Below are 60,948 nucleotides of genomic sequence, written 5' to 3'. Positions count from 1 at the left end.
AAAGATGATTAAAAACTCTGGTTGCTCCAACATGGTGCTAATCAGTGCTAATTACAAGTTTACAGTTAACAGGTTCTAAAGTGTGATGCGGGCCTAATTTGCATACAGATATCTGCAACGTCATTTGGCCTAGTCAAAACTCTAATTCAAGATATCTGTAATTACATTTTGACTAGGCAGAATGAAAGTTACAGATAACTATGGCAAGCCGTTTTAGCTTAAATTGTACCAAGCGTTACTCGTCGTCGTAATTGCATTTTTACTAGTAAGAATTCAATTAGAGAGCTCTACAATTCAATTCTTACTAGTAGCAATTACAATTGGAGAGCTCTCTAATTCAGTTGTTACTAGTAAGAATTACAATTACAGAGCTCTCTAATTCAATTATTACTAGTAAGAATAACAATTACAGAGCTCTCTAATTCAGTTCTTACTAGTAACAATTCCAATTAGAGAGCTCTACAAATGAATTTTTACTAGTCATATGTCTCCATTGACTTCCATTCATTTTTAATTACAGAGCTCTACAATTGAATTGTTACTAGTAAGAATTACAATTAGAGAGCTCTACAATTGAATTGTTACTAGTAAGAATTACAATTAGAGAGCTCTACAATTGAATTGTTACTAGTAAGAATTACAATTAGAGAGCTCTCTAATTCAATTATTACTTGTAACAATTACAATTAGAGAGCTCTCTAATTCAATTCTTACTAGTAAGAATGCAATTAGAGAGCTCTCTAATTGAATTTTTACTAGTAGAAATACAAATTAAAGATATGTATAATTGCAGAGCTCTGTAATTGAATTAAAGAGCTCTGCAATTGCATTCTTACTAGTAACAACTGAATTAGAGAGCTCTCTAATTGCAATTGTTACTAGTAATAATAGGATTAGAGAGCTCTCTATTTAAATTGTTACTAGTAAGAATTGAATTAAAGAGCTCTGCAATTGCATTCTTACTAGTAACAATTCAATTGTAGAGCTCTCTAATTGTAATTCTTACTAGTCACAATTCAATTGTACAGCTCCGTAATTAAAAATGAATGGAAGTCAATGGAGACATATGACTAGTAAAAATTCATTTGTAGAGCTCTCTAATTGGAATTGTTACTAGTAATAATTGAATTAGAAAGCTCTGTAATTGTAATTCTTACTAGTAATAATTGAATTAGAGAGCTCTGTAATTGTAATTCTTACTAGTAATAATTGAATTAGAGAGCTCTCTAATTGTAATTGCTACTAGTAAGAATTGAATTGTAGAGCTCTCTAATTGAATTCTTACTAGTAAAAATGCAATTACGATGAGTAACGCTGGGTACAATTTAAGCTAAAACGGCTTGCCATAAACATGTAGATATCTTGAATTGAGGTGAATTAAAGATATCTTGAACTGGAGTTATGACTAGTCAGAATCAAATTGAAGATATCTCAAATTAGAATTACAGATATCTACAATTCAATTGCAGATATCCGTAATTCACATAGTAGATATCTGCAACTCAATTATAGATATCTGTAATGATAAACCCCATAGGCCTACAAATGAATGGCAAAAGTGACGTCATTTGTCCTAGGAAGAATGTCTTTGTGGATATCTGAAATGACAATTATGGATAGGAAGAATGTAGTTGCGGATATCTGAAATGTTCTTTTTGACTAGGCAAAACTGAATTACAGATATCTGCAACACATATCCAGTCTAGCTGTTAAATGTTAAAATGGCTTGCCATAGTTGTGTGACATGAGACTAAATTTACTCAGCTCCTCCCCCTCACCTGAGCCCCTATTTGAGCATATTTGATGTATTTGATAGTATAAGTGGCATAGACATGTATTTATTATGTCTATGGTGGCAAAGCCATGTTAAATAGTCTACGCAGTGACGTCATTAAAACGTGCGTGCCTGTGTTCACTGTGTTATGAGCATGCGCAAAAATAAAATCTGTGGTCGTGAGTTCCCAGACCAAAGAGACGATGGCAGTCTATCTGATTTTTCTCCCGTGAATAAGTTATCATTTTGGTGACTGTGACACGCGAAAGACTGCTGCAGAAATGTCTAACGCTACAGGTTATGGGCCCAGTCATCAGGGCCGGCGCTAGCCATTTGGGTGCCCTAAGCACAAATGCTTGGTGGTACCCCCCCCCCCCCCCCCCCCCCCCCCCCCCCCCCATGTTACCACCACTTTTTAAAACATCTCGCGACACGAATGTACCAATTCTACAAATAAATAAATCTCCAGTTAACTGACAGAGCATTCATTTCGTTCGTTTTTTAAAATAAGATACTAGCTGAAATTTGTTTTTTTTAAATCAAGTGATCAAAGTGCTCGTTGCCGCTTCGATCAGTGGCACGGATACAGTGTTTTCTTGTGTGGCTTGCGCACACACTGCACTGTCTTCACTCGACGCGCGCTTCAATCCATTGTGTTGCGCATACTCTCTATTCGTTCTGTTGAAATCACAAAACATAATGCAAACGTTTGCGTGCCCCTGCTTGATATACAACCACTGATGAACATAATCGTTTTGATGAGAGAAAAAAACTATACGAGAAAAAAAAACCTATACAAGGGTGAATTCGAACTCACACCCTCTGACACGGCTGGCGAAATCTCTACCACTAGACCATCAAGGCTACAGCTCATTAAATTACAAATTAAACCCCACGTAAGCTACTATTTAAATCAATTGCTGGACATCGTAATGTTATTGGCGTCCATCTTCATTGAATTTTGAAATCAGATAGAGCCGGCCAGAGCGCTGCATAATAACCCAGCAAGCAATAGCCGTCTTTTCAACGTCTGGGTTAAATATAGACCCGATATAGTCCGGCTATGTGTAACCCACTTTTAGCCCAAATAACATTTAATCTGGATAAATGTATTTTTTTCCAAAATAACTTGTGAGATGTATGATATTCCATCATGTAAGCAAAGTCTACCGTGATTACAAGTAGTTTGGCTTACTTTATTTTAGGCTACATGTTATAGGCTGTGCGTAGCCACGATTTAGCTCGTAGGCCTATTCAGACCCGGCTATTGTAGCCCACTTTTAGTCAAAACTGATTGTAGTTTTTTGCCAGGCAGTGCATGAAATGGTTGATATTCCATCATGTTCGCATTGGTATGATATCTACAAGGTTCAATATGTCATTTCACGACATGGTCGATCTGTAGTCACGATTTAGCTCCGAATTGGACGGCTATATGCGGTCTGCTTTAGCCCACCTGGCGAAATCAAAGCAATCTGGTCTACGTACGGCTTGGCTATAGCCCAGATTCAGACCAGCGATCTAGTATAAGAATATTAGTCTTTTAAATGTTTTCGCTCACACAGCTTAATATGTATTAATATGTCAAACATTCATACACAATCTACGATAAAAAATCAAATCAAATGCAATTGCATTTCCCAACCGCTAGATGGCACAATCGAAACACTACTGAGACATGTCTACTGGGACTACTGGCATTGCGCGACTAGATCACTTTAGCCAAATTTCGCAATAGGGTCTGGCTGCAGACTTACGGGGCGAGTGGAGCTCCACTCAATAGCGGAAATACGTCACCTCCACTGCGCCGGAGCGCATATACGTCACCTCCACTGCGCCGAGCGGATATATAAACGATTATTATAAATGTATAAATGACCTAATCTTCACGCAAAATATCGAAGCGGTATACTAAGCTTTTACGTTTTATGTCTTTTTAAAATATAATATTATATATTTAATATTATTTAATAATACTAGTAAAAATAATTTCAGACATGTAACATGTACAAATCAACCAATGTAAAAGAATGAAGAATAATTTCCACACATTAAGTTAATTGTTTTTATGTAAAAAAAACAACAAAAATCTTAAATTATTTTGACAACACAACTGCAAGGGACCATACTGTAAAATTGTTAAAAATTTTAAATATGAAATAATTAATCAGAATTTTGTATGTACAGCAAAATAACATACAAATCAACCACAGTAAAATAATGAAGAATAATTTCCAGTTAATTTAATTGTTTTTTTTTAAAGAAAAGGTAAAATATATATATATATATATATATTGACAACACACTTGAACTACAAAAAAGTGACAAATTGTTACATCAGACACACACACACACACACACACACACACACACACACTTCACTCTTCAAGACCTCCATCGGCCAAAAAACAATCCCAGCTACAGTAGCCAGGTTTGTCATCTGAGGAGTAAAACCCCACAAGCACTCCCCGTTGTCCATTTCCCTGGTAGCCAGACCCACAGTCTTTGTAAAGCTGGCTGCATTGTAGACGGCTGCATCTAGAGATGGTGTACGGCTTTCTGTAGCTTTGCCGGTGTCTCTTTGAAAGTCTTTCCCAATTCACTACACCTGTTCAATATCAAAATGACAATGACAGTCACACAATTCAGACAATAAATGAACAAATCTTTAACTGTAAAAAGTTTCAAGTTAGGGAAATGGAAGAGAGTGAGATTAACCTAGCCTAATTGTTTAGACAAAAAACAAGATGGGGCAACCACACTTTTATTAAACTCACTATCAAGCCATCTGAAGTGTGCCTCCTGCTGAAAATGCTCCTGGCTGACAATGTTGTTAAATGTCTGGCATGCCAGAGCCAGCCTCAGGATTGCAGAGCAGCCGTCTTCTAGAACTACGAAGACAAGGATCCTCTGAAGAATGTCATCGGGCAACTGTAGATTTGAAACATGATTTAATATGGAGTCATTGCAAGCCATTTCATCAACATTAAAGTGAATATGAACACATGCCTGCAAAATGTCAGTGGCCACTGCACCATCCTGTGAAACCCTTTTGATCTTTGCTGGGAGTGTAGGTACCTTCAAAAAGTAAAACATAGAAAAACAGATCATTTAAGAAACAGCTGCACATTTATACATGCTACTTTCACTACTTTTTACTGAAATATTACCAAAGTGCTGTGTCTCCTTTTCCTAGGGACACGAAAGACAGGCAGCAGACTCCCATCCCCCATCTTCTTGCCTTCCTCTGTAAAATGTGCAAATCTTCGACCATGTCTGTAATTGACATTGACCAAATATGTTCATCATGCTTTCCCACTTTGACAGTAGTATCTATTAATGTACTACTTTTCATTTCACAAACCATACCCCTCAATTTCAAGGTTCTCCAGCAAAACCTTGCACCACCAACTCCTCAGATATGGCATGTCAGACTGAAGATAAGAACAGTTGTAATGTAATTCACCACAATTAACATTAAACATCTTTGTCAACACCAAGACTGCACTTACGTTGGTGAAATCAAATGCTGCCTCCATAGTTATGTACCAGGTATACTGTAAAGGCAGAAAGGCTGTTATGCTGGCATGTCATTTGTATGAGCATAAATTAACCAAGATGAATAAAAATGGACAATGGATGTTGTGTGGACATCACTAAACATCCTGAAAATAAGCTTGGCAACTCACCATAACCATAAATAATCCACAGTCAATCCCAAAATGTTGTAGGGGTAGCCCCTGTTTGAAGAAAGAACACCCATTATGAATAATTTACAATGACTATCAACCTTATACAATGTTCTTGTGCATTTTCATTGCAAATGATTGCAAATGATTATTACCTCAACATCCAGGCCTGACTGTTCTTCCCATGGCCCGGGCATGAGCTTTTGTGCAACAGCCCTGATAAAAATCAAGACAGTGTTACGAAGAATACTTACAATTTAAATACACACAGTACAATTCAGCTGGGGAACACAAACCGTTTCAGAAATGCAGAATAAAATTAAGAAATTGGTTGAACATGAAATGCCAACAATGCTTACATCCTCTGAACGTGAGGTACTATAACTATGAAGTTTGTGCAAGCAGCCTTGACAAGTCAAAGGAACGCGACTGCCGAGAGTACATGTATATAAACGTGGGCAAGTCAGAAGAACACGACTGCCAAAATTGTAGTTGCATTAATGTGGGCAAGTCAGGGGAACGTGACTGCCGAAATATATCATTGTGTTGTAACCTCAATATGTCTCGGTAGGGCTTGTAGCCAAAGCCTTGTTCCCACTGTGCAAACAGCGAATCGAGGAACAGTATTCCTCTTTTGAGTGGCATCATCACCTATGAGAATTTTCTTGGCAATGAGTAAACCTTTCATGTGTAATATCCCAATAAGCGTTGTAAAAAGAAATCTTCATATGCTTCTTTTCCACATCAACAGTATAGCTTGACAAACTTTCTTTGAAAGCATGCATTACTTACACATAGCAAAAAATGGCCTTGTGTCCACAGCGGGAATATAAGTGCATCTTTCTCGGTGGAGTCGACCTTAAAAGAAAGCAAGTTATGCTGTTAATTCAAATCAGTTTAATTATTGCTGTTAACCCTCTACAATGCGAGCAAATCACTCGCATATGCAAATTAATTTCACTCTGGGCGACTCTTAGAAAATTCAAATTTTTAATTACTAGCCAATGACGATTCTATTGCCAAGGTGTGCGTAGAGGGTTGACTGTACAAATGGGTAGGTACTTACAGGAAGACTGCCTAGAGGGTCTCAACTCAAGGGTGGGAGCCATGTTGGGGGGATGTGGAGGTCCATAATAAAGACATTTTTCCCCTACAGAAAGACAACTGACTTTGTTGTACTGCACAGAGCTCACATAGGTCCCTCTAAAATATACGTTTATACATGTGTATACGTACCTGTAACTCGACTATCTCCTTAACAAGCCTCAGACAAGCATTTCCCACCTGTTCATATGATTTAATGTTTTTTACTGTATTTACAATACAATAATTAAAACATATTGAGTACTTTAACATTCCAACAAAGTCTTTCACTCACCACTGAGTCCATTTCCCTGTTTAGACCTAAAGATAACAGGTTCTCCCTGGTCAAACATGTAGGGCCATCCTTAACCAGAATTTCATTGGCAGGCCTACCCTCATCCAGAACATAGCTGACCTACAAGTAAGACAAATTAAAAGTAGCATTACATAATAATAATAATAATAATAATAATAATAATAATATCAACAAAATCCTTTAATTACTTCAATGGAAGAAGAAGAAATTAAATTCTGTCAAATAAGCTATGCATTTATGTACCAGCTTTTCCTGGAGGGGATGATCTCCTCCAGCTGCCCACATTGTTCTGCAGGGCCTGAGGTTGCTGATGGCAGTAAGTGTTGCACAATGCTGCCCACAATGTTGCGAAGGGCCAACATCTTCAAGAAAAATGAAACAGTTAGTCTTATTAGTGCTAATATACATTAATCTCACTGCATTTGATCTGAAAGTAGCATTCACCTATCCCCAAAATTACACTCTTCCCAGTTAGTAGGCATTAGTTATTTCAGCTCATATTCATAGTGCTCACTTTGTGTTGGTGCTTCATCAGTGGGTGGTTGTGCAGCTATGCTTTCAGTTGACCTCGGCTCGGCTGGAGTGAGTTGAGATCCTTAAGGTTTTGAGTACAGCAACATTTGATGTTATGAACCAATTAAATGACTAGAATATGCATTTCAGTGAAGTTTTTAACTTTTAGACAAAACAAACAATTACGTCACATGGGTCAAGATTAATTACATGACTGACTTTGTATGATGATTAATGTTAAAGCAATTTACTTGTTGCTGAAGATGCCTGAGCCACCACAGTTGTGCTTCGTCGTTTTGATGCATCACCTATGACAGCTTGTCCCAAAGTAGACAAGGTGATGGTGTTTAGAAGTTCAAGCCGACATCCAGAATTTAACTGCCTCTCCAGAAGTGCTCTATTTGTGGAGGTGTTATGACGATGGATAACACTTCTCATAAGAAATGCATGGGTTGATGGAGTCATGTTATTGAAGAAGTAGTTGCTTTTACGCATTTTGGCAAAGAACTGCTCAGCAACTTGGCTATTCAACCACCCTTTCAGCTCAGGGACAAGTTGGATCCTGCGTAGTATGTCCTTTGGATCTGTGGCATTCTGCTCATGGAAGCGGTCATATAAGACATAGTGCTCAGATGATCCAGTGACCGGATGAGCATTATCCTCCCCACAGTGCACACTTTCATGTAGCCATGGCAGTGATACCAGCAATTTTCCATCCCTGGCAGCCTTCACATTCTCTTCTGTGGGCTCAGACAGTCTGCCCTCAAAAGGCTGGAAAGGCAGTGAATGAGGAACCCGCAAATTGGTGTGTGTCGCCAAACCTCTTGCGAAATCATAAACACAGACATTTGGAAAGTGCTTCCAGGAGAGTAACAGGTCTGCAAAGTCCCTGGGACTTTCAGCGCGTAGATTAAATTTGATGCTGTATACAATGCCATGTGGGCAAAGTATTACAGACCATCCACCTAAAATTAAAGATTGAAAAGATTGTGAAGTGTGTAACTTACAACAACTTAATACCATAGTTTACAGAGCGACACAAACTTACCAGATGCACCCCATATGCTTTGGAAGACCTTGTCATATGTTTGTCTGCTCTTCATGTTCTCCTTCAGTCTTGTTATGAGATCAAGGCGGGAGCCCTTGGTGTCGATGTTGCAGGCTTTGCACAATTTTCTCACAACTCCAACCTGATAATATTTATGACAAACTGTAAACAGAACATTTACTGGACACTTTCTTACCCTTCAAACCCAGAGAGCTTCATCACATGGCAACATCACCTTTTGTTTTGCCAACTCATCAATCAGATGGTCCTCAGTAACACTGCTCAGCTGTGCTTCAGTTGAAGAGGGGCATGTTCTCACTTTTTTGAACTCTGTGTTAAGAACAGTGCCACTTCGACGCGTTTCACTCCCAATCCAGGGTGCCCAGTGTTCGTAGCTTGGACTGACAGTGAAAGGGTTGTTTGCACTGCCTACAAAATGTGATGCATTATTTTTAATCCACATTGTGTTTACATAATGAATCTGATGAAATTTAGTAATCACCATAACTCACTTTGGAAAAAACCACGACTTATCGTCGCAAGATGAACAGAATTCCAAAAACTCTCAATGTCATGTTCACCGTTGAAGTCATCAGGGGGTGCTTTGAGGTCACTGACTGTAATGAATCACACAATTAGGCAAAAGCAACACTTCTGCACTGTAAACACACAAAATAATCACAATATCACTTACCTGCCAGCTTGAAAACCCCTTTCCTGTGTAAATCCATGACTACCACGGGGGGGTAAAATCCACAGTTGACACAGGAGTAAGTGTAGTCTGTGTCGCACAAAGCCTCATAGTGGCAATAGGCGTGAAATATGACAGTCCTGGGTGGAAACTTCTCTCCTCTTAACCCCTCCAATGAATCCACAACTCTTGACACAGACACATGGTTCTAAAGTGTGAAGCAAACACAAATACGTCTGAGATAGACAGAGACAAATGTTCTTGTTGCTTAAGGATAGAAACTTCAAAATAAAAATAAATAAAAACGGTGTAATGTTCCATGTACATATAGCCCATAGCCAAGTAATCTTAAGGAGAAAAGATTAATACTCACAGTAACATTTTCTCTGAGAAACACACAAAGTTCAAGGGTGAGAAAAATATGGTTATCAAAGTTGTGAAGACCATCTTTCCACTCCTGGTACCTATACACCATGTTGCACTGTGGACATATCCTATGGTATGTTGAAATGTCTGTGAAACACAAATCACATTGATGTCAACCCATCACATCACTGATCACAATTGCTCTTTACATTAGCTATGCTTCTTTGACTTACTTTCTATCAAGCCCATCATGCTGACAATCCTAGCTTTTTTGGTAACGAGTACAGCCTCTGCAAGTGCAGGATGTCCAAGGCATAACTGGCACGCTGTCTCAAGAGGAAAGAACTGCTTTGGGTATTCAATCTTCATTCTCGGTGTTGTAATTTCTTTTGGCAGTGTTTCTGGGATTTTTTTTTCTTTGAAAATGTACTGCACACTTCTCTTGATACCAGTGTTGTCCAGGAGACTGCAACCCTCTGAGCTCTGTGTTGTGGGCATCTCTGACTTGAAGAGGTCTCTTTGTGTTTGAAAAAGATGCCACTTTGAGATGTTTATGTGTGGACAAGATGTCCGTGGCTTCGTGCAGGGACAATGCCAGGTGTTCCTTTGAGTGTTGTAGGTGACCATTGTCCTCCCAAGTCGGCTAAAACTATGAATGTCTGGCTCATGGATCGACAGGCATATTTGTGATGGAGAACCACCAAAGTCCACAGGCACACAAAGAGGAACATGCGCTGCACAAGCAGCCTTTTGCCTCTTCACACATTTAGCAGCTTTTGCCTCTCCAAAAAATTTTGCTGCAATCATATCCCTCAGGACGTCTTCTCCGAGAAATGTCTCTGCAGCGATCTCGCTACAGTAGTCTACAGAGCGAATGTGAGAGCACAAACTGTAGCTTAATCCACTCCGCTGAGCCAAAAACTGATACTGCACACATTCCTCTAGCTCACATCTAACTTGATGTATTGTTCCCCATGTTTTTCTCTGGACATGGACTGGCACAGAAAACCCATGTCCAGTTTTTTGCACAGAAAATATGCCATTTGTCTCATCGACAGTAACACTCCGCAGATGACAGGCCTGAGTGATGTCGTGAGACAAATCAGCATGTCTCCTCAAGAGGTGTGTGTTATAATTCTTCTTGAGGAGACTAAGATTGCAATGAGGACACCTGACAGACTTCCCATAAACCTCTGCTGCACCCTGCACCGGTTGCCGTGCATACAAGTGGTCTTGTGATGGCCCAGGCTCGGCTGATGGAGTGGCACGTTGCAGGTAAGGCTCGGCTGATGGAGTGGCACGAGGCAGGTAAGGCTCGGCTGATGGAGTGGCACGAGGCAGGTCAGGCTCGGCTGATAGAGTGGCACGATGCAGGTAAGGCTCGGCTGATGGAGTGGCACGAGGCAGGTAAGGCTCGGCTGATGGAGTGGCACGTTGCAAGTCAGGCTCGGCTGATGGAGTGGCACGTTGCAGGTAAGGCTCGGCTGATGGAGTGGCACGAGGCAGGTAAGGCTCGGCTGATGGAGTGGCACGATGCAGGTCAGGCTCGGCTGATAGAGTGGCACGATGCAGGTAAGGCTCGGCTGATGGAGTGGCACGAGGCAGGTAAGGCTCGGCTGATGGAGTGGCACGTTGCAAGTCAGGCTCGGCTGATGGAGTGGCACGTTGCAGGTAAGGCTCGGCTGATGGAGTGGCACGAGGCAGGTAAGGCTCGGCTGATGGAGTGGCACGAGGCAGGTAAGGCTCGGCTGATGGAGTGGCACGATGCAAGTCAGGCTCGGCTGATGGAGTGGCACGAGGCAGGTCAGGCTGCATAGACTGTGAGGTCAGCTGATTATAACATAAGACCAAATGTCTTTCCATGTCCACTCTTCGTATAACTGTCCGTGAACAGTGGGGGCAGTGGTAATGCCCCACAGCACGGCATGGTAATCTGCATCTGTTTGAAATTTGCCCTGAAACAAAAAAGTAAAACAACAGAATAATAGAACAAAAAAATAGGACAAAAAAAACGTGTAAAAGCCTTCGACTTTTAGGGTGGCAACATACCTTTAAAATGTAAAGATTGCTGCATCCTTCATGCTAATCCTAGCTCTGAAATTGAGTGAGAAAACGTGAATGAAAACAGTCAAAAAACAGAAAAAAACTCAATCCGTCCCCTCAGTTTATAAACTGTACTCACAAATTCTTAAACCTGTTCCCTCAGTTTAACAAATCGTGCCCACGGATTAATAAACCGTACCGTACCCACGAGTTCCTAATCCGCGCTCTCAGATTTGTAAACCGTGTAACGTTAGCAGCTACCGTACAAAGTTAGTTAACTGTCACCGTACCACAGGTGGGATGTCTGCCCATATATATTTAGAACAATAATATCTTAGTAAAAACCTAAAGTAATATTGACAAACTATCATTTGGAAGTTTACAATCTCTAGTTTTCATATTTGGTGGCTGTTTTTTAAAATAAATTACTAGAGGAGCAGTAATTTATCAATTTGCAACAAGAATATTTCATATCCATTAGGTGTGTTTAGGCCTTTATTTTGAAATAGAAATAAACATGAAAAATCATGAAAGATTGGTAGAAACCTCAGTTTGTTTTCATGCCAAGAGTTCAAAAGATAACACCAATTAAATTTTATGAGAAAAAAAGGTCTGAAAATGTTAAGAATATAAAGAAAAATATTATGGATTCTCGATTTGTGATGTGACACGCAGCGGCAGCGAGCTATAACGCACATATGTGCTCTTTTTATGTTTATTAGAGGTTGAAATCAAATCAAATACTGCCAAAACACCCATACTATTTCTGAATAGGATGTATACTTCATAAATTGTATGAAATTATGGAAATACATGGTTCAGATCACTCAAAACATATATGAAAATGGAGACGCCCTTATATGGTCAGTAAGGAAGCTGGCTGTCCATCTAGTGAAAAAGTTTGGTACTGCGCTCAAATAAAATCTTACTGAAAGCTCATTTTTTGAGATATCAACCTAAAATTTGGAACACAACTTGTTTAGATTGTTGGCTTTAATTTTCTAGCAGTTTTAGAGTAAAATATATTTTGTAATATATATATATATATTATATAAAATATAAATAATTATATTTTTACATTCTATATTTTCATAAACTCAACTCAACTTATATAACTTTTTTTCTGTTTCACTTTCATAGTTTATTTCACTTTACAATAATCTGGCAAATGTCTTCTTAAAAACAAGACCAACCATATGTCTATATTCCAAAGCATTCTTGAATTACAACCATTTAAGTTTGTATAGGGGTTTTTTTTCTATGCGAAAAAATGGGGTTAATTGTTTTAACTGAAAATGCATAACGTTAGATTCCTCAAATTCTCTTCACATTTACACTTCTCAATACCCGTGAATCAACAATCAGCACTAAATAAACAGAATTAAACAATAAATACAAACATTCATACAACACACCAACACTAAAATGTTATCTAACGTAATAACTTGTGGTCTCGCGCCATTACTGCTCAAAATGGAGATTTGCGTTCGTGCATCTCTTAACTAAAGAACTTTAAAACATTTAAATTAACAAGCAATCGATATAATACTCACACCTACACACTCTACAAACATTATACAACATTATATTTTAAAAAATCATTAGAATTAATACCTGAATAGAAAGGGAGAAAATCGCTTATATTTCCCCACAGCGAAGTATGTGGAATGTAAAAACCCCGCGAATTTTCCAAGTGGAGGTGACGTATTTCCTGTCTGTGAGTGGAGCTCCACTCGCCCACAGTCTGCAGCCAGACCCTTCTCAAATTTCGCGAAAACATTTCCGCCATTTTATTTTACACGAGGCAGCTGTCGGAGAGCAACGGTCTGAGTGAAAATCTGAACATTTATACTTCGATCTTGTAAGTATGCGTGTTATTTTTGATATGTTCATTGTTTAAATTAGTTAGTTGTTATAATGTGTAGGAACCGTGACATTTTAACATTAACATTGCAGAGTACTATTTTTCACCAAAAAGTTAACGTTACCTGCACGTGTTATTGCAAATGTATCTAAATTAAATGAATGTGGTAAGCATGAAACTATGAAACTTATCATTACTATTTTTTTATTATTAATAAGATACCAGTATATTTTGGTTTTTAAATTACAGTTGATTTAAAGCAAATTTTGTAAGTACTTTATATAAAATTTAACAGCAGCATAGTGCAACACGAAAAGAAAAAAAACATAAAGTCTTGTTTGTAAATAATTAAAATATGCAGCATACATTCAGTTTTCAGTGAATTTGTTTCAGATATAAATCTGAATGCTGCTTCTCCATGTTTTGTTTTGACTTTGGAGATATAAAAGTAGCTGGCTACTGTCCCAGATGTCCTGAGAGGTCTGCTCTGGATGGTTCAGTGCATCAGAAGATTAGAAATTTACTTTGGTCTTAAAATGTTACTTTAATAACCAACTGTAGTTTTTTTTATATTAATTTTTTGACAGACAGATAGCCAGTGTAAAAACCTCAGAACTGGAGTGATGTAATCCACTTTATTTGATTTAGACACTGTTTATTGCAAATTATCCTGCAATCAGTCAACAAAGTACTTGTCAATGACTACCATTAAATGTCTAGTTACCAACATTCATCAAAATATATTTTTTTGTGTGTGTTCAACAGAAGAAAGACATATACAGGTTTGGAACCAAGTGAAAGTGAGTAAATGATTACATGTTTTTTGTTGTTTTTTTTTTAAGTGAACTACGCCTATAAGTATCTTTTTATGTTTATTAGAGTTATATGAGTAAGTGATAAAGAATGATTTATAGTGATAGTTCACTTTGAAATTAAATTTTGATATGTTTTAGCTCACCTTATGGGCATCCAAGATGTAGGTGTCTTTGTTTCAGTAGTTTCAATTTTTATATTTTTAGGTCAAACTGTTCTTGTCTGTCAGTCATATAATGCAGGTCTATATGGTGACCACCTGAAAGAGCATGCACAGAGAAGTCCAAATTAAACAATTCCCCACCATAAGTACACACTGATGGCCTAAGACACGAAACGAGCGGTTTGTGTCAGAAAACAAACAGTATTTGTATTGTTTTTACCTCTTATACACAGCCACGTCTAAGTGATCTGAGGGCGCGCGTGCTTCGGTGTGTGCGCGTTCTGGCTTAGTCTAAGTGCGGCGCTTGCGCGAATTAAGCCAGAACGCGGACGCATCACACACCTGGAAGCACGCGAGCCCTCATATCACTTGGACGTGGCTGTGTACAAGAGGTAAAAACGATATAAATACTGTTCATTTTCTCACACAGACTGCTCTGAAAAACGCTTCAGTGAGCTCAATTATAGTAACGCCACATTTTTAATGACAGTAACGAGAACGCCGTTTTTAATGGAGGAAGCAATAATTAGTTTGATTACTCATTATTGAAAAAAATAACGCCGTTTATTTATAACGCCGTTATTCCCATCACTGTATATGTATATGAAGAGTTCAGATGCAAAAGCCTCTAAGTGCCATCTGAAATTTTCTTCTCGAATGTTCATTTTTATCAAGCTCATATATGTAAGTTCAGTAATTTCACTTAAATGACAATTAATAGGTAATTTTCATTGCCATTTAAGTGAAATTACTGAACTTGCATATATGAGCTTGATAAAAATGAACATTCGAGAAGAAAATTTCAGATATATATGTATATGTATATATATATATATATATATGCCTTGTACAGAATTGTTCAATACGCGTATCGTTACACCCCGTATTGCATCACCATTACGCGAGCAAAAATGTTCAATTATTGATATTCATTTATTTATAATATTGATATAAATTATTGTCTATATTGATATAAATTATATAGTCTCAATCTATATTCTGTTAACTCTATATTGGCCAGCTCTAGTGTGCATCCTAGCAAAAGTGATTGACTGTAATTAGTTAAATGACTGTCAACAATGCTTTTCTTGAGCAATAATTCTTTCCTTTTTCTCATTTGGCAGACGCAGTGATGACCAGCTGTCCATCAGCTACGGAATGTGAAATAAAAAACGTTATTTCAAATCATTTCAAACAAGCTCCAGGGAGGGCAGGGGGGTGGGGGTTATGGATCTAAATAAACAGTTGTTAATTAAAAATTTTAATATCTTAATTTGTTTTACATATTTTTCAAATGTTTTATTTGTTCATTTTTATGTTTGAATGTTGTCTATATAATTGTTCAAAATAAATCCCTTTATATTCAATTAGTTTGGATGGATTTTCATTTATGAGAACCTGTTATATTTGAGTGAAAAGAATCCTTATGCCTCATTTTGTTGTCTATTACATGTATATGTAGTGTAATTGATGACTAGTCTATTCTTGGGCTATGGTTAGACGTCTATTAGATTTTCACTGACAGCCCAAAATAAGCCTTGTTTTAGCCTAGACCCATATTGCCTGTCTATTAGACGTATATATGTAGTCGTTTAATAGTGGTCTAATTGATGACTAGTCTATTCTTGGGCTATGGTTAGACGTCTATTGGACGTATAAATATAGTCGTTCAATAGCTGTCTATTCTTGGGCTATGGTTAGACGTCTATTGGACGTATAAATATAGTCGTTCAATAGCTGTCTGATTGTCTATTCTTGGGCTATGGTTAGACGCCTATTAGACGTATATATGTAGTCATTCAATAGCTGTCTATTCTTGGGCTATGTTTAGACGTCTGTTAGATTTTCACTGACAGCCCAAAATTAGCCTCGATTTAGCCTAGACGTCTGGGCTGTGTTTAGACGGCTATTAGACGTCTATTAGACGCGAAATTGCTTGCTGGGAAGTAGCCACGCCGGCTTATTCAGTATGGAAATACACACCGACAATAGCCGCGTTTCCATTACAGATTTGCGCAAATGTTTTGCGCTATTATCTAAATATCGATAAAAAACTATTGCGAAATGACGGCGTTTCCATTAACCGATGTTATGCGACTAAACGTCCTTTTTTCTCTCGCGATAAGTCATTCCAAAAATCAAGGCAACGGACGTTGGTTTATATAATATCACAGCCACCGCATTAGACATTATTATTATTATTAATGGAAGGAAATGTGGCGTGTTATCCAAGCATTAATGGCAGGGAAAGACCCTTATACTGCGAACGACACATAAAGCCTAAGGAGTTTCTGGGTGTTTTGCCCTCATTTCTGCTCCGAGGTTTTGATTGTGGCATTTCTTTGAGATTTAGAATCCAGTATTCCTATAGGCTAATTATTGTTTCTTTTATTAATTTAATAAAGAACTCTGTCTCGTATTCTGTCCAAACGATCCATGTAGGCTACTTTTGTATCCATTCGTTTTTTCCTTTTTTAACCCGTAATTGAAAAACGAAAAATAAACGGTTGTTGTCTTTTTAAAATGCAAAGTTGAACACCAAAATTTTAATTTGAACTGGCTACACCAACTGCTGCGCAAAAAAGTAAATATCGACGAATTTTCAGATTTTTGTTTATGACTTTTTGCCCCTTTATTAAACATTTAAAATATTCACAAATTAATATGGAAAACATGTCGATTTTACTGGTTTTCTAAGGCCAAATTAGAACTTGGAATTGATGTTTTTCCCGCAGTGAAAAATGTTTTTCCCGCAGTGAGAAGAGCCATTAATATTATTAATAAACTATTGTTTTGGCTAAAATCACATCTCCATCTCCGCTGCTAAGCAGACGGATTACACAATCAGAAGGTATTACCCTTTGATTCGAATTTGTTCGTTTTAAAGTGGACATTTCAAGCTTTAGCCTACACAGGCTATATTTTGTTTCAGTTCTCGCGCTCCAGTTTACGGAGATCATGAAAGTGCGTCTGATTGTTTTCTTTTATTTTACAAAAGCACAACGTTTTCTTGTTATTGTGAGTTTACACAAATAAAAGTAGTTGAGAATAATGTATTATTATTTTCTGTATGACCAGAAATGATAGAGTATTTTAAGTTGTTTCCACTGTTGATAGGAAAATGCAAGTGTTCGCGCTCGCGCCTCCGTGTCATGCAGTGCGCGCTCCACACTCAGCTTGGTTCCTTTTTTGCATAAAATCATCTTCTAAATATAGCCTATTAAATGTTATAATAAAATAATATAAAATTATTATTATTTGCTAGATACATGGACCTCAAACACACCGCGTCTTCTAAGTCAGGTGACTGTAAATGCGCAAAAACTGTTTCCATTGCAGTTTTGCGAAATATTCCTTTTTCGAATTGCCTGAAAAACCACCTCATGAGAGCGTAAAAACTTTTTTGCGATAAACGGGAGTTTTTGCGAAATTGACGTGTTTCCATTGTGCGTATTTTCAATTCGCAATTTCAATTTGCGCAATTTGAAGGGTAATGGAAACGCGGCTACAGACACGCCCCTACTGCGTGCTAGAATCTCCGAAAAACAAGCCGATTTCAAACTCAAAACGTACGCTTTTAAATATACCAATACTGCTATCTCAAACATGCAGATGCTTCTTCGTGATCTTAACTGACAGATTCTGTAAAAAAACGAAAATCACCAATTTTGAAAAAAAAAACGCTTCTTTCTCATTTTGCTCGAAAGTTGTGCTGCCTACTTGTGTCCCTGGTTTCCGTGACGGATCACATATTTTATTTGTTATTTATACTAGTAGCCTGTTGTGATTGATTTTTCACGACCCAGATTTTTTGGTGCCCCCCCAAGGACTTGGTGCCCTACGCGCAGTGCGTGATGTGCGTGTGCGGAGCGCCGGCCCTGAGGCCAAAGGTGGTTCAGACTTTTATTCGACGGTAAAGAGAAAAATTACGAACTCTGGGAAACGAGATTCCTCGCGCACATCAGTATATTGTATAGCCTACCTATGTATATATTGTGGAAGGAAAATGCCATAACGTGAAACGCCGCGCGTCGCGTTCATATAGGCTCTTCTGTAGGCAATATAGTTTTCCTCCCATAGAGCATAAAGAAAAAGCTTAACGTCAATGCAGTAAGACGGTGATATTAAAACTCAGTAGCCTATACACCTTATTGAACATGCAGCGCGCTATTGCACGTTAAGCGTTTTATAATGGTTTTATATGGGTGTTGTTCATAATCTGATGTAATCTGTTTGGCTCTATAAGGTATGCTTTATTAAGGTAGGCCTATATTGTGTAGGTCTACTAAATTTGGTGCTTCAATATCAATCACATTAAGCGTCTTAAGTGGGGAAGAACGCTTGATTACGCTGCCGTTGTCTGTTTTAGCAGAATACTGCCATCTAGTGGGAGCAGGTTTTCTCAGACAGCTGTGTGTTGATCGTGCAAGGCGAAACCGGCGAAAGTCTCAAAATCCAAATAAATCAAATAGCATCGACTCAGAAACGAGTCAATGAATGCACGCGTGTCACCTCATCCACAAATGCACATCTTACTTGTTGCATGCACAAATTCTGGCCTACATTAATACAAAATCGAGGTTTTGTATTAACTATGTCTCTATTTGTACAAAATGCTGCACATTCATGTGCTTTTGGATTTTGCACACACAAGTTGTATTGTATTAGTTTAAATGTAGTGACGCACATTTGTGAATTTGTCAAATAAATGGGTAGTTGTGCACACATTAACAATTAGCACCAGGCCTATTCATTTGTAGTTGTTTGTGTGTGGGTTGTGAAATGCTTAAAAACTGCGAAAAGAAAGTCTCAAAATCCAAATGAATCAAATGAGATCGACTCAGAAAAGACATCAATAAATGCACGCGTGTCACCTGATCCACACATGCACATCTTCTTTGTTGCATGCGCAAATTATGACAAACTAATACAAAGGAAAACATTTGTATTCACAAAAATGTCTTTGTTTGTACAAACTGCTACACATTCATTCAATTTTGAATTTTGCACCCGCAAGTTGAAAGGCATGGATAAAACATTTCTGCAACATCAAGTTCATTGATAAGTGTGCTTGCACGTGTTAATCATTTTGATACTATATTCATCCCATACATTCACATGGCAAAAGGTCTCCAGCATTTATGTAGTAAGAGCTTTGATTTTAATAGAATCATGTTGCAAAATTGACCATCTGAAGTGGGGTTCAATAAAGATTGAGAACGGCAAACTCCTCGTCTGAATTTATTTATAAAATATTTTGAAAAGACAAGAGTGAAGAACAATGGAATTATACACCAAATACATGAGAAAAAAATAGTACAAATAAACGTGATGGACAAGAATAATGCTTCAGAATCAAGACAGACCCAATTAGAAAAGGAGAAGGCTTATTTTAAAAAGATAAAAATTGATCAAATGTAGGGCAGGCTATAAATTAATAAAAGTTTAAAGGAATTAACATGTACTGATGACATTGATTAGTACATTACGTTGTGCATAGATTGTGCTTTCTGTGTTGATGCAGGTTTACTCTACGGTAATTATAAGAATCCACAAGGTGGGAGTGTTGTGTTGTGTTGTATTATAGAGATTCCCCTATTAAATCCAGTCACGCAGCAGGCTCTTTTGTTCCAACGGGAAAGTGTCAATGCATGCCCTCTATTAACTAATACACAAAAGTTTCTTGACTGTATTAATCTTATACTAAACCATACTGTAGAATGTTATGAATTGTTTCCTTCAGTTAGTTGAGAAATCATACTTTTGTATCGTGAGCTGCTATCCGGGACTGGAAATTGGGAGGAGTGAATTTAAGGGGGGACGGAGTTCCAGTTCGTAATGTAGAAGATTTCCATCTTTTTTTCCACGTTATAGCCTCCAAATGCTATGCAAATTTCATACATTCAACAACTAGGGTCCCCCGTGAATCTCAACCATATGCTGCTACATAGGCCCAGGTTAAAATATATATTTACAAGTAATATGTTGTTATTGTGTTTTTTTTTTTTTTTTTTTTTTTTTTTGTGCTTATGTAAGTATGAATTTTAATTGGCATTACACTATTACTGAACACTGAACTCATTTGTTGCAACTCATCAGTGAGATTCAAAAAAGTAACATTCTAAGTGTTTCAATACAAAGTTAAAAACATTTGCTTAGAAAAGGGAAAGAACAGAGCAACAGTAAAGTTGTAGTATAGTAATATTTATTTTATACTAAGGAGGCGTTTAGTAACAGCAATGCATTAAAATGTAGGCTAATTAATATTAATTCAAGGACAAATTTATCATACACAGCCATGCAGATAAAATGATTCACTAATTACATACAAAGAAAAAAATCTACATATTTTTCTTCTAAATTAGTTTAAAAGCAGATGAAAAAAAAAGCAGATTTATTAAAAGCAAACATTTCCTGTCACTTCCACTTTCCATTAAAGATCATGCATAATGTTTTTAGTAAAAATCATTTGCAAGCTACTTATATCATGATTATTGTATTATGATATGAAATTAAAATTTAAACAGAAGACAACAACTTTTTCTAACTCAGCTTTTAAAATCTTCTCTAGACATTCTAGTCTAATTTGGATTGACATAGTGTTAAACATTTCAGTATCAATTGTCTTCTGTTAATGCAGATAAATTGAGCTGTCATGAATGCATGTTACTGGACAGAAAAGCTTAATCTTAACTATGGTAGTATTATCTTTTATAGCAAGCTTGTAAAATATTTGTTAGATTCTCTCAGTAGTAATTTGACATTTCTTCCTCATTGAATCCGGCTTTAACAGCCTCTTTAATTTTCTTGATTTCCTCTGGAGGAGCAGCAGGCAGAATGGCAAGCAGCTCTCGATCGATCTTTTCTTGTCTTGCAGTGCTCTTCCTTTCAAACTCATCTTTATTCTTCAGGACAAGCTTTAAAATGCCTTTTTGTGCCTCATCACAGGAGTTCTGGAGCTTACGTCGCTCATCCTCAAATTCTGGTTTACTTTTATCCATGACCATCAGTTTGCCCAGTGAACTGACACGATCCATCAGGTACTTGTTGGAAATATCTGTGTATGTTCCAGAGATCATATTAACCAGACTAGCAATGTTGCAGGCTTGGAAGGCTTGAGAGTATAGCAGATCTTTTGAGAAGAGCTTTGCATTGTAGGAGAGGGCTTGTGTTTTCTCAGATGTTGAGACAAAGTTTTTGAGAGTTTTGCTCAGGCTGGTTTTTATAATGTTAGAAACCATCTGAAAGAAGTGAACCATCTTCTCCCACTGCTCCTTTACTCTCCCCAGGGCATCCATTCCCTTGGCCAGCATCTTTAGTGTAGTTTTGAAGTCGATCTCTTTCAGGTCGCAATTTCTCATAGTGACCAGGATATCAGTTAGTTCCTTCTGGTTCTTCTCTAGGTTCTCCACACACTTATCATAGCTCTCTTTTGCCTTGTTCATCTGAGCTCGTTGCTGCTCTATAGCGAATCGTGCATTCTGTGAAGCCCTCTGTGAAGCACTCATGTTCCCTGAGTTTTCTTCTCTTTGCATCATTGGTGGTTTTGGAAAAATGGCTGGAGAATTTGTGATGTCTTTGCTTTTGCAATCAAAAACAGAGGCAGAGTTGACAAATTTCAAGACCTCACGTATTATCTGGCTGCTTGTGCTTTTGTCACATTGGCCATCTGGTGCATATTTTGACAGCTGGTTGCATATGTCCATGCCCTCTTTGCATAACGTTTCAACTTGTGTCTTTGCTTGGCAGTCAGGGTTTTTCTTTAAATCACCACTGATTCTTTTGAACTGTTCTTCCATGAAACTCGTTTTTGTCTTTTTGTTCTTCTGATCATAGATATTTGTCCAGGCAATGTCATCATCCTCACTTTTTACTTTCATTCCCTCCTGGATACTCTTCGCCAAATTTAATATTTCAGCAGATTTACTATATATGTTTATTTCACCAATCGCATCTCTTGCGCTTTCCTGATCTCTGTTGTTCCTAGAATCAGCGCTCTTTGTTGCTGCCAATTCCGCCAATTTCACTGGGATAGTAAAAATAGATGTAACTCCATTAATCAGGCCTGAAAAGCTCTGTGCTAACCCAGAAACGAAATCCATGCCAATCATTTCCCATCCACCTGGGAGAGAATCCATGGCTTTCTTGTAGCTCTCATGAGCCTCATCCAGTTCCTTCCGCATGGTACTCACTGCATTCTCAGTCCTTTTCTTGGTTTCTTCTGCTGACTGCTTCCTCAGTTTGCACTCTTCTAGCAACTTCTGGATTTTTGACAACTCCTCCCCATAGAAGTGCTCTGCATTCACACACGCTTCTAGCAGCTCTTGGATGATATTGATGACATCAGTGAAACGCTTTTCAGTTTCATTAGACAACTGCAGACATTCATCTGCAATGACTCTGATATTGCCCAGCTGATCAGGAAGATGTGCTTTGACAACTTCATCATCGCCTTGGAACAGAATCTTCACAGCTGCCTTCATGTAATCTGGAACTTGGGCAGTATGGAGGCGAATCTGATCCATGCTCGTATGGGCCTCATTAAATGCCTGCCAACCAGAGTTACACACTTGCATGAGGCAAGCGCGAAAGGATTCAGGGTATCTGATGTATTTGTAGCCATCTTTGGGGGGATTTTTATTGATGGAGAAATCTGTTGAGGACGAGATGAAAACCAGCTCTCCCATAATGGCTATGGACAGTGGAGCTGGAGTCAGATACTGTTCCCAGTTGGCATAGGGCTGCATTATAAGTTTGGTTTGGTTCCTCATGTCCTCAGCAGTGGTAAGACTTTGAGTTACCTTTGAAATTTTGGAATCCATGGCTTCTCTATTCCTGCTCAAAACAAAGACAAAAATGAAAATCTCACTTTTTTTATTCCACAAATGGCAGCATTCGTACAAACATTTTATAAAAGAATATATAAGATTTTTTTTCTTAGCTTGATGAAAACCAATGGACAGTGTCATAAGTGTTTTTTAGCAAGACGTTAAACAACTGTTAAGGGGAGAATATAGAATGAAATAGCCTTACACAACACAACTTACTGCAGTTATCCTTTTTTTCAGTGATCCTGAGGAGAAATCAAATAATCACATTACATGAGTTCAAATATCTTTGCAATCATATTAATGAAATTATGGCAAGAACTAATAGCCCATGTGGATGATTAGCAATGATTAAGATCAGCAATACAAAAATGTATGTTACATGTATGTACATTAGTACATTACATTGTATATAGGCAATAGATTGTGCATTCTGTGTCGATGCAGGTTTACTCATGTCATCAAGGTAATAGCCCACAAGGTGGGAGTGTTGCATTAAAGTAAGAGATCCGTTATGGTTATATTCTGCTGTTTTCAGTGATGAGTGCCAGTCAATAGTTCTTTTAAAATTATGGCAAATGTTGCTCCAGACATGAGATGTATACAAGTCCTTACTGATTTTATATGTTCAATTGGAAATGAAGGCTAACACAATTTAATCTACAGCATGCATATCTGAACATGATCGTACTTTATGATTTAGAATAGGAATTTAGAATGGTCTTCTCTGCATTCCTTATGCCAATTTTACACGTACATTACATTTTACCGCTACATTTTTATTTTCATTCCTTCTGTATGTAAAGCAGTTTAAAATGACCCAAAGATGCAGGACCTTTATTATATAATTCTTGGACAAAATGGCGGATGACAAGAGTTTCCAAGGTAGGATTGGTTAATAAAATATTTAATGTGGGGTGTATACAAAAGTGTATTTGCATGCATGTTTTAGACAAAGTAATTTTGACTAAGAATGTTAATTCTAGATATCTATTTTGATTCCTCCCAGTCACAAAGCTAAATGCAAATATCTCCAAAGAAAAATATTCAAAAATTAATATCTTGCAGATATCTTTAAATGAGATTTGACAAATTCAAAAATCCCATTCAAAATATCTACAAATATGACTAGTACCTGATAAATTACTTTCAGATATCTACAAATGTATTGTGGATATCTTTAAAGATGATTAATTAAAGTTATCATAAATTTAAATTATGACTAGTCAAAAAGCCTACCAGTTAGCCAAATACCAAATACAAGATATCTTGAAATATAATTTTTTTACTAGAGGTAATTCAGTTAGTTCGAATTTAATTATCACTAGTAAAATTGTAATTTGAGATATCTTTAATTAAAAGTAGAACCATCTATATAAATTATAGATATTATTAATTTGCCTTCAATTTAAGTTAAAAGTTAAAACTCATTTGTAGATATCAGAAAATATTTTCCAATGGAAGTCAATAGAATATGACATCATAATCACATTGTAGATATCTTAATTCCAATTATAATCAGTCTAAATTGCAGAATAGATTTGTCAATAGAATTTTGAAGAGTCAAAACTAAATTACGACTAGTACAGACAAGGGGATTAAATGCTAAAACAGCTTGTTACACTGTAAAAAAATTCTAACCCTCCCAAATCAAAAATTTCAAGTGACCGATAACATCTACATTTTTCAATTGGCCCAAGTGAAATTCTGTAAATTTCAATTGGCCCAAGTGAAAATCTGTCAATTTAATTTTATAATTTACAGAATTTCACTTGGGCCAATTGAAAAATTTAGATGTTATCGGTCACTTGAAATTTTTGATTTGGGAGGGTTAGAAATTTTTTACAGTTTATAGTCCTGTTGTCTTTGGCCGTTCGCGTTACACTAACGTGAAACCAGACTTCATTCGCGCCAATGGAAAGCATATTTACACTGCCTGAATTGTAACAAATCTGGATCGCTTATGGATCACAAATCTTGCTCTGGAGAAAAGAAATCTTAAAAAGACATCTCTCTCTACCTTAAATATTAATGGTGCTTTATGTACAGATCCAGGAATGAAAAAAAAATGTATAGCCTACTTCTCAGTTTTCTCAAGTAAAATGTGATGATTTATTTATTTATTTATTAGTATTCATACAGTTTCAGGTATTAATGAAGATTTTAAGCAACTTTGTGATTCTGATATCTCTGAAATTGAGAATGCACTGAAATCTATGAAGAAAGGAAAACATCCAGTATACTGATGGTCTGCCTGTTGAATTTATTTACATTTTTGGGACGTCTTAAAGCAACCACTTTGTTTAAAGAATGTATTAGAAAAGGAAAGATGACTTCCACAATGAAGCAAGGTCTTATTTCTCTTATTCCCAAAACACCCACCTTTAATTGAGAACTGGAGACCAATATCACTGTTAAATATTGATTATAAATTACTTGCTTTAATATTTGCAGTTCGTTTAAAATCAGGCCTTAATGGTATAATTGGCGAAACACAAAATGGATTTATGAAAAATAGACATGTTATAGCTCCAATATAAGATTAGTTCTTAATCTCATTGATTATTCAGAGAATATTCATTCAAATGCTATTCTAATGCTTATTTATAAAGCATTTGACTCTTTAGAACACCATTTTTTGGTTTTGGATGTACTTTTATCAACATTGTGAGAATGCTTTATAATGACATTAACTCCTCCTAGTTTTGGTTGGCTTTCAATCTACTAAACGCTTTAATCTAAAAGGTTGCCGCATTTGCTCATTTCTTTTTCTACTAGCTGTTTAATTGTTATCAATTAATATTTTACAAAATCCCAGTTTAAAATGTATATTTCTATATTTGGTAAAGAATTAAAAATATCTCAACTAGCCGATGATACTATCTTAATGACCAAAGTCAAATTCCCTTAATATTATTAAATCTTTGAAGCCTCAGGTATATATTTAAATTTATCAAAGTGTGAACTTTTTTGTCTTTATGATTCTCAACAACCATTGATACACATATACCTGTCAAAGACTGTCTCAAGTACCTGGGGATTTTCCTTACTAAAGATAGATTGCTTCGCCAACAACTTTGTGACAATATTGACAAAATATTATTGAAATTTATTTGGAAGAACAGATTTCACAAAGTTAGGAAATCTGTTTTGTCTAATAGACATTGTGAGGGTGGACTGGAATTTTTTAATTTTAAGGAATTAATTAGCTCTTTTAGATTTAGTTGGTTAAAATGTCTTAATGACTCAATTTGGTTCTATATCCCCAATGCCATTTCGGATTAGGTGGCTTAGAGTTTCTTTTAAAATGTAATTTCACCCCTTCTAAATTATAGATTTCTCTCTGTAAATTTCACCAACAAGTTTTACTTGCTTGGAAACTGTGTGCACAACTTTTCTCCTCACAAAGAAATAAGAATACGAAGAATAATTTGAACATTTTGATCCAAAACAAATCCTTTTTATGAACAATTGGTATGATTGAGGTATTGTTTTTGTTTTGGATTTATTTAAAAAATGATGGCAGTATACTGGAGTATGAAGAATTTATGACTTTGTATAATTTTCCTCTGCCTGCTAGGACTTTCAATTCTGTTAGCAAAGCTTTGTCTCCAAGATATGTGCACTTATTTAAAACACACATTTGCTTTAATGAGAGAAAAACAATTATGCCCAAACTTTTATTGGATGGAGTTTATTTTCTTGATAAAAAAATGTAATCGTACATATTAAGCTATTGTTACATTACACAGTTTACACATAGATGAAAATATTTCTGGAACAAATGTTTTGACAGTATTCAGTGGAAGAGAGCATGGTTACTCCCTGAAAAATATTGTATGTCCAATAAGATAAGAGAGGTACACTTCAGCATAGGTACAAGATTTACATAATGTCTATCCAACCAACTCCCAGATTTCTACCCTTGTTGATCTTTCTAACATGTGTATTTGGAAAGTTGAGGAAGAAACTTTGCTTCATTTATTCATTGCAATCAGGTTAAATCTCTTTGGGATATCTTAAGTTGTTATCTTTCTCCTTTTATAAAATGTGATTTAAACTTTTCATTGAAAGATATATTTCTTTATTTTTCTAGGAGTGACTATTGATCTTGTTCTTAATTTCTACATGTTGCATTGCAAAAAATGTATTCACAAAAACAGATATCCCAATACTTTATCTATATCTATCTATATCTATATCTATATCTATCTATCTATCTATCTATCTATCTATATATATATCTATATCTATCTATCTATCTATATATATATATATATATATATATATATATATATATATATATATATATATATATATATCAGTGGGGATTTCTTTAACCCTTGAGCTGCATTAGGGACATTTTTGTCCTTTTCAGTTTAATTTCTTTGACCATTTTGGCTGTTTTAATGCAAATGGTATGTCATTTGGCAAAATTGCGACTTTTTGGGTAAATTTAAAAATTTTGATTCCATTTTGCATAATATGTATAACACACACTGTGTAGATCAAATAGGAACACTCAGCACCATAATGGCCAAAAATGTCCCATTGAAACCCATTAAAACGTTGTTTAAAGCCGAGGCCGTCATTAATACATGAATCATGATTTATGTTGAAACATCCTTACATTTTGAAGCAAAAGCATTATATTTGCATTATATAGTGTATTCCACCAGATGACATCACTACATAGGTATTCCCTATGGGGGGAAATGCACGTTATTTTCCTGGTTTCCACTAGGGGCACTACTGACTGTGTTATGAAGCATTTTAATGTCTCAATGATCTAAAATGATGTTTCTGAGTATGTGTGGATGTCTGAGAGCAATGTGTGTCTGCGTTGACAAAAGTGTGTGTGTGTGTGTGTGTGTGTGTGTGTAGGGCCTAAATATAATACATGGTGTTTAGGCGAGTGACAAATCATAATATCCTGAAGGTCATATTTTACCCTTTCTGTCTATACTCTCTCTCTCTCTCCCTCTCTGTGTGTGTGTGTGTGTCGGTGGTGTAGGATGTGTGTGTAGGCGTGTATGTGTGTGGGTGAATTTAGCAAGAGAAAGCGCTTCTCATTGCATTGTTTTCTTTCGGTTTGATTTGGCTGAACAATGACCCCATTTTGTTTTGAAGTTTTTGATATGTTTGATATGTTTATACTTATAACATACATCGACTTGATGCAACCTGGACACATCATCAGTGATGTTACCTGGGGTCACGGAGTGTTTCGGGTCTTTCGAGCATCATACACTCTCACCCAGGCGACCTAGCCGGGGTTGATCCAGGTAGCCCTACCCCACCCATGGTTCTCCTCTCCTTATCCACAGCCACCTTGAGGCAACTTCTGCTGACTCCGTGACCTTCGCTTACTGGCCTCTATGATGCCCAGGATGTTATAGGCCCTGCAGAGAGACTGGCCAGCAAACCCTCTGCATCCCACCTCAATGGGCTCACACCGCACTCGCCACCCATTGTTCCGACACTCCACCACTAGCTCAGCGTATTTTGCCCTCTTCCTCTCATTGGCCTCCTCGATACGGTCCTCCCAGGGTACGGTGAGTTCTAGGAGAACGATCTGCGTTTGAGGTCTCTGAGATAAGTAACATGTCAGGCCGCAGTGTTGTGGTGGCGACAATTTCTGGGAATTTCAGTTACTTCCCCAGGTCAGCTTTCAACTCCCAGTCTCGTGCTGTTGCTAGCAGGCCAGATGAGGCGGCCCTGCAGCTAGTGGTGGCTTCTCCCCAGCCCAGACAAAAGCAATGGTGTTCTTCACTGGGCGAAGGCGCTTGCAGTGGCCAATTCCACAGCTGATGGTATTTGCTATGGCCTTCAGGACTTGTTCATGGCGCCACCGGTAGCGGCCCTCACCTAGGGCCTTCGAACAGCAGCTGAGGATGTGCTCCAGGGTCCCCCTCTTCAGGCAGAGGTTGCAGGCTGGTTACTCCACCAATCCCCAGCTGAACAGGTTGGATCATCGGCTCGGTAGTACATCGTAGACAGCCTGGATCAGGAACTGTATTCGATGAGGGTCTGCTTTCCACAGCTCTGCCCATGAGATTCTGTGGTCCACTGCATGCTCCCATTTTGTCCAGGCTCCCTGCTGCCACATTCCAACCATTCTGCTGGTTCGCTGAACAATGACCCTATTTTGTTTTGAAGTTTTTGATATGTTTGATATGTTTAGAGAATTTAGAAAAATAAAAATTCATGATCATGGTGATCTTGTAGTTTTGCTCTCTTTCTAGAGCAAATTTTGATGTGTAGGGAGACAGGCACAAGTTATAGTCACCTAGTAGAAATCAGGAAAATGTTTGCAATACTGCAGATGTTTGCAGTCTGTCAATTATATGAAAAATGGTACCAACTGGTGGAAAACAGTAAAAAGTAAATATTTTACCCCAAGGCTTGGTAATGAAAGGGTATTTGAATAGAAATTATGATTTTGTGATATTATGACAGTGGGTTCAAAAATGGATATTTTAATGGGTTTAAATAGGAACAAATTTGTCCTTAATGCGCTATGTGTGATTTTTTTTTAAAAAATCTGACGTAGCACAAAAAATAAAAATGCACCAAAAATAATGTTGCTGCTAATCGTTGACATATTCAAGACTGTGATAATCCACAGCCAAGGTTTTCACTTTGCATTTAGTATATCGAAAATAATTACATTTTGTGTTTTTTCCTCTTATACAAATTGATGGTATCGTCACCAAAACTGGAATTTAAAGGGTTAAAATCCTGAAATTAAATAAATATTTGGTAGTTATGATGAGGACTGATGCTGGTTAAAAGATTTAACTCAGTGAAAGTGGAAAAAAATAATAATATATAATAGTTTTATGGCAGTGTTTAGAGTGGACATTTTTGTCCCTTAAAGGGATACTCCACCGTATTTTCATATTAAACTATGTTATTCCCTTAACTAAGACGAGTTGATACATACCTCTCTCGTCTCAGTGCGTGCACTAAATCGCTCTGTCTTGTGCGAAACTTTGTTAGCACTTAGCTTAGCCCAGTTCATTCAATATGGGCCAAGCAGAGAAACTTGGGCGCAGTAATATCTTCACTCGTGAAAAATCCTCTCACCGGCCCCGCTCCCTCTAGTGAAGATATTACTGCGCCCAAGTCGAAGTGCTCACAAGCACTTGCTATGGTATTCCACCATACAATATAGTTATCCATTTTACACGCTTAGAAAAGCGCAATGTTTTGTTTTGTGTCACCGTCCTAGGTCGAGGGACCACAGCTCTGGGTGAGGATGCCAAATCGAGCCGTTGGCTTGAGAGAGGAGATCCCTCCTCAGAGGCACTGGCCACGGGGCGGTGCTTGCTAACTGCATCACAATTGGGAACCAAGGTTGGCTCATCCAAAGTGGGGCTACAAGCAGCACTGAGCATCCTTCTTCCCTGACCCGTTCTACCACCTGAGTCAGGAGGGAGACGGGGGGAAAAGCGTAGAGAGGACGGCGAGGCCACTCGTGGGTCAGCGCGTCCTTGCTCTTCGAGAAAAATTCTGGACAGTGAGCGTTTTCCTGAGACGCGAACAGGTCTACTTCCGCTCTGCCGAATTTCTTCCACAGCAGCTGGACTGTCTGTGGGTGCAAAGACCATTCTCCTGTCGGAACTTGGTTCCTGGACAGTCTGTCTGGTCCTATGTTTAGGAGCCCTGGCACGTGCGCTGCTCTCAGCGAGAGCAGGTTGCTGCGGGCCCATATCAGGAGGCGCCTGGTTAGCCTGTACAGAGTCAGGGACCTGAGGCCGCCCTGGCGATTTATGTAGGACACCACTGAGACGTTGTCTGAACGTATTAGCACGTGGTGTCCCTGTTTGAGGGGACAAAAGCGCGTGAGCGCTTTGCTCACTGCCAGCATTTCGAGGCAGTTGATATGTAAGAGCCTCTCCCGCTTTAACCATAGGCCAAAAAGCGGTCTGCCCTCGAGCAGCGCTCCCCATCCCGAGGTGGATGCGTCCGTGGACACCACCATCACTCTCGAGGAAGTCCCCAGGCTTACACCTGATTGGTACCAGTCTTTTGCCTCCCAAGGTTTCAAAGCTGCAATGCATGCTTGATTGACCTTGACGCGAAGCTGACCGGAGGCCCACGCTGAGCGTGGTACTCTCTTTCTGAGCCAGAACTGCAGTGGGCGCATGCGCAGAAGGCCCAACTGGAGAACTGAAGATGCTGAGGCCATCAGACCGAGCATCCTTTGAAAAGCTTTGAGAGGGACTATCGCGCCGCAGCGGAACGAGCCGGCTGCGCGCCGAATGTCCAGTGTGCGCTGAGATGACAGGCGTGCTGTCATTAGCAGCGAGTTCAGCTCTATTCCCAGAAAAGATATAATCTGTCTGGGGAAAAGCGAGCTCTTTTCCCAATTCACTGCGAGACCGAGATTCTCGAGGTGATCGAGTAAAATGGTCCTGTGCTCTACGAGCTCTGAGTGAGATTGGGCTAGAATCAGCCAGTCGTCCAGATAGTTCAGCACTCGTATGCCCCGTAATCTGAGGGGTGCGAGCGCTGCATCCATGCACTTCGTAAATGTACGGGGTGCCAGGGACAAGCCGAAAGGCAGGACTGTGTACTGATATGCCTGGCCCTCGAAGGCGAATCTCAAAAATCGCCTGTGACGTGACGCTATCTGTATTTGAAAATACGCGTCTTTTAGATCTATTGACACAAACCAGTCCCCCTGGCGGACGTGCGCGAGGATTTTTCTGGTTGTGAGCATCCTGAACTGGCGCTTCATAAGCGCTCTGTTCAACTGCCGCAGATCTAGTATGGGTCTGAGACCCCCGTCTTTTTTGGGCACCAGGAAGTATCTGCTGTAAAGCCCCCCCTCGCTTTGAGCTTGAGACAAGGGTTCTATAGCCCCTTTGCTCAACAGTTTCAAAATCTCGGCTCGAAGTAGATGGGCTACTTTCGATTCTACCGTGGTCTCGACGCGCGCCATGAAGCGGCGAGGGCGTCGGCGAAACTGCAGCGAATAGCCTCCTTTTATGATGTTCAGCACCCATCTCGAAACCCCGGGAAGCTTTTCCCACGCAGGTGCGCGAGTAGCTAGGGGCCGGATGCGAAGCGCGCTCTGATTGGCTCGCGATACAGCGGCTTTTGTGTGCTGTGACATAAGCGTCGCGCTCATGACATCTGAGGCAGGGGGCGCGCTGATAACAGCGGGCAGAATGCCCGCGCTCGACTCCTCCGCAGTGTTTAGCTGAGAGGAGGAGGGCTGGGCTAGTTTCATGTCTGTGTGTGGGCGTGGGCGCGGAGCAGCGGGCACGTACACCACCTTTACAGCATTGCTCGCGTGAGCAGAGCATATGCATACGGGTCCTGTCTTTACAGGGACCGTGAGACATGTGGGAAGTAGCGTTAGTGGGCACTGGGTAGTGGGCACTTTTGCTACATTTGAAGCGCAATCGATCTGAGTCGATTTTATGTGCGCGCGCCCTGTGTGAAGGGCTGTGCTTGTGTGCAGGAATGGGCGCTGAGTAGCGGGCATTTTTTCTACACATGAAACACCGTCGGCCGTGGCCGGGACACCAGAAAATACACTCTTTAAGGGATTTATCTGGGTAGCCGTAAAAACGGCTTTTGTGTGCAGGCAAGCGGGTAATGGAACCGGCTTGTTGGCTGCTAAATACGCTGGACCAGTCACATTTCCTGGAACTGGACGAGCGGCAAGCTTTGGTGGAAGTCCGGCCGCAGCGGGACTTGGACACCGTCGCTTTCCTAGGCGTGCTAGGATGATTTCGGGGCCTTTGGCTTCAACGCAACCTTCTGCCGCGGGCCACGCGGGGCGGGGCGGCGGCCGGCTGAGCGGCGGCCGGCTGAGCGAGAGCGCGGTCTCGAGCTCTGGGTTTGGCGGCGTTGAGAAGAGGAGGCGGCGGGCGGAGGCTTAGGCTGTGAGCTCTGAGCAGACGGTTTCGCATGGCCTGCTGCAGAACTGGAGCACTTCGGGAGGAAGTGCTTCATGGCCTGGGTCGCTTTCTGCACCTCAGCGAACCTATCGGCGAAATCTTTGACCGAGGTTCCGAAGAGGCCGGCAGGGGAAAGCGGCGCGTCGAGGAACGCGGTGCGCTCCGACTCAGTCATGTCAGAGAGCGTAAGCCACAGATGTCTCTCAGACACGGTGAGCGAGGCCATGCTCCGTCCAATGGCCTGTGCTGCTGACTTGGTGGCGCGAAGAGCGAGGTCTGTAGCGCTCCTCAAGTCCGGCACGCAGATTGCGTCAGGTCCTCTCTCGTCCAGCTGGCGGAGGAGATCGGCCTGGTATATCTGGAGCGTGGCCATGGTGTGCAACGCTGACGCGGCCTGCCCGGCGGCGGAGAAAGCGCGGCGGAGCAGGGTTGACGTCATGCGGAGGGCGGGCATAAGTGCGCTGCAATAGCCTCTTCAACCGGCGGCAGGGAGTGGTAGCCTCTGTTCTTTGCGTCGTCGACAGCGGAGAACGCCAAAGAGACAGAGGACCGTGTCCTGGCCGAAAAAGGGGAGTCCCAAGATTTAGCGACTTCTTCATGAAGCTCAGGAAGAAAAGGCGCTGGCTTGGATGCAGGTGAAACGCGCTCCCCAGGCAGGAGGTAGCCGTCCAGCCGGTTGTGAGCAGGCTGCTCAGGCGTAATCCACTCGAGGCCGAGGCTCGCCGTGGCCTGAGTGAGCACGCGCATGAGCTCCGCCTCAATGCTCGCTCTCTTTCCCGTAGAAGCACGGGCAGGAGGGGTGGGGTCCTCAGAGCCCGTCCAATCCTCACTGCCTGATGCTATGAGAGAGCAGGAATCCCCCTCTCGAAGCAGCGCGTCAATCTCATCAGCGTCATCGACAGAAGCGGCGGCAGACCGCGGCCGCTGTCCGTCCGTGAGCGAAGCTGATGAAACCGGAGAAGCAGGCGGGCGCACCGGCGAGCTTTGACGGCTGAGAGAGGGCTCCGGGATCCGCTGAGCGCGGCGCTTCTTACGGCGCGGCACAACAGCAGGTGTGGGCGCAGTCTCGGTGAACAGTGCCAAGCGAGTCCTCAGAGTCGCTAAAGGCAACAGCTCGCAGTGATGGCAGCCGCCATCAGCGAGCGCGAGAGCTGCGTGTTCTTGACCCAGGCAGGAAGCGCAGATGACATGGCGGTCCCCGTCGCTGAGTGCGGCTCTGCACGAGCCACAAGCAGGCATCTTGAAAAAGACGCAGCTCTTTTAGATAGTGTGAGTCGCGCCGGCGAACACACACACACAGTGCAATGAAAAAAGATATAGGCGCTGGATAGCGCAGCAGGAAGGCGATGAAGGCGGCGCGGCCAGCAGCTTCTTCGACTCGTCCCGCTGAGGTGCTCCTTCAACAGCGCGGCTTCTTCTCGGATCCAGCGATGTGAGTTGCTTCGCTGAAGGATGAAAAATCAGAGAAATAATGCCTGCGAGCGGTATTTATAGACCTAAGCCACGCCCGTTTCGGCGGGATGTGACGCAGAGGGCGCGAAGCGCCCTCATTGGGTCTGACGTCACTCTAGGTCTCGCTCGATAGGCTTAAGCAGTTGCCAGCAGACCAGCCAATAGGCGCGCGAGCTGCCTCGCCTATGTCTGTATGCTGCCGCAACGCGTTTTACATTAATACAAAATTAAAGGATAATTTTTTTGGCTTCAGTATTCTCGTGGAAAAGGATTTTCCCCTAGCGTATTCTACGCAGTACGAGAGTATCTCTCGTAAGAGAACGATAAGTTCAGTTAAATTAAGTGAAATTAACAGTTTTGTTTTGATAGCTGGTAGCTTTATTGCTTACCCGTTGAAGTTTATAGTTTGAATCGATCTGCCATGTTTGTTTTTTTGTTTGTTTTGTGTTTGTTTTTTTGCATATTTTATCCACACTAGTTCACTTTCTGTTAATTTATTTAAGTGTAGACAAAGCTTCCATGCAGGATCTGGGTGCTTGTTGTGTGAAAAATCGATCGTTAAACGGATATATGGCAAGGAAGTGCATTCAAACTCGCTTGCGCGTGCACGCGAAAGGGAGTGCGATTAGTCCGGGGAGTCGGATTTCGGTACAACACCTGTTCCATCTCTACCTCTAGCTCCCGCTGCTCCTCTTCCGACTCCATTAATGGATTGTGACAGGTCACGCAAACCGCGCATTTTTTTCATTTTCATATTGGGGCTTCTGGAAAATGCATGGAGTTGTCTTAATTTATTTAGAGAGTTAATAAACTCGTGAAACAGAGAAGTATCGTCATGTAATCCATTGATTTCAACAATGTAACTGTATTCTAAATACCAACTATTTAAATGGTAACTGTAACGGAATACAGTTACTTATAATTTGTATTCTGAATACATGTATTCCGTTACTCCCCAACACTGTATATATATATATATATATATATATATATATATATATATATATATATATATATATATATATATATATAATCTGTTAAACTCATTAATAAAAATAAGAACAACAAGTTTTTTAAGAATTATGATCATATTTTTCTCACTGGTTGAGATGTCATTGTTATTTCTCTGTATTTTTTTCCTTTACTTTTAATTTTATGTCAATGTATTCAATGCAAGTGCTGTTTCTTTTCTTGCAATAAAAAGCAACAACAACAACAACAACAACAAAAAGGATAATAAAAGATTAGCTTTTCCTCATTTCAAAAAGTGCAGCAACATTCATGCACAAAACAAGCAACATAATCTGACTGATTATTATCTCGGGCAAGAAAAATATGTAGGAGTTCCGTTCAGTAAATTAAAGGAGAAGTTCACTTTTAAAATGAAAATTCTGTCATCATATACTCACCCTCATGTTGTTTCAAACCTGTATGAATTTCTTTCTTCTGCTGAACAGAAAGGAAGATATTTAGAAGATTATCAGTAACCAGACAGTTTTTGGGTCCCATTGACTTCCATAGTATTTTTTTTTTCCTACTATGGAAGTCATTGGGACCCAAAAACTGTCTGGTTACTGATAATCTTCTAAATATCTTCTTTTCTGTTCATCAGAAGAAAGAAATTCATACAGGTTTGAAACAACATGAGGGTGAGTATATGATGACAGAATTTTCATTTTAAAAGTGAACTTCTCCTTTAATGTATTACAAATGTAGTTGTTATTAGATGGAAGGTTTTAAAACTTTAAATAGAGCAAATGTGCATTTCCTTAATTTGTTTTGGTCTTTCGTTAAAAAAAATAATCTCAAAACTGTTTGAATCTTATTATAACAAATTTTAACTTTTGTTTAAAGCTGCACGTCAACTTAACTGCTCTCATGTCTTTCGTTAAAAAAAATAATCTCAAAACTGTTTGAATCTTATTATAACAAATTTTAACTTTTGTTTAAAGCTGCACGTCAACTTAACTGCTCTCATAATAAAAAGGCAAATAACCATGTATAGTTGTCTTACCCTGGCGAAAGGCAGCTGCTTCAAGTTTTAGGGTCCGTTAGCGGTCTGGAGGAATGGATGAAGCCGTCGATGCTTTTATAGGCGACTTGGGGAAAATCCCCAAGTTTCCCCGAAATGCTTTGCTACTTTTTGCTTTCACTAAAGGACCGCCCGACCGCCCGACCAGCCCAATTTAGAATCAGTTTTCCATGTGATCTCATTCCAAGCGTACAACTTGAGAACCCTGTTAATATAGAATTAGCCATCTGAAGTCAATGTGAGACTATGCATGGACTATTATGCTCAGGGCCGTTTCTAGGCATAGGCAAACCCCAGCTAACATGAGTCCAGCGGGCCAGTGGCGGACCACCGGTGGCAAAGTTGGCGGCCCACCGGCGGATCACTGGCGTTTTGCTCATCGTTATTCTAGCGGACCTCCAGCGGCAGCCGCCGCTTTCCCGACGGTGGTCCGCTATCGTGCCGCTGGTTTATAATAAGTGTTTTCTGGCGGACCACGGTTGGTCCACGGTTTATAATCAGTTACTCATGCTAACCAAAATTCACTATAATGGATAAAAAAAGCAATGTACACCAGTCTCAAATTTATTTTTATTAAATTAATTTTCAGTGAACAGATGAAATGGATACATTTGCATTACATTTATCAGATTCTTTTATCCAATGTGACTATTAGTCAAGTGCATTATAGGATAAGTTGTACCCTTATGAAAATTAACCATGGTTCTACCACAGCATTTGCAGTAAAACCATAGTTGCTAACAAAATGAACCATGGTTTCACAACAACCAAGGTTTAAAAACATACGTTTATAGTCATGATTACCATAATTTTACAGCAATTATTACAGCAATATTACTAGTTGAACCATGGTTTGAAAAATAAATAAATAGCATGGTTGGTACACTGTAAAAAAATATTTTCATGATTTGTTATCTTAACTTTTAATCTTTTGTCAAAACAACTTAGATAATTAATGTGGTTCAGATAACATATATTTTGAAGTTCTATTTATTAAACCATAATCTTTTGTCAAATCAACTTTTTTTTTTTTTTTTTTTTTTTTTTTTTTTTTCATTTATATAGCGCTTTTAACAACGTAGATTGTTTCAAAGCAGCTTCACAGAGATAAGCGTATAATTTAAGGTAACAGAGATTGTTTTGGCTTTATAGCAGAGTTAAGTTATTTTCCATCTAAAGTTAGTTTTGATTGATTTGCTTCCGTCGCAACGATCATTTGTTATTAAATTAGGGGCCGCTAAGACGACACCATTCCCTCTACACAGACTTTAAACGCGAACCTGTGAGAAACGCTGATGGCGTTCACATGCGCATTTAGAGTGGGTTCTATAGTTATGTGCGTTTGAAAATACGCAGGTTTGGAATTCCCTACAAGCCAAGCCTAAACAAAGTACTGGTCTTTCCTTATAAATTTTGATAAAGAATTTTATTTTATTTTGTTGCTTTGGGGTAGGAACGCGAAACGAATTTCCCGACAACGCCTTATCTGTAGAGTGGTAGAGGGATCCTCCATAGGGAGAGACTAGTTGGCACTTCAGCACTGCGTTGTCATCGGTCCAGGCGAAGGTCCTTCGTCAGATCTGGATACGGCCTGGATCCGGCAGGCTGCAGGAAAACCTCGGGATAAACACAGACACTAAAATTAGCGTAGATGCCATTCTTCTCATGATGTAACGAGTACATCAGGATTTTTGGGAAGTGTTCCCGGTTCCGGCTGACCTAATCTATGCAGCCTAACATTAAATTATAGAAGTCTATAATGTATTATGTGAAAGCTAGGTCAAAGAGATGTGTCTTTAATCTGGCTTTGAACTGACAGAGTGTGTCTGCTTCCCGGACAATGGTAGGAAGACTGTTCCAGAGTTTTGGTGCTAAATAGGAGAAGGATCTACCGCCAGCAGTCGATTTTGATATTCTAGGTATTATCAACTGGCCGGAATTTTGAGATCGCAATAGACGTGACGGACTATAATGCGTTAAGAGCTCGCTCAAGTACTGCGGAGCTAAACCATTTAGTGCTTTGTAAGTAATCAGCAATATTTTAAAATTTATGCGATGTTTAATAGGGAGCCAATGCAGTTTTGACAGAACCGGGCTAATATGGTCATACTTCCTGGTTCTGGTAAGAACTCGAGCTGCTGCGTTTTGAACCAGCTGTAGTTTGTTTATTAAACGTGCAGGGCAACCACCCAGTAGAGCATTGCAATAATCTAGCCTTGAGGTCATGAACGCATGAACTAATTGTTCCGCATTTGCCATTGAAAGCATATGGCGTAATTTCGATATATTTTTAAGATGGAAAAATGCAGTTTTACAGATACTAGACACGTGACTTTCAAATGAAAGATTGGTATCAAAGAGCACACCCAGGTTCCTAACCGACGACGAAGACTTAACAGAGCAGCCATCAAGTGTTAGACAGTATTCTAGGTTATTACGTGAGGAAGTTTTTTGTCCAATAATTAGAATCTCTGTTTTTTCAGAATTTAGAAGTAGGAAATTACGAGTCATCCAATTTTTTATATCTGCTATGCATTCCGTTAATTTTATGAATTGATAAGTTTCGTTAGGTTTTGAAGAAATATACAGCTGAGTATCGTCAGCATAACAGTGAAAGCTAATTCCATGTTTCCTAATGATATCTCCTAATGGTAGCATGTACAGAGTGAACAGCAGCGGTCCTAGTACTGAGCCTTGTGGTACGCCATACTGAACTTGTGATCGATGAGACATCTCATCATTTACTGCTACAAACTGATAACGGTCAGATAAGTATGATTTAAACCATGCTAGTGCATTTCCCGTAATGCCAACATAATGTTCTAATCTATTTAAAAGAACGTTGTGGTCAATGGTGTCAAACGCAGCACTAAGATCGAGTAACACTAATAGCGAGATACAACCACGATCGGATGATAAGAGCAAATCATTTGTGACTCTAACGAGAGCTGTCTCGGTACTATGGTACGGTCTAAATCCTGACTGGAAATCCTCGCAGATATCATTTCTTTCAAGAAAGGAACACAGTTGTGAGGATACTGCCTTTTCTAATATCTTTGACAGAAAAGGTAGATTCGAGATCGGCCTGTAATTGACTAATTCTGTAGGATCAAGTTGCGTTTTTTTAACAAGCGGTTTAATCATAGCCAGCTTAAAGTTTTTTGGTATGTATCCTAGAGACAAAGATGAATTAATGATATTAAGAAGAGGATCTAGGACCTCTAGAAGTATCTCTTTCAGTAGCTTAGTTGGTATAGGGTCTAACATACATGTTGTCGATTTAGATGATTTAATGAGTTTAGTAAATTCTTCCTCTCCTATAGCAACGAATGAATCAAATTTTTCCTCAGGGAGACTACAATGCACTGCCTGATGCGATACAGTAGTAGATGGTTGCATAGTTATAATTTTGTCCCTGATATTATCAATCTTATAAGTGAAGAAGTTCATAAAATCATTACTGCTGTGTTGCTTGGAAACTTCTGGGCTTGAAGCTTTATTTTTCGTTAGTTTAGCCACCGTTTCAAATAAATACCTAGGATTATGTTTATTTTCTTCTAATAGGGTTGAAAAATAAGCAGATCTAGCAGCTTTTAAAGCCTCTCTGTAAGTAATTGAGCTCTCCTTCCATGAAATGCGAAATACCTCTAGTTTTGTTTTCTTCCAGTTGCGCTCCATTTTTCTGGCTGCTCTCTTAAGGGCCTGAGTGTGCTCGTTGTACCACGGCGTTGGACTATTTTCTTTAATCTTCTTTAAGCGCAACGGAGCAACTGTGTCTAAAGTGCTGGAAAAGAGAGAGTTAAAAGTTTCTGTTGCAATATCGAGTTCTTCTAAGCTATCTGGGATGCTGAGATGATGAAACTGATCAGGAAGATTATTAATAAAGCAATCTTTAGTAGCAGAAGTAATAGGTCTAACATATTTGAAACACGGAGTCGGCTTTGCAACCTTGGCTAAGTGCAAATTACACGAGACTAGATAATGATCTGAGATGTCATCGCTCTGCTGCAGAATTTCAACGGCATCCACATCTATTCCATGTGATAATATTAGATCTAGAGTATGATTACGACGATGAGTAGGTCCTGACACGTGTTGTCTAACTCCAATTGAATTTACAATGTCTTTAAATGCCAATCCCAATGCATCTTTTTCATTATCGATGTGTATATTAAAATCACCAACAATTAGTACTTTATCTGCAGTCAATATTAATTCTGATAGAAAGTCCGCAAATTCTTTGATAAAGTCTGTATGGTGCCCTGGTGGCCTGTATACAGTAGCCAGCACAAATCTCAAACGTGATTTATCGTTTACACTATATATTTTTACATTAAGCACCAATGCTTCAAAAGAATTATATTTGAAACTTGATTTCTTAGTGGTTTTGAAACTATTACTATAAATTACAGCAACACCACCCCCTTTGCGTTTCAGACGAGGCTCATGTTTATAACAGTAATCTTGCGGGGTTGATTCATTTAAAGTAATGTAATCGTTTGGTTTTAGCCAGGTTTCTGTCAAACACAGCACATCTAGGTTATTATCTGAAATCATATCGTTAACAACGAGTGCTTTTGAAGTAAGCGATCGAATATTCAGCAACCCAAGCTTTAGCATTTGCTCATCTGTATTATAGCTGTTTTTTATTTGTTGAACATCAATTAAATTTTTAACCTTAGATGGGTTAAAACGTTTTTTGGATTTCCAAATTCGGGGAACAGACACAGTCTCTATATGATGATAGCTAGGTGAAAGAGGCTCTATGTGATAGGATTTATCTGACCTGGGTGACGCGAGGCCGCTAGCAGACGGTCGGTTTAGCCAGTCTGTCTGCTTCCTGACCTGAGCCCCAGATTGTCATGTTTGAGCTCTAAGACTATGAGCCATATTACTAGAGAGAAGAGCAGCACCATCCCAGGAGGGATGAATACCATCTCTTTTCAACAGGTCAGGTTTGCCCCAAAAACTTTTCCAATTGTCTATGAATTCTATATTATGTTGCGGACACCACCGAGACAGCCAACCGTTAAGCGAACACAATCTACTAACTATCTCATCACTCCTGCGAACAGGAAGGGGGCCAGAGCAAATTACAGTCCTTGACATCGTACTTGCAAGTTCACACACCTCTTTAATATTAATTTTGGTGATCTCCGACTGGCGGAGTCGAACATCATTAGTGCCGACATGAATAATGATCTTAGAGAATTTACGATTAGCATTAGCCAGCACTTTTAAATTTGCTTTGATGTCAGGCGCTCTGGCTCCCGGCAAACATGTGACTATGGTGGTTGGTGTCTCTATTTTCACGTTCCGTGTAATAGAATCGCCAATAACTAGGGCACAATCATTCTCAGTGGGTGTTTCACTGAGCGGGGCAAATCGATTTGTTATGGTAATCGGAACGGAAGAGTGGTTTTTAGATCCGCGACTAGAGCGATCCCTCACTGTCACCCATTTGCCCGGCTGCAAAGGCTCTACTTCAGCCGGAACCACGCCATGTAAAGTGTTCACTATTCTATGCGCATCCAAAACATCTAAAGCACTAGCACTCTTACTATCCTCAATTAAAGTTTGGATGCGTGTTTCTAATTCTGAAATCTTCTCTGTCAACCTAACTGTCTCCTTACATTTATCACATATAAATCCTATATTGTCGACAGAGAAGGCTATACTAAACATGTGACATGAAGTGCAAGTGACAATAACAGGACAAGACATTACTCACCGTGTTTGTTGACTGATTCTTACTCACCTGAGCTTTTTATGAACTCAAAGGCGCGGACGCGCGAGAGAAAAATAAATAAATAAAATAGCTGAGCGCACGGGTGGCGCGTTAACAGGCTAGCGAATTACTAGCGTTTTGTGCTAGTAGTACTAATAACAAAAGCTAGCGATGTCAGGTTAATCTGAGATGTTGGGTAAAATGTAGTAGTATAAACAACTAGAAATGGTAGTAAAATGATGGTTCAAAACAAAGAAATATAAGGCTAAGACGGAGCTTACCGCACCGAAGCACACAAACACACTCACAGCAGGCAGCGAGGCAGACAGGAGCAATCGATCAGCGATTCCAATAGGCATTATTGAATATTATCATATTCCAATATTCCGATTTTAAGGCAACCAGGTAACTTACATTTTTAAGTTAAAAGTTTAACTTAAAAATGTAAGTTACCTGGTTGCCTTAAAATTTTGAGTTCATTGAAATTAAAAAATTGAGTTAATGCAACAAAGAGATTGGTTTAATAAATAGAAACTCAAAATATATGTTATCTGAACAACATTATCTAAGTTGATTTGACAAAAGATTATGGTTTAATAAATAGAACTTCAAAATATATGTTATCTGAACCACATTAATTATCTAAGTTGATTTGACAAAAGATTAAAAGTTGTGATAACAAATCATGAAAATATTTTTTACAGTGTACAGTTGTACCATAGTAAAACCATATAGTGCTTTTCACAATACAAATTGTTTCATAGCAGCTTTACAAAAAATGCATGTTCAAGGTTATATAATCGCAAAATATCCTTTAATCAGCCAGAGGCGACTGCTATTCACTGGAGAGCATCTTTTGGCAACAAAGTAATGTCCATAAGATAATACAAGTCATGAGTTTAAAGTCCTAATTGCTATCCTTCAACATTTTTAAAGGTTAAGTTTGCAGATTTTCAACCCGCTATTCTTACAATGTTGGTAATATGTTAGAACAATGTTTACTCTTTCTCTTAGTTACGTGTACTAAGATATTCCTGTTTATTTGTCAGCAAAACTGTCATGCAAACCTTCCCTTACCTTCCCCGGTTTCACAGAAAAGGCTTAAGATAGTCCCAGACTAAAATGCATGTTTGAACTGCCTTAACTGGAAGCAACTTGCACTGACATATCTTAAAATATTTCAGGGCCACTGTTTTGTCTCAAGATGCACAACAGTAATGTTTTTTTTTTCTTTTTTTTTCTAAAGTACATTTTAAAAAGCTACTTAAATATCCTAATTTAACTAAGGCCTAATCCTGGCTTAATCTAAGCCCTGTGTGTGAAACCGGGCCAATGCAATATAAGGATAATATCTGGCAGTTTTGTGTCCATCTATAGTTTCCACCATCTGAAGTCTTCGTGAGTGTTGGTGTCATTAGAAGTCTTCACAAGTGAGGCTGGATCCACACTGGAGCTGCTGTAATCTCTAGTAAACTTGCTGAGCATCCTGAGATAGACACAGGGAAGCAACAGGAGAAAGATTAGCATAGCTGCTGTCATATTATTTTAGGCAAAAGATGATCATGTGCACTTTTTATTATTTCATCACATATAACTGAAGTGCAAGATTATGAGATGTGTAAATTGAATGCTTGGCTACAGAGATGTGTCTTTAATCTAGATTTAAATTAGGATCATGTTTCTGGGCCCCAAACATTATCAGGAAGGTTATTCCCTTACATTCTATTGAATTAATAGGAAATCGTCAGATTTTAATGAGAAAACATGACCTAACGAGTCAGCATTTTTATATTTGAATACTATACATTCTCACAATGCAAACGTCCTAAACATTTCTGAGTATTATCAATGTTGAAAACAGTTGTGCTGATTCATATTTCTGTGTAAACCAGTCTAACAGTTTAATCCATTTTCTTTTCTCTCTCTCCAGGATTAATTGTTAAATAGACCCAACATACTGTATATAAATGGTAGTTTACACTACTATTCAAAAGTTTGGGTTCAATAGAATTATTATTTTAATAAGAATAGAAAATAAATATTTTTATTCAGCAAGAATGCATTAAATTGACCGGAAGAGAGAGTAAAGATTTTTCAAATAAATGTTTTTTTTTCTTTCTATTCATCAAATAATCCTGAAAAACACAAAAATGTGAAGCAGCACAACTGATTTCAAAACTGATAATAATCATAAACGTTTCATCAAATCATCATATTAGAATGATTTCTGAAGGATAATGTGATGCTTCTCCATAGAAAACAGTTTGTTTTAAATGTTTTAATATTATTTCACAATATTATTGTTTTTACTATATTATTAATTAAATAAATGCAGTTTTGGTGAGCATAAGAGACTTCATTCAAAACATTTTTTTATTTTATTTTTACCAACAACATTAGTGTATGTTTGAAGTTTTATTTTAGTTCCTTTATTGTCCACAAGTGGAAATTTGTCTTTGGCTTGGTTTTACTTACTAGTCATCTGGGTGATAGCGCCTTAGAGATGATGATCAGCTCAACTCTGCTACGGTGCAGGGCATCAGCATGGACGGATCTAGGAACACAACAAACCATTTGTCACAGAGGCATCAATATTATTATACAATGACAGGTTTATTAAAAGGAAAGAAGCTACAGCAGAAGTGAAATGCAGAAAAGAGAAAGAACAGACAATGATTTCTTAATTAGGATAACAAAATGTATGTTTTTAGGTTTACTTTTTCATTGTGTTGTGTTTAAAACCCTATAACACTTGTGGTGTTCCCGGTCAAAAATAACTGGCCTACAAAAAATAGCTTATAAATCACTTGTTATGCTATATTATCAGCCAATACTGGATTCAATCTTTTTGTCAACTTGTTTTCTTTCAGTTACGACTGTTTTTATATTTCTATTTGCATCCGATTAATCGTGGGCCTCATTTATCTGAGAGTAGGTATTTATGAATAATTTTGGAAATATTAAGTAAAATATGAACATGAACATACGACTCGAGTGTTCACGCGCACGCACATTATAACGCGTCACAGTCACACAGCATTTACAAACATGTTAGAAGTCATAGTTTTCTCCCTCTCAGCCATGTCCAGAGAACAGTTCTGTATGTTCAAGATTCCTTTGTAAGTATGTAATTCACATCTGTTATCTATTAAGTGGACTCGAGTGTTTGGCTGTAGAGAGAGCCCTCTATGCTATTCTATACTATGCATTGTGTGGAAGCCTTCGGACCACAAGGCTCAGAAGGAAACTTTACCGGATATTGACCATTTATAGATTTGTTATACAATGTATATGATGTCATGTATGGTATCATTGGTTAGGATGGTCAAACTCCCCTTAGTCTTACACTATATATTCCAGACATAGAGTTTTGTGAGTTTGAGCATTGTCTCCCCAGCTGGTTAATTGTTCATTCATATGCCCGAATAAAGACGAAGGCTAAAGGCACTTTTCGTGTTGGAATTCTTCATTTCTAACAAAACATAAACATCTAGAATAAGAAATTACTTGAATGAAAATCTCATTATTAAATCATGAATTTAAAACTCATTTTGAAGTTCTATGACCCATTCATATGTGCAAATTACCACCTCAATAGGAATCTTGCCTAGGGTGCCAAAAAGGCTAGAAACGGCCCTGATTTTGCTGATGTATATTGTTCTTTTGTATCATTTATAGGGAGTATAGAAATGACTGACACAACCCTATGAGGAAAGATAAGGACAACCACAGAAGAAGCACAGTCTGTGTGGACAACTGCTTCCTAAAATATTTATTGTGATAAAATCATCAATATTTAAGGAGTTTATAAAAATCACACATCAACAGAACTTTGGAAAGAAATTACTTTTGTGGAGCACAAAAGTAATGAAGGTCCTTGGATGATGGCAACATCCAAGGACCTTCAGCAAGGGAGCATTAAATTGATCAAAAGTGACAGTAATGGCATTTATAATGTTACAAAAGTTTTCTGTTTAAAATAAATGTAGCTCTTCTGAACTTTCTATTCATCAAAGAATCATGAAAAAATGTATCATGATTTTCACAAAAATATGAAGCAGCGAAACTTGATAATAATTGAAAATGTTTCTTGAGCAGCAAATCATCAAATTCGAATGATTTCTGAAGGATCATATGTGACACCAAAGACTGGAGTAATGATGCTGAAAATTAAGCTTTGCCATCACAGGAATAAATTACATTTTAAAATATATTCAAATAGAAAACACTAATTTAAAACAGTTTTTACTGTATTTTCTTTCAAATAAATGTAGCCTTGTTGAGTATAAGAGACTTCTTTCAAAAACATTATTAAAAAAACGTACTGACACCAAACTGTACCTTAAAATTAAAATGTTATAAATAGATATGTGTTGATTGAATACAAACATATCAAATGCATAAATATGTATTTAGTCAAATGTATCATTTTCTCACCTTTTTCTTGCATGTAAAGAGTCACACCAATATATTTGTATTTTAAATTTGAAGAAAAAAAAAATCATGTTATATAATATAAAATATTGTTAATCCAATCTTTTTCCTAAATTTCACCAGTGTAAAAAAATGTTCTCCAAGGACATGTTTTCTCTCAGGCAAGAACAGTGTGAGTTCAGTGAGTTCAGTGAGTTCAGTGAGCGAGTGCAGTGCTCTACGACCATTCACATAGTGTATCACTACTTGCAGACCAGCCTGTACCCACCACAGAGACGGTGAACTGTTGTTTTTATCGCCCCTTTGTGTCCCGAAGGAAAGTGATGTGTGTTATTAGACAACATTATGACCCATTAACTTGTATTTATCTAAGACTCCCTCCCTTCCTCTGCTCCCACTCTCACTCCTGCCTTTGCTTAAAGGAGAAGTTCACTTTTAAAATGAAAATTCTGTCATCATCACCCTCATGTTGTTTCAAACCTGTATGAATTTCTTTCTTCTGCTGAACAGAAAGGAAGATATTTAGAAGAATGTCAGTAACCAGACAGTTTTTGGGTCCCATTGACTTCCATAGTATATTTTTTTCCGGCTGCATTTTTAAAAGAGGTATTGTTTTCTAGGCAGAAAGTTTGGTTTTTCTTTCGAAAGAAATTTCCCCTGCCCTTTTGACATTTCAATCGCTATCCTGTCTATGTGGCTCATTCTTTGCAACCAAGAAATTAATTTAGTTGATTTACCTCTGTGATATCTCTCATATTCATTTCCAAGCTCAAAAAATATCTGAAGCCAGTTGGGTTTGAGTCTTTTCAGTAAAGAAACACTGAATTTGTATATCAGTGACCAGGGCCGGAGTGGGGCCACTTTTCAACCCGGGAGTTTCAGGCCCAAGACCGGCCCACTTTTTCCATGGTGGAATTCCAAATTAGCACTTTTTTTTAATTGGATAAATGAAGCAACAGTTCGGCTCTTACTATTGTGTAGTTTGTATTAATACCATGGGTTAACAAATGATGTAAAGGTTAAATAATAATTCACTTAGACTTTATAAGAAGCAATTGCAACTTTTTCACACAATTCTGACTTCATATTTCGCAATTCTGACTTTATAACACGCAATTGCGACTTTATATCACGCAATTCTGACTTTATATCTCACAATTCTGACTCCATATCTTGCAGTTCTGACTTCATATTTCGCAATTCTGACTTTATAACACGTTTTATGACTTTATATCACACAATTCTGACTCTTTATCTTGCCGTTCTGACTTTATAAGCAATTGCGACTTTATTTCACGCAGTTCTGACTTTATATATTGCAATTCTGACTTTATAATAAGCAATCGCAACTTTATTTCACACAATTCTGACTTTATATCTCACAATTCTGACTTTATAACACGCAATTGCGACTTTATATCACGCAATTCTGACTTTATATCTCACAATTCTGACTCCATATCTTGCAGTTCTGACTTCATATTTCGCAATTCTGACTTTATAACACGTTTTATGACTTTATATCACACAATTCTGACTCTTTATCTTGCCGTTCTGACTTTATAAGCAATTGCGACTTTATTTCACGCAGTTCTGACTTTATATATTGCAATTCTGACTTTATAATAAGCAATCGCAACTTTATTTCACACAATTCTGACTTTATATCTCGCAATTCTGACTTTATAACACACAATTGCGACTTTATATCACGCAATTCTGACTCTATATCTCACAATTCTTTATAACACGCAATTGCGACTTTATTTCAGGCAATTCTGACTTTATATCTCACAATTCTGACTTTATAACATGCAATTGCGACTTTATTTAAGGCAATACTGACTTTATATCACGCAATTGCGACTTTATTTCACGCAATTGTGACTTTAGGCTATATCTCGCAATTCTGATTTTTTTTTTCTCATGTAAACTCGCAATTGTGAGATAAAAAGTCGCAATTATCTTTTAAAATGTTTTATTCTGTGGCGGAAACAAAGCTTCCATACCTCCTGGCCTCTTCCTCCCATCCATCCTCCCTGACGCGTACCGTTACGGCCGGCCCACCCACATAGCAAACTTTTTCTGGCCCAGCTCCGGGCCACACAATCACTTTTCCCTCGGCCCAAGTACCGCAAAGAATGACGGCCCTGAAGTGGCCCAGAACTGGATTAGAGACAAGGGTCACACATGGGCCATAACTGGCCCGAATCTCAGCCAGTTAGTCACCCTTAACTGGCCCTGAACTGGGCCAAAACAGGTTTTATTATTGGTACCGTATGGCTGAGAATTGGTACCAATAATAAAACCTGTTTTGGCCCAGTTCAGGGTGACTAACTGGCTGAGATTCGGGCCAGTTATGGCCCATGTGTGACCCTTGTCTCTAATCCAGTTCTGGGCCACTTCAGGGCCGTCATTCTTTGCGGTACTTGGGCCGAGGGAAAAGTGATTGTGTGGCCCAGAGCTGGGCCAGAAAAAATGTGCTATGTGGGTAACCATATCGACACCACCCTTTAACCAGAAAACCCAAAACTGAGCCATAACCCAGCCTAATCTTACCCAAACCATGTAAACAAATAAGGCACAAGAAAATTCAATTCTGAAAAATAGTTTATTTAACAATAGGCACAAGCCAATAATAATAAATTATTATTATTTTCTATTTTTTTTTTTTCAGTACATTCAAAGCTTAACATCTTATTACCACCTCAAAGTGCATTTGATTTCAAAATGTTCTGGTCTGTCTTAAACAGTAGTTTACTTATTGTAGTAATGCACAAGCCAAAAAAAAAAATGGCTTGAATTTGTGAACACTAGGCTATTTTAGTTGCCTGAACAGCCAACTATGTACACCATTTTTTCAATTCTAACTAAATGAATCTATCAATGAATCTAGCACTGAAATTTAAACATATAATGTAATTTTACTCACAATAAACATAGAGCAAATTAACAAAATTACAAAGAATGTTTGTATGTGTGAGGGAGAAAGTGATGCTATTTAGGACTGTCCTCAGGAAGTGAAGTACAGCTCTGCAGCCCCTCTTTTCTCCTCAAGCACTCTCGCCAGAAAGCAACATAGTGTCGGCCCAGATCCGGCCCACATCTGGACCGTGTGAAATCCACATGAACCAGATCTGGGCCAGATCTGGGCTGATACTATGTTGCTGTCTTACTCCATCTCTATCAGGAGCAAGCTGAAGCCATCTTTGTATTGTTGCTTCTATCTCCTGATCAGTGGCACAATTTTTTCCTCACAGCAGCTAAAAGACAAAATACTAAATTAATAAATACAAATATTCATCCACCAACTGTAAATAAATTTAGGTAACAAATTAAAATAAGGTTGCTTCGGTTACATTTTATACAGGAAATGATTGCTTAATGTGGCACTATTGAATGACCCGTAGGCCGGTCAATCGCACCACGGTCGCGTCAGTCTACTCGCGTTCTCAAGTTCAGGGCAGTGAATCAGCCATATAGCAAAAGTTCACTTCAATTAAAGAACAAGGTGACATCCGAGTTTGAATTCAGGTATTTAAAAAAAGAGATGTTCTTCTATTTTCTTAAAGGGGTGATGAACTGAGAAATCAAAGTTTCCTTGAGCTTTTGACATATAAGAGATCATCATACTATAATAATATCCTGTAAGTTTCAGAACTGAAAACTACCTTGTTAGTCCAATAAAAGCTTTTATAGACATCAGGCTCAGCAAACGACTCGTTTTTCAAAGTGGGGAACAATGACGTCAAAGAGGATAAAACACCGCCTCCACAAAAGAAGATCAACGCCTACTTCAACACGGCCTGTTTAGCCCCGCCCACCGATTCGCCCAAACATGCTAAATAACATAGGACGACATGATGATTGCTACCGGATCGAGCTACTTCCAAGCAATAAACATGCTGTTTACTAAATATTGTGCAGCGCCTGTTTGTGGAAGAAGAAAGTCTGCATTAAGCTTCCTTCGGATTCCAGCATGGTTAAACTTTATTAAATCAATCACAATTCCCCGACACGGATCTGCCAGCAACATGTAAGTAACCATGTGTATTCTAATGCCTGATCTGCGATCAGTGATTTCGGTGTAATTATTCAAGTTCAGATTCTCTTAAAATCGTTCAATACTGTTTATGCATCAGTGACTAAACGATCAACTTCACATAATTTCTCGTAGTATTATGAAAATAATCTTTTTTTAAACTGTTATTAAATTATATACAGAAAGCGATCAAAGAACGATCCCTTTCGCCCAAGCTGTCAATCAAACAGCACAGCGCGAGCCGCGAGAGCTTATCTGGACACTCACCAAACTCGTGATGAAATAATGACACTGTTACACTACACAACGAAGCTCTTACTGTGTACTCACATCGTGTTTGCATTGTGATTTGGAGTAAGCATTTGTGAGAGTGCAAAAATTGCGTTGCAATGATAAGATCTTTATTCACGCGATCAACAGACTGTCTGTCATCTGCTCAGTGCTCATCATGCTGCAACCTTTCATGTGATGGAATAGATTTAAATATAATGCTTTAAACGATACTTTTCACGATTTGTTAATCTCGATAGCTGTAATAGTAAAACGTAGAAAAAGTTTTCGAGAGAGTTCCTGTAATACTAGCTATTTCATTGCAAGCATGTCAGCCAATCACAGCAGTGGGCGTTTGCACTGCAGTCTCACAGCAGACACGCCCCCTAAAACGGAGCGTTCAAATCTGAGGCAGAAATCAGGCTTGGAAAAATGGCTTTTATTTATAAATTATGACAATTTTTTATGTAAAAATCATACTAACATTATAAGGGCACCCCAGGCAACATTATAAAATAATAAAACAATCCAGTTCATGACCCCTTTAAAGATTGCCATTACATAAAATAAACTTCGTACCCGCCACGGTCGATTTTTAATCGAGGTTAAGCTTAAATAAAAATACAAAAAAAAATAAGAGAGCTGTACACATCGCAGGCTTGATCTGTTTCGGCATGAGTGCAAAAGAGAACCCATGTGGTTGCATATCTGCTGTATGTATTACATCTAATGTTAGGTCGTACACAATATAAAGACTGTAAAAAAAAAAATAGGGTCGTGCACAAAATAGCTTCACTTACCTGAACGGTTCGGTTGTCAGTGTTGAAGATTTTATTATTTAGAAAATAAGTAATTTAACTACACATTGTACACTATTATTTCCTTTCTGTCTGTGTATGACTTTGGGTAACTTTGGAACCTGAGAGATGTGTTGTTACAGCAGAGAATTCTATTTCAGTAATGTCACATGGTACAAAACTATTTCTCAAAATACCTATAGAATGTATTACCATGTTTGGGACAAGGAGAGGGTATATACGTTTGCTGGGCAATCTTTCTGGAGGCGTCTTTCTGCAGAAGGGCACTCGGCTTTGTTTGTTAATAAAGTCTAATATTTCTGGTATCAAAAATTTCTGAAGTCATTTCCCTGAAAAGATTTAAACCACAACAAATGGCGCCCGAACAGGGACTTGGCTTAGGAGCTGAAGGAGCCACGAAGGGATCGCTGGTGACTGACACAGACAACAGTGGCCGCTGTACTTTGAGGTGAGCAGTTTTTGCTTTTGAATAAGGTATGTGTTAGTCACCAGTGGCCCGGATGTGGTAAGACAAGCTTCTCCAAATTTAAAGAACTTAAAAAGTAAGTGGGATGTTTGATGTCAGAAAAATTGCATGCATTGTCTTTGTATGTCAAGAAGTTTGTAAAGGCGCGGGGGAGCTCCCAATAGCGTTTTACCATTATTTATGCAATCCGGTGAGGATTTTATGAATACTGGTACTGCTGGTTTGGCGCAAGGATTTGTATTTACTGATAAAGGATATCAGTGGTTTATCTGTGTTTACTTTGATAAGTATAGCATGTGCACAGATGGTTAGCTCACGGTTACCGCTTTGTTAAACAAAGTTTTAACGAAGGACTGCTCGGGTGAAGCTGGAAAAAATAGAGGTTTTAAAAGTCTATAGGTTTAGAGTAACGGTTACCGCCTCGAATGCATGTAGCGAGGGACTGCTCGGGTTACTAAAAATCAGATGGAATAGGATAGTTAAAAGTGTTACTGTGTTGATGAGTGAATCTGTTAATGTATTGTTCAGATCTGACAGGGAGTACAGAATAGTGTGTGTGTGAGTGTTTATGGGATCCTGTGTCTTGTGTGACTGTGCCTGTGGTTGAAAATAAGTGACCTCTGACCCAGGTTGCTTGAAGGGACAGAGAATATGTGAATTACCAGTGAATGAAGGGGTATGAAATGGTGTGTATTAAAAAATTGTAGGGGAAAACAATTGTTCCAAGATATTAACAATAAAGAATATTGTAGTATAAAATAAGTTAAAATAATAAGATATATATTTAATCAATAAATGTAATGATAAATATTAATAGATGAATACGATGCACGTGCTTAATATATTATAGGCTATATTATATCTGAAGACGTCTAAAATTTGCATCTCGTTATCCCTGAAGACAGAGTGGGAAAAGTATTCCATTGCAGATAAATAAGTTTGTGTTAAGAGACAAATAATTGGTGCAGTGTGCTGAAGGTTAGCAAGATTGAGTGACCAAGTTTCAAAAGTCAAAAATACTTTACAGAAGTTGATGAGAGTAAAAAATAAGAGGAATTCCTTGATGATTGTTGAGAAACATACTAGATTATTGTGAACGCAGCATGCAAATATAGAAGAAAGATTGAAGCCTAAATTTATGATAGGGAAAATTATTCAACTGTATTATTCTCAGATAATCAAAGTTAGAATTATTGCTGGTATTGCTTTTTCTTGCAATGAAGAACTGCTTACTAATAGAATAAGGGAACTGCTATGGTCAACCAGTGAGATTTTTTATATAAAAGAACCAGTGAAAAGATGCAGGTTAAAAAAGTAGAATGTAGATAAAGAGCTTATAGCTTATATGTAAAAGTTCAATTTGACTCATGCAGATCTCTGAGTGTTCAAATTGCAGATGGCTTCAGTGTCCTGTGGAAGCAACAAGAGGGCAAAGGGCAAAGACACGAATGCAGAGACAAGAATGCAGAAAGAAGAAGAGAGAAGTGGGTGAGGGGTTCTCAGCTCCCCTCCTAAAGTTCAAAAAGACTCAGAAAGACTGAAATAATGTTGGAAAAGGTGAATCTTTCACTTGAGACTTTTCCTGAAAACAAAGACAAATCCTGAGAAGCAAAACTGTTACAGGATTGATCAAAATCCCAAACTGAGAAGAGACAGAGAAACAGCAGAGCCTATTCTCAACTCTGCAATGGCCTTTGAGTGACAGCAAGGCTGAAAAACATGTCAACAGACACTGATCTAAAAACAGATGAACAGACCCTTACGGGGCACACAGGTGTGACAAAACCTTATGATCACTCTAGAGACTGCTTCAAATTTAGTTCATTATTATATTAACTTAATTCATTCTGATTATTCACTGGTCTCATGGCAATTCTTTATATTCTCTGCTAAACTAACCCTCTCTGCTTTTTCAATAGGTACAAGTCCAGCACTATAAGAAAAGAAAATACAGAGAAGTGGGTGCTCAACTCACAAAATAGTTAAAACTAAGGCTGGATTTGGTATAGTGAGGGCTATTAAATTAGACAACATTGCTAAAAGCGTGATAGAATTATTCTCTGGCAAAGGAAAATATAGACAAAAAAAAAAATGTCAAAGAATTGTTAGTTTTGCTTGCAAAACAAAAACACTGGTCACTCCATCTTGTTTTAATAATTCTAGAGATAGATTGGAGAAGGAAAATAACTCCAAAAGTCCAAAATTATTTAATTAAAAATGCTGTCAAAACTGGGATAATGAGATGGAAATGTTATTGGCCATGGATCCAAGATTAGGCAGAGATCTCCAATTTTATTCTTAAAGAAGCTCATGAGCAAAAACAAAAAGAATATGAAAAAGTAGACCAAACAAATGACAAAATGCATTTGAGAAATTACAATTGGCTGTCTTACTCTCAACTGCACCATACTAAGGCCTATTATTCTGAAATATTTAATCTATTAGAGTTTGGGAAAAAACAAGAAAAAAGGGTTTGTAACAACGGTGTTAATCTAAACCTTAAGATCACTGACACTTCTGAATAGTGTACTGTGCTGTGATGTTGTCTGTCAGACCTTTGGAATTCCACAGCTAAAATTATAAGTTCCGCATTTAGAGCAGAAACTGCGGAAGAAGAATGTGTGATGGCCAATGAGTGACTGAGTATGAATGAGTGAGAGATGGTGTACACCAAGGCAAATCAATTATTTTGCCTACAGCTGTATCTAAATTTCATATGTGGGCCCACAGGGCATATTCTGCCCAATAAAATAATGACCATGGATGGATTTGGTTAATTTCCTGGTCGAAACTGTAGTGACAATAGAAAAAGAAAAAAAAAAAATTGTAAAAGAAAACAAAACAGTACTACATTTTGCGCAGCGCCTAACACATCTGACTTTCCTTTCAGAATATGAAGGAGCATAACGCATCTGACTTTCCTTTCAGAATATCATGATGGAGAATAACACATTTGAATTTCTTTTCAGCATATCATGATGGAGCTGACTCTTTGTCAAAAGGATGAAATATTGTTGTGTAACTTTTGTCTTTTAGCAAAGTGGATTGAGTGTTGTCCAAGATGCCTGATAACTAGTATGCTGATAGTGGGACTCAAAACAATGAGATACCTGAGCTGAATTGACTAATTGTAAAAAGTAATATAGGGGTAAAGCCCTGCTGCTAATGAGCAGAAAACACACAAAAGAGGCCAGAACACCACTCAGCCCACATGATCATTTTACAGGTGACACCAAGAAGGACAATGGAGCAGATGAGCAGATGATTTAAAATGTTGTTGTCACTAACAGAACTAACAGAAATAATGAAGGTTTCATTCACAGATGAGAACAGTTCAGTTCCAGGAAGGTTTCTGGGACAAATCAAACAAAAAGAACCAGTGACTGTGCTTTGTCATCTCAAAAGAGGCTTGAACATTGATCAGCAAAGTGACATTTGAGTCTATGGCTCTCAACTTAAAATACACCAAACGACTCCAGGAACCCCCCACAACAGCAAGTGAGGGTTCAAAGACATGCTGGCAATGACCTTCCCTTGCCAATGAGAGAAAAGGAAAAAGCCAATTACAACAACTCACAATGATCAACATGAATGGAAAAAGAAGAACTTTAAATGAAAAGTTGCAGAATAAGAAACTTTCAAGGAGTTGTGCAAAGAAGAGAGAATCAACAGAGATGAGTACAAGTTCAAACAATAGTCAAAATCTACCAAACTGTCTTTAAATGTAATGTTAAAGCCATTGAATATACTAGTAGCAACTTAATAATAACCCCAGAAAGAAAAATTATTGAATTAAAGAATATATCAAAAACAATGTAAACGATAATGAAAAATCAGAAAACAAATGAAAATAATGAATGATAAGCGACTAATTCAAGTAATTGTCATAGCACAGTGAGAATTAAGACAAGTCATGAAGGAAAATACAAATAGACCTAAATGACATTTTAAAATAGATCATAATGGGTACTCGAATGTAATTTGTCAATAAAACGGGTATACATAATTAATTTAAGGCTACAGTTGAAAATTAAAGAAAAGATTAACACTGACTATTAACAAATATTTGATTTCATTTATGATTTGAATTATGATTTGATTCAATATGCTATTTGACTAATTAAATGTATATTAAATGGTGCTAATAGAACAACCACCTCAGATGGAAATTGTTCAAATTCAATAACAAACAAATTGTTATAGCATATAGACTGTTCAATACCATGTAGATTATTGCCTTATGAACAATCTATATGGTACCAGAGGAGGGTAAGAATGACAGGTTATTGCACAAAAACATACTTTTGAATATTCTCAAACCAGATGCACAGGTATTCACCTGCGCAAGGGGGGAGGGATTAAAAGAATAAGGAAGGACAATAATTAAAAGGCTAAATTAAGAATAAGGAAAAAGAATAAGGAAAATTAAATAAAAGGCATTTTTTGCAATTGTTGACTGTACACAAGAGAAATTTGCGCCAAAAATAAAGGTAGGAAAGGAACAGTGACACAAATAGGCCATATATCAGTACCAGAAGGACTAATAAAACACTTGGTAATGGATTATATGAACAAGATAGAGATGGGTAAAGGCAATGAAATCAGCAGAGGAGGGTCAGGAGAAGTAATTAAATATTAGAGAAGTATTCCTTAGATTTGAATTTCTATCAGAAATAAGTTTAGATAATGGGTCAGCAGTTATTCCAGAAAAATTGAAGAGTAAAATTATTTGTATGCAAAAACTTAAATTACAGAAAAGGAAGTTTTAACAATAATTAAGTTATAATGCTTTATGTTTGAAATGGTTAAGGAAAAAACTTAGATATACAGAAAAATAAATGACCGTACAATGAATATGTAAGACAGTGCAAAAAGTTATTTTCGAGAGTTATTTTTTCTAATTGTCTAATGAGTTTATTGAATGACTTTTATGAAGTAAATGTAACATTGCTCTTGAAGCTTTCTTAGTTTGAGTGATTACATGTGACATAATTAAGTTAATTCATGATAGTTCATTTAGAAATTAGTAGAAAGGAAGAAAAGGTATTCAGTTAAGGTATGCTTGAACTGAGGAGCTATAATGAGAAGGAGCTGCAACACGTGAGATATTTATTGTTTAAATTTGATAATGAAGTAGACAGAATTTGAAATGTAAAACGTTATAACAAAGAAAATTGTGATTTAATGTAGCTGCACTACAGTGTTATGTTCGTTCATCAACTAAAAATAACTGACTAAAAGATTGATTCTTTAAAAATAAGTGAATTGACGTTCCTTCATAAAAATAAGAAGCGAATAAAAAAGAGAAAAAGTTATTTTTACCCAGCCCTATTTTAAATAAAAATTCATATGGATTATGCGAAATAAACATGCAAACTAAATCAATTATTTTACTATAATTAGCAGAGATTTTTATAATGATTTGCCTTTATTATAATGAAAACAATTACATGAAAAAGTAGAATGACTTATGATTAATACGATTGAGTCAAAAATTTAAGGCAAAATTGATTTAAATGAATTAGAAATGTTTTTTGGAGTTGCAATATTGAAAGGGGGTTATTATTCTGTTGTGTACTTCCCATATTAAAAAGATAATGAAAACCAATTTGAGAGGGCAACTAAATCATATATTATTAAGACTGGGCTTATAACCCAAATTGAGATTTACAATCATTGGACATTGATTGAAGTACCTCGAATAAGGATGAAGAAGAAAATGAATAAGCCAGATCCAGGGTGTCTGGGTCGAAGAGGATATCTACACCACAAGAGAACTTTTAATTGTATAAGGAATTTTTGTGTTTGACATATTCTACATAACTGTGACAATAAGACAATGCTGAACCAATTTCATCCACACACTTGTAACAATGTTTGATGGTTGATTAGGGAGGATTAGAGTCTTTTACTTTCTCCATTGAAAAAGAAAAAACAACTGAAAGAAAGAAAAATGTATGGAGAAAGATGTTTGGCTCGATTGCTCCTCCGGAGTGTGGTGGCATAATTTCAGTCATTGGAAATAAGAATGAGTGACATAATTTAGTCACTAAGGTAGTATAACGGAGGGGACTGGATTTTGAAACTACACTCTGGAAAAGGATAGCGAATGTGGGGCTTAAATAAGCCCCAGAGGAGGGAATGTTGAAGATTTTATTATTTAGAAAATAAGTAATTTAACTACACATTGTACACTATTATGTCCTTTCTGTCTGTGTATGACTTTGGGTAACTTTGGAACCTGAGAGATGTGTTGTTACAGCAGAGAATTCTATTTCAGTAATGTCACATGGTACAAAACTATTTCTCAAAATACCTATAGAATGTATTACCATGTTTGGGACAAGGAGAGGGTATACATTTGCTGGGCAATCTTTCTGGAGGTGTCTTTCTGCAGAAGGGCATTCGGCTTTGTTTGTTAATAAAGTCTAATATTTCTGGTATCAAAAATTTCTGAAGTCATTTCCCTGAAAAGATTTAAACCACAACATCAGACAGATGTCTTCTTCACCCTTCAGCGGGAGAAATTTCAAACGACGCAATCACGTGATCCTCAACCACCAACCAGAAAGCTGCTGTTACCGTGGAGATCGCACCAAAATAAACAAGTTCACTACACAGTTAACTGTAGGCTACATACTTTTAAATAAACTGTTATTTAGAATATGTATATATATATATATATATATATATATATATATATATATATATATATATATATATATATATATATATATTAGTAAGTTTTAACATGAATTTGTGGTCCTTAAACTAAAGAGTATGGAAAACAGACTATTTTGTATGTGAATTAAGTTTTTTTTATTAGAAATTCATTAAAAAAAGGTAGGTATTTCTAAAGATCTACTCATTCAAAGCCCAAGTTGATCCGTTGAACACCCAAAGGCATAAGATGTTCATTAAACATTTGAAAACACCTTGATGTCGGTAAACACTTGCATTAGAGGGTGTTTCCTTCCAAATCTTGTGGCACAATTGTTGTTTAAAATGACTGACGAGTCAGCCTGTTTGATGCTTTGCACCTTCAGGAAAGAGTACAACGTATTTTTGATAGACTGTTTATTATGTTGTCATTTGCAATATGTTTAGATTCACAGTGACATGAAACGATACTTGGTTACTCACGTAACCTCGGTTCTCTCTAGAGAGGGAACGAGTATTGCGTAAGCTTGCTTACGCTGCGGGAAAAGTCTTCTTTTCTCGAGATACTGAAGCCAAAAATTATCCTTAATTTCATATTTTGTCAACGCAGTGCAGCTGCGGGCAGCTGAGCTAGAGCGGCATACTGCACGCTCATTGGCTGCCGCGCGGCAACTGCTTAAGCCTACCAGTGAGCTTGGCGTGACGTCACGCCCAATGAGGGCGCGCGCGCCCTCGCGCGTCACAGCCCGCCAGAATGGGCGGCGTCAGAGCGTATATAAGGAAGGCTCGTAGGCTATATTCTCTGTTTTCTGTCGAATGAAGCGACGCGAGCTATAGGCTTTAAGCACGGCAGGGAACGCAATACTCGTTCCCTCTCTAGAGAGAACCGAGGTTACGTGAGTAACCAAGTATCGTTCTCTTACAAGAGGTTCTCTCGTATTGCGTAAGCTTGCTTACGCTGCGGGAACCCCTTGTCCACGCCGTGCGCGCCTAACGATCACATATGACTCTTTATGAAAAGCATAGAGGTGAAATGACAGGTGGCCAGCGGTGCGGGCCAACACATGTTCATAAGCACACCTAGGGAACACAAGAACGGCACGGCCGGTCTATGCATACTGATACCCTGAGCGTGCAGCTCAACAGACAAGCTAATCGATAATACAGCCTGCGCACATGAGCAGGACATGAACACGACTAGACTGACAGAAGTTTAGCCTGCAGGGCGGGAACTTCCAGGTTATAAAACCTAACAAATGTAGAGGGGGACGCCCAGCCCGCCGCCATACAAATGTCATGAATGGAAATCCCGCTGGACCATGCCCACGATGAGGCCATGCCTCTGGTGGAATGAGCCCGTATGCCCAACGGACATTGCAGGTCTTTTGACGCAAATGCTGCTGCAATAGCATCCACTATCCATCTGGATAGCGTCTGTTTCGAGGCGGCGCGACCCTTAGCGCGCCCTCCAAACGAGACGAAAAGCTGCTCTGAGAGCCTGAAGGCTGCAGAGCGCGTGACATAACACCTTAACGCCCTGACCGGGCAAAGGCGGTTAACACCCTCCTCACTGCCGGATGACGGCAGGGCCGATAGGGTAATGACTTGAGCCCTAAAGGGAGTACCTAACACTTTGGGGACATAACCGTGCTTCGGTTTGAGAATGGCTAACGAGTCGTTAGGTCCAAACTCGAGGCACGACGCGCTGACGGACAGCGCATGCAAATCACCCACTCGTTTGACTGAAGCCAGAGCTAGCAGAAAAACGGTTTTAAGCGTCAAGTATTTCAACTCCACAGAGTCCAAAGGCTCGAAGGGATGCACTTTTAGGGACTCTAGGACCAGAGACAGGTCCCAAATAGGGACTGACGGGGGCCGAGGAGGGTTCATCCTCCTGGCCCCGCGCAGAAAGCGGGTAATGAGTTCGTTCCTGCCCAG

At 38.4% G+C, this 60,948-nt stretch overlaps 3 protein-coding genes and 2 long non-coding RNA genes across 7 annotated transcripts; 2 read left to right on the top strand and 3 right to left on the bottom strand.

Moving 5' to 3' along the window:
• Positions 1-4,142: 4,142 nt before the first annotated feature.
• Positions 4,143-5,306, bottom strand: LOC307171993 (uncharacterized protein). 2 transcript variants are annotated; one of them, XM_079893974.1, is made up of 4 exons: positions 5,287-5,306; positions 4,945-5,208; positions 4,552-4,852; positions 4,143-4,382 (listed from the first exon to the last, which is right to left on the bottom strand). In XM_079893974.1, exons 2-4 carry the CDS (start codon positions 5,005-5,007, stop codon positions 4,153-4,155), a joined length of 594 nt encoding a protein of 197 aa, XP_079750100.1. In that variant the 5' UTR covers positions 5,008-5,208; positions 5,287-5,306; the 3' UTR covers positions 4,143-4,152. The 2 variants fall into 2 exon arrangements, with proteins under 2 accessions (XP_079750100.1, XP_079750099.1); XM_079893973.1 differs by lacking the exon at positions 5,287-5,306 and having other exon boundaries at positions 4,945-5,050; positions 5,144-5,273.
• A 797-nt stretch (positions 5,307-6,103) lies between these two features.
• Positions 6,104-11,343, bottom strand: LOC307172690 (uncharacterized protein; the record flags this gene model as incomplete). The annotated part of the gene is made up of 14 exons (XM_079895240.1): positions 6,104-6,114; positions 6,256-6,321; positions 6,530-6,613; positions 6,700-6,747; positions 6,842-6,961; positions 7,106-7,224; positions 7,377-7,457; positions 7,627-8,340; positions 8,424-8,565; positions 8,659-8,852; positions 8,936-9,040; positions 9,118-9,322; positions 9,488-9,627; positions 9,714-11,343. 12 exons carry the CDS (start codon positions 11,341-11,343, stop codon positions 6,551-6,553), a joined length of 3,561 nt encoding a protein of 1,186 aa, XP_079751366.1. The 3' UTR covers positions 6,104-6,114; positions 6,256-6,321; positions 6,530-6,550.
• A 1,893-nt stretch (positions 11,344-13,236) lies between these two features.
• Positions 13,237-15,729, top strand: LOC307172921. Its single transcript, XR_013823780.1, has 3 exons — positions 13,237-13,384; positions 14,153-14,187; positions 15,488-15,729. It is a non-coding gene; the product is annotated as an uncharacterized lncRNA (long non-coding RNA).
• Positions 15,730-20,348: 4,619 nt separating this feature from the next.
• On the bottom strand, positions 20,349-37,120 carry LOC307171799 (uncharacterized protein). Of its 2 annotated transcripts, none has more exons than XM_079893649.1 (3): positions 36,575-37,120; positions 23,411-23,436; positions 20,349-23,198 (listed from the first exon to the last, which is right to left on the bottom strand). In XM_079893649.1, the coding sequence occupies exon 3, from the start codon at positions 23,183-23,185 to the stop codon at positions 21,110-21,112; it is 2,076 nt and encodes a 691-aa protein (XP_079749775.1). In that variant the 5' UTR covers positions 23,186-23,198; positions 23,411-23,436; positions 36,575-37,120; the 3' UTR covers positions 20,349-21,109. The 2 variants fall into 2 exon arrangements, with proteins under 2 accessions (XP_079749775.1, XP_079749774.1); XM_079893648.1 differs by having other exon boundaries at positions 23,397-23,436; positions 36,575-36,686.
• A 12,910-nt stretch (positions 37,121-50,030) lies between these two features.
• Positions 50,031-51,703, top strand: LOC307172426. The gene is made up of 2 exons (XR_013823707.1): positions 50,031-50,306; positions 51,599-51,703. It is a non-coding gene; the product is annotated as an uncharacterized lncRNA (long non-coding RNA).
• The last annotated feature ends 9,245 nt before the right edge of the window (positions 51,704-60,948 follow it).

This window comes from Squalius cephalus (assembly GCF_949319135.1).
Source record: "Squalius cephalus genome assembly, chromosome: 15".
NCBI classification, from domain to species: domain Eukaryota; kingdom Metazoa; phylum Chordata; class Actinopteri; order Cypriniformes; family Leuciscidae; genus Squalius; species Squalius cephalus.
Note: the sequence above shows the minus strand (reverse complement) of the source record. Positions and strands in the feature narration are given on the sequence as shown.

Bases quoted from the DNA above. Each gene is read 5' to 3' on its own strand.
- LOC307171993 (XM_079893973.1), bottom strand. From the start codon at position 5,259: ATGTTTAATGTTAATTGTGGTGAATTACATTACAACTGTTCTTATCTT. The intron at 5,051-5,143 runs GTATGGTTTGTG...TGTCAATTACAG, and splicing joins GAGAACCTTGAAATTGAGGG to ACATGGTCGAAGATTTGCAC. The intron at 4,853-4,944 runs GTAATATTTCAG...TACTTTTTGAAG, and splicing joins AAAGGAGACACAGCACTTTG to GTACCTACACTCCCAGCAAA.
- LOC307171799 (XM_079893649.1), bottom strand. From the start codon at position 23,185: ATGGATTCCAAAATTTCAAAGGTAACTCAAAGTCTTACCACTGCTGAG.